The sequence below is a fragment of the Centruroides vittatus genome, unplaced genomic scaffold, assembly GCF_030686945.1.
Source record: "Centruroides vittatus isolate TY-2023 unplaced genomic scaffold, ASM3068694v2 contig_879, whole genome shotgun sequence".
Taxonomy (NCBI): domain Eukaryota; kingdom Metazoa; phylum Arthropoda; class Arachnida; order Scorpiones; family Buthidae; genus Centruroides; species Centruroides vittatus.
Genome location: NW_027122571.1, coordinates 2646834 through 2718922, shown reverse-complemented (window position 1 = coordinate 2718922; position 72089 = coordinate 2646834). Strand labels below are relative to the sequence as shown.

The 72089-nt window shown below is 28.2% G+C and overlaps 1 protein-coding gene across 1 annotated transcript; it reads right to left on the bottom strand.

Annotated features, from left to right (window-relative positions):
- Positions 1–21796: 21796 nt before the first annotated feature.
- LOC136983266 (uncharacterized) lies at positions 21797–22537 on the bottom strand. Its single transcript, XM_067279973.1, has one exon. The coding sequence runs from the start codon at positions 22535–22537 to the stop codon at positions 21797–21799; it is 741 nt and encodes a 246-aa protein (XP_067136074.1).
- Between the last annotated feature and the right edge of the window lie 49552 nt (positions 22538–72089).

The window sequence follows — 72089 nt, the reverse complement described above, 5'->3', positions numbered from 1 at the left end:
CTTAACATTCCCGGCGACATTTAAAATTGCGTGTGTGGCGCCATCTGTTATAATATTTTATTATTAAACACTTTTCATATTTTTAATTATTATAAAATAGCAAAGATAGTATTTATGGGTTTTATTTAAAAAAAAAAACTGTAAATGCTGATATCGAGTAAAATCGTTATTAAGTCCGAACTCTCTCGAGATATGACGCACTACCCTCTATTTCCCCACTCATTCGATCTTTAACCACCAAAATTTAATAACATCAATCCCCTAATACACAAAACTTCCCTGCAAACTTTCAGAAATAAGCTACAAAGAAGGTAAACAAAATCATGCCCCCCCACACAAATATCTATACATATAGAAAAGAACCTCTGAATTTTTTTGCATTTCTCGACGCTTCAAGATCCCGAATGTAAAAATCTTGGGAGGTCATTTTTTGACCGATCGCTTAAAACTTTAGTATAGTATATTAACATAGTATAATGTATAGATTAACATAGTGTAATGTATAGATTTAAAGTGTTCCCATAAGAAAAAATATAGAGGATTTAAATCAGGAGAACATGAAAGCCAAGTCACTGGTTCTCTTCTATTCCTTCTATTCGGGTACTCATTATTAAGGTATTTTCTTCAAGGTTGCAAAAATAGTTTGTCTTTAAATAATAAAGTGTTTTTTAACAGTTTGATTTGTTTAAAAACAAAATAACGAGGCTCTATTTTTTTTGGGGGGGGGTTTAAACTTTCATTTGTGTTGCTTTCATATTCTGTATTTACAATTTTTACAAAATCGGGAAATAATTACTTAATTTACCATCTAACTAAGGGTCGGTTTCCCATAAAAGACCTCTGGGGAGGCATTCTCTCCTTGTAAGATCGCCCATGTGTCGCGTTGTCGTAATCGAATAAAATCAACCCACTATATCCATCATACCCATGAAACCTTCTCTGCTCTTCAGAAGCTTGAATCCAGAAACCCTAGCCTTCGCTATTCAGTTGCAGCTTCATCAGCCAGAATTGAACGGCATTTTTCGTCCTTTGGCATCGTTCAATCTAAACTAAGAAACAGGTTCGGAACCCAAAAAGCCACAAAGCTGATGGCAATGTTTAAGTAAATATTGTAAGTATACGACCGAGTTGCTGACACTAGACGTTCAAACTGGCAACTTTATACATTTACTTTTATTCAGAAACTTTAAATTTTATTGTTTTGTTAGTATTGTTTTTAATTCTGATTGTAAAAGCTAAGCTTAAATTTCCAAGTAAATACTGTAATTAAAACATTTAAAAGCAATGGTTCTTTTATGCGTTTCATTTTCATTACTTTTCTTTATGCTTTATTCTTTGTTCGATGTTCATTAAACTTAATTATTTGTTCATAAAAATGTCGCTAAAAATACAAGTGTCTTGCTATATTATCTCATTTACCTAAATTAAAGCGTATTATTAAATATTAGTTTCTTTTTGTGTTAAAGGTTCATTAATCAATCATTCGGACAATAATCATTACCTTTAAATTAAGTGTTTAATAAAACGTGTGTTTATGTGTGAAATGTGTGAACTGTGTTCAGTATTAATTTTATAATGTTTACATACTTATTAGCGTATTACGTAAAATATATCTAAGTATTCTTGATAAAGTATGTAAAGTTATAGTATTAAGAGTTCAGCGGTTCAGTATACTAGCTCCAGCTTGATGATAAAATGAAGATTTTTCTCAGCCCATAGAAGATTCTTATGAAAATCCATAATTGCATTTCAAGTGGATATCGCTTCATCTGTGAAAAACACATTCCTGAGAAAACGAGGATTAATATTCTTTGTCACATACCATTGACAAAACTGTATTGTGTGAAGACCATTCGAGTGTGGATCGCGAACTATTACATGTACAGTACAAGGGCTACTAAAATTGTCTAATCTCGTCGGCCATGAGATCAATGGTTCAAATCATTACGTGAACATGGTTACAGAGACAGAACCGATCGGATTGCGTAGTTTATTGAGAAACAGACTAGTGACTTACAATTGACTTCGATAAGTTCTTCTTTCCAGGAGAGAGAAATGTACCTTTTTTGAAAGAAAATTTGAGTTCGTATGTCCAGTCTCCTTAGTTTCCGAAAGAGATGGTGGATGGATTGTGGTGGATCCCTTGTCAGTCGATATCCGCGGGGATAAAAGTTTAAAACTGCGCCGAACGATAGAGAAGTTTTGAGTCTACTAGGCTAGAAATAAGGTCGACAGCAAGGATATTTTTTGCATTAAACGATGATCAGTCGGTCAAGTTAATCATGGAGTGATGTTAGTATATTCGATTTCCTCCACGGATACAATTGGTATGGATATGATTGTTATTCACGAGGAATACACCATAATCCTGAATAAATGGCGTCGATTGTTATAGCTATTTATCTTGTACAGTACCTATGCTAGAATTCCCACCTATTCTAGCAATAGGCAATAGAATAACTTCTTCCTCATATCTGATGTAATGGTGACTATTGAAAGTGTCCCTGTTTCTCGAAGACGCTGATGAACAGCTACAAAGGTATGCTCAATTAAATAACATCTTTGCAGAAAACTTTCCTGACAAATGCGTTGAGTTTTAAGCAAATTCCCATTTGTCCCATATGAAATTAATATCAGTCATTTAGCATTAGAATGACGAACCATATATGGATTAAAAAGTACCGGAAATTTAAAGCGCGAGACAAACATACAACGGAATGAATACTGCGGCAACGTTAGCTTTCGAGTAGGTAAATGTAATCCTTCTCAAAAATTTACATTTGTTTTGATGTTACCTGTAAATGTTATTTTATGAAAAGAGATTTCTTTCTTCATATCAAAAAGCCGGGGATTAATTAAAAAGTCAGTTGTTTCACAAATAAACTGTGGTTGTAAACGAATTTATCTTCTGATACATGACATAGGTAATATGAGGTTTTTCGATTTTATTCCTTCTCGTGAGATAATAATGACCCCGCAGTAAAAGTGAACGTGAAAGTATCAATACGGTTCGAATAAAAATCGAATACTTTCCAGTGAGAAGGAAAGTCACTAATATTATACGAGTGAGACATTAAACAAAAGACGGATTACATATAATCGACGAATCCAAAGTAGAAGGCGAAAAGTATAAAATCTTATATTAATTGTTTTCGAGAAAATTACTTTTCATCAGGATTCAGATGACGCTTAACCTTTCACCAAGGCGCGTTGTTATTTAAAGTGGAGACACCTTCCGGTCACAGCTCGTGCCATGGGTGACACAAAAGCAGATAAAAGCTGAAACACCACATTACACTTAATCTAATCTATACTTTGACCTTAGTAACTTGTTAATAAAGAGTGTTATTAAAAGTCAAAATGCTGTGCGTGAGATAATACCTTCAGATGAAAAACAGCTCTCAATATTTGAATTCACGTTTTCTCTTTCTAAGCTAATGTGAAATTTGACCAAACATTTCTAAAATATTCTGTAAATTTATTTTATTTTATGTAATTTTATTTCTAATTTTAAAGAAAGGAATATTTATTTATTATTTTTTTTGTGTAAGATTCAACTGTAGTTTTGTAGTTAAATATGCGATATAGACCTATACAAAAAATATTATTATTTTGATTTTATTTCAACTATTTTTAATACTACAACCATTTTATACAGAATAAACAAAGTTAAAAATCGAAAACACGGATGAAGTGAAATTCCTCAAACACTATTTTAAAATAGCTGAAATTTTTTGTAGTCGATGCAGTATGAGGTTCTATATTCTGTTATCGTGCAACTACATGCATTCGGTTTTCGGTTTTGTATTAAGTGACAAGTTATTTGCAAATATATATTTTATAAGATTTGATTTATAGAAATATTTTGAAGCAAAATATAGAAACATTTTTTTTTTATAACAAAAAAAAAAAAAGTCTGATAGAAATTGAACTTTTCATATATTCACTTCGTAGACTTATGCATCTCCATTATATGAATAAAGTATTTATAAATTTTTTATTTATTTTATAGAAAATTAATAAATCAACATCGTAATATTTAATTTTGTAAAAAATTTATTTATTTTTTTCATCAATATATCATTTCAAAGTTGAAGTTAATTTACAAAAAATATTATTACTAAAATATAGATTATTTACTATTATTGTAATTAATATATATATATAAATTGTTGAGTTTAATATTGATTTCCTATTTTAATTCTCGTGCTACAACAATGCATTATGTAATAATACCGATGCCTAAATTTCTTTCTGTAGCTTTTAACAATCAATGATCATCAATCACGATTAGATTTAGATGGAATATTTTGATAACATGTAATTATCTCAAATATTTTAATGGATTACATTCTACCTAATGCTATTTATATGTCAGATGAAATCAATTTTATATGCATGTTATCGCTAAACTTCTTTGATTTCTATTATCGAATAAATAGATTAAAATTAAAATTATATATATATATTTTGTGATAAAATGCATAATTTATTTATAACTGAATTTTAGAATAATTATAAGCGTACATTAAATGTTTTTCAATCAATTATTAATTTAGGAATTATTGTCTATGCATGCTAATTCACCAAATATTCTACCTCATTATTTTATAAATTTTATCGACATTTTTTATTTTGGATAATTAATAAAATGCATTCTTAATATTTTAAGATGAATAATTGCAGATATATAAAATAGATATATAAGTATACTTTCATATTTTTGAAAAGAATATAATAGTATAGGCTATTTGTATTCTGAATTTGTATCTTTAGGCTTTTTTCTGTACATTAGTATATGTATTTTTATTTTAAATTAAGTAATTTTAAATTTGATTTCTTATTAAAATTAAGTTAAGTTGAAATACTGTTAAATGTGTAATACTTGGACTATTAAATGTATCTGTGCCATGATAAGATATTAATCTTATCATGGCACAGATACATTTAATAGTTCTAAGATTTCCTTTGTTGAAATTTTGAACCATTTTTAAATATTTTCTTTCAAAAATATAGGAAATTTTTTATTTATAATGTAAAACAAAATGCAGTATGTTTTTTTAAAAATAATTTCTAAAAAATATTCGATAATAATCTTATATATGTGTGTGTGTGTATAGAGGCTATATATTCCATCGTAGCATACATTATCAATTATTATAAATTAAAAATAAAAATTAATTTATAACTATTACGTTTTCAAAAATATGTTTTATTTATGTTTTTTTCTTGTAATTCTATTTAGTATGCTTTTGATCTTCTCTATCCTAAAAACAAATACGGATCGAGTCTGCTAAACTTCATTAACTGATTTTCGGCATTTACTTTGTACCTTCTCTACTTCTCTTTGAACTTATTTTTACATATAAAGAAAACAAACGAAAATATGCTTATGTGGGTCGATGTTTATTTCAATTTTGTTTCTTTTATGCATTTATTTAATAAGTTTAATGTTTATTTATTTTTGTTATTATTTTTATCAATATATTAATATATATAAATTATTTTACAAATATAAATTTCTAAAGTTGTTATGAAATCAATTTACATTACATATCAAATTTAATATATACGAATTCTGTTTCTTAAAATTTGATATAGAATTCAGTTTGAAAAAATTGCTAAGAACATCTTAATTTATTCATATGTCTTTATTTTTCTGTTAAAGAAAATATAAACACTTAATTTTCAAATTAAATTAAACATTGGCGAAATAAAAACAAATTCAATTATTTAATTATTCAAAATGTAATTTTGTTTTAATTAATTTCTTTAAGGGTATTAAGCGATCGTAGTCAGTATATTCTTCTATTCTTCTAGGTAAAGAAACATTACCTCAAGAGAATAAATTGTCCACGTTACATTTAATGAAGGTTTGAATTATTACTGTTTTCCTCTCTTTTTACGTGTGTATTCTGTCCTTATAGATGTATAATAGTATACATTATAAATAAATTCTTAGGCTCTTGATTTATTTTTAATTTTCTACCAATTAATCGATGTATAAAATATTTTATTTTCCGTATTTCTGTAATTAACTGTACTATAATATTTTAGTAACAATAGCATACATTTACAATTATAAATATGCTCTGAAACCATTCAAAAATATATCAAGATAAAGTATAAATATCTGAAAATATTTTAATCAATTTGAAAATAATAATTTGAATTTGACTTAAAACTATAATAAAAAGAGTAAACATGGAATTGAAATTTGTTATGAATTTTCTAAAAATGTCAAATAATCGTAATGTAGCTAGAAGAGCGGCTGTTTTTCTTGATCAGTTAAAATGTACAAAGTTGCTAAGGTAGTCACTTGAATAATTTATGATTTTGGAGAGAAATTCAGCAAAATTTCATATTTCTGTGAGAAACTGAAAATTATTTCAAACGAAATAAGCGATTTTAAAGATACGTATTGAAAGTTGCCTTTAAAGTCAAAAGGAACTTTTTTTACTTTTTTTTTCTTTGCTTGTCTCTCAGATAATTGGAAAACAATAACAAATTTCATTGTATAGAATAATTTATATACTATTTTTTAGAATTTTAAAATGGAATAAATATTTTATTTAAAGTATCAATAAATTACGTTGATTTTACAAGTCAAATTCTCTCATTAAAAATAAAATATTATAATTATAAAAATAAAAATATATTTAAATGTTTCTGACAAAACTTCTTAAAAGCTTTTCTTTAAGTAAATATATTTTTTAAAATAGTGTTGATAGTGTGTAATTTAGTTAATTAAAAAGTAATGATTGTAGCATAATTTAAATTTAGAATTACTTCATAGTTTAAGTTATATGATTTATTAAATACTTTGTTATTTCCAGATAATTAAGTCTGAATATTACGTTAAGTAAAAAGCAAAGAAAATTTAATTACGATGTAATAGCTACCGTGCATTGCAGAAAATTGAATATAAAAAAAATAAAATCTAAGATAAAATTAATTATTCTATTTACGAAAAAGCCATTATCGGGACATTACATAAACCATTTTTCCTTCTTCTTTTCCGATTGGAAACGATTCTACCATCATTTTTACAGTCTAACAGATAACTGATAGTTTCATTTTGAGGATAATCAATGTTCTTTATTTTTACAAATTGATTATTAATGTAAATTTAAACAATAACATTAATATTTTACCTACGAATGACATAAACACGTTTCATTAAGATGAACACTTATATACTTAAAAATGTGTGTATTTTAAAATATTATGAAATTTTTTTGTTGAAATTTCTTCTTTTTAAGGAAAAAATAACAATAATATAGAAAAAAGCCTTTGGTATAGCCCAAGGATCTTGTTAAAACTAACTATCGAGAGAAGTAACGGGACATATTCGATAATGCTTGAATCGGTGATTTGTCTCATTTATGAACAATAAGAGAATCTTGCTGATTTCTGGAAACTACTTCAAAACTTTTAATTCATTGTTATAATATTTTTTCAATTAATTGTTTGCCTTAGTCGAATGTATTTATATAATCTATACAATTACATGTATAGTACTTATTGTCCTGCTTAAGACGTATGTTAAAAATATTTATCAGGAAATTTTGTAAATGGAAAATATGCATATTATACTCTATATTTATTTAGTTTAGATTTTTTTAATTTAAATTATCAACTTTTTCTTTAATTTTTACGTGATTTAAATACTTTTTATTTTGACATATAAACATGGATGGTAATCCATTTAGAAAGATATTTATTGTTTGCAAATATGAAAATTTCTCTCTTTTTCAGAAAAATATTTTCATAAAGATCGATCTTAGATGTCATTCTATTCAATAAATAAATAATAAGTAATATATATATATAGACACTAGGGATGCATGTAAAAATGCACCGGTAAACATACCAATAATTTAATATTTTTTACCGGTAAATAATAGGTAAACATGTAATAATTTTTTGAAACCAAATATAAATTTGTTATACACTTTCACGTATATTTACACTTTTATATATTAAACAGAGAAGCGTCAAATATTTTTATTTAAACTGTAAATATAATTTACATTATTTATCTTATAAATTAGTACTTTACAGTATCATACTACATCACGATGCTGGACAATTTGGCAATTTGTTTCTTAACCTGCAATATCTACAGTGCAATAACAATTTTAATTGTTTGTTGACAAAATGGAATACATTTATTTAAATACTTTCGTTTCAATCATGTATAAATAGTCAAATAATAAATTTTCTTTTTTATTTTTCCGGCTGTTATATTTTTTATAACAGAGGGAAAGTATGGCGATCAATCAAAAAATGACCCCCAAGATTTTTATATTTCATAATTCGAGTGAGGATAGACTTAATGAAGTTTTTACTCATTATTAGCATTTATAATTTTTTAAAAATAAAACTCATCTTTAATCTGAAAATTAAGCTTTTTGACATTTTATAATAATTAATAATGTAAAAAGTTTTAAATAAAATATCATAACAGATGGCGCCACCATAATTTTAAAAGTTTGCCAGGAAAGTTACGCAACTCGTTGCTGGATTTTTTTTATAAATAAATAAAACTAAAGTACGCATTATGTACAGTTCAGTACGTATAATCACGGATTTAAAGTTGAATTTTGTTTACTTGTCTGATAGATAATATACGTTAAAAGATCAATAAAATCAATAAATTAATCATAGAAATTTTTAATCATTTTAATGACCAATTTATTGATTTTCTATCAGTAAAATATTATGTTAAAAATGTATAAAAATTTCTGTTTTCTTTTATTTTTATATTATAACTTTCACTTCAAAACTTATTTCATTTCTTATTTATTTTTAATACATCTTTTTTGGTCTCTTAATAAGAAGAGAAATGTTTATTAAATTTTTAAATTAACTTTATTAGTTTTTATAAATTAAAAACACAATAAAATTAAATATTAAATAGTTTATATTTTGTAATTTTCGTATATTTAAAAAATTCAATATAAATTTAATTTTAAAAGGTGTGATGTAGGCACATTAATGAATACTTCATCATATAAATGTGTCCATTAAATTATTATTTTTTATTGAATATTTGAAAAAAAAATTTAATAAATACGAGACATAAAAGGATATTACATAGAAAGTAATCTATAAAATATAATATCAATTATAGATATTACGATGGAAAGATTGTTTATATCTCTGTCGATTACGTTCTATGGTCTTAAAAGATCAGTATATAGATAACATTCTGTCTAGATTAAATTCTTTACTAGTATAAACCTATTAACAGAAAATCAGATTAATGGATAAAATGTACAAGATAGGGTATAAATCTGGTGATTAGAGAAAACGTATATTAGTGAGTACTTTAATGAAGAATTCAACTGATGCATTGGATATTTACTATAATTTTTTCCTTTGCTTTCTTTGACTTTATATTGCGAAGGTACTGCTCAGATAGTCTTAATTAGAAAATATTTTAAACAAAAATTATTATACTATGTGTCTACTCTTCATAACTTGTAGCTGTATCAGAATTTGAATATCATTCACAAAATTTTCTCATTAAATTTTTATATAGAATTATTAATTTTTTTTAAATAGAGATTTTAATATGAATTTTATAAGAGAAAATAATGGTTCGATATAACTGCTGTTAAATGAAATTTTAAAAATGTTTAATTTAGCAATACAGAAAATAATTAAGGGGTTTTATAATCAGAAAAATAAAATACATATAACATTTAATACCTGTTAGAAAGATAACAGACAACCGATAGTATCTATTATAAAAGCTACCGTAGACTGGAATTTGCCATTGGTTAAGTTTACTAATTAAAATGGTTATTATAATAATTAATAAAGCATGTGCTAATGATTTATATAAAACATATTAAGAATTCTTTTGTATTAAAGGAAAAAATTAAAATTTGTTTTAAATTATATGTTAAACTAAACTATATCAGCATGGATTTTATTCATCATATTCATTCGAAATTTTCAAATCATTTAATAATTTTTTCCGTACGTTTTAATAGTATTGATTTAAAAAAATGTGTATAAATCCTATTTTTACAAAAAAAATAAAATGATCCAATCCATAGTTTATATTATTTAACAGAAATAATATTCTTTTACATTTCATTTATAATTTTATTTATAATTATATTAAAATTAACATAATATAAAAAATTTTTAATAATTATTTTGACTTTTGTGAATTAAAATTCGAATTCAACTTCATTATTTAACAGAAAAATTAAGCCTATTAATAGAATAAAGCGAACGAAAATAAACTGAAGGGCATAATATTGTAAAATGAAATGAGAAAACGCATTTTGACAAATTTCTTACGATAAACATTTTTGTATAATCTGAAAACATGCTTTTTCATTCTATATGTAATCATAAGCTTATTTGGCACATAACTGATTTGAAAATCTTGTATTTCAATCTCATATCGAATAAAGAAATGCTTAACTTTTTTCTCCTGATGTTTGACTGGATTTTCCGCTAAATTCTTGGATGCTGTTTCTTCTTATTTTCTACATTTCAATAGTTAAATCAGGGAATATTATTTCTGAAAGAAATATCTCTAGCCATTTTCCTTCTTTAACTACATCCGTTATGGCAATGTATTCAGCTTTGCAAGTGGATAAAGATAGAATCAGTTATATCTTCAATTTTTCGCTATTATTACTGCTGCACAAACTATAGTAAGCAGATATCTGCTCACCGATTTTCCATTATTTGTATTTGAATTCTAACTTCCATCGAAGAAACTATTTAATATAATTTCTTCTTTCGGAAAAGTAAAACGTAAATTCATAGTCCACTTTAAATTTCTTAAAATTGTATACAGAAAGTTCAATAGACTATCAAAAATTATTAGTAAAATGAATAAAATATGTAAGTAAAAGATAAAATATTGAAATAAATTTGAACAAATTTTTCTCTCTCTCTCTCTCTTTCTTGTATTTAATCTTCTAACTTTCTTAGTTTAATTTTCATGTTAAACACACACACAACTACTTAGAAATAAATGTATACACTTTAGAAGAGAAGAGCAAAATAGCATTGGCTTACTGTAGACACGATCAATAAAATTAACAATTTCTTAAGTCTAAGAAACAATGCTTTCTTCTCTTGTATAATTACAAAGATAAATATGATATTAAATCAGTAATATTATTATTGTTATACAATAAGTTATTAAAAAATATGAAGAAAACTGAAAAATATGACTTTATTTTGTTTAAAATAATTAAATTATTTTAAAGAAAGTTTAAACGGTGAATTTAAAACTGAAAAATATATATTAGGTTGTCGAACATTATAGTTCACATTATACCTTAATTTAAAGTAAATAATTTTAAATTTTCGAAGAATGTATAAGTGTTTGCGAGTAAAATTAAACTATGATACCTAATGGAAAATACTTAAATTCACTACTTTTTTATAATACACATGGTTTGATAATGGTTTGATACAATATAAGAAACAAATTATTCCAAAATCTACCCAGCAGTTTCAGTTAGAAATTAAAATAAGAATCTCTAGAATCTTTAATAATATTTAATTTTGTCAGTAAAAAGAAATGAATCATGCAAAGTACTAGGAAAAGATAAAATCCGAAATTCTTTTACTCTGTTACTTTTAGATATTTGTTCGCCAGAACCATCGCAAATGAAAGATTTTTCATTAATCGAAATGTAAATTTTATCGTAATGCTTAACTAATAGATTGTTTTTATTTACAAAATTTCCAAAATCGAGTGTCTACTACAAAAACACTTTTAATGATTAATAATGGCTCGTTTTATTAATTAAAATAAAAAAACTCTAATACAATTATACTCTGTTTATCGTTAATACAGTCATCCCTTGATATCCGCGGGCGGGGGAGGATCTAGATAGGGACTTAATAGGGCTTAAGCCGTGGGCCCCCAAGTGTCAAGGGCCCACAAAAATTGAATCAGAAATTAAAATGGAATTTTACACTATTTTCGATTGAGTTAAACTTATGTAAAATATATTAATGACAAAAAATCAACAAAATGTATTAGATAAAATTTTATTTTTCAGAATCTACATAAGCTTAGAGTTCGGATTACTATTTACAAATAAATATTTAGTTAGACATTATGCAGTAATTTTGTTTATTAATTAACTTAAACCATCGGTGATGTTTAAAATGAGCTATAATTTATATATACATGTTTGCATTGACATTTGTAAAATTTTAACACAATAAAGAACTTTCAATGTTAAGACACTATTTTATCTTTTTATTAACGACTTCTTATCCACCCCTATCCCATGTATAGTAATACCTATAGAGTCCATTAACAGGACTTTAGATCTGGGGCTTCTTTTGAATACATATAAGACATCATACAAGCGTAAACTGAAGTATTGACTGATGCACTATTTTCTGAACGAGATAGTCGAGATTCAATTCCCCTGAGTAAGCAACAAAATATTAATTGCTGCTCTGGGACTCACTCAGTCTTCATTGTAATGAGTACAATACGTCTCTTTTTACGCGGTCCATTTTACCCAATTTTGAAATAACTCGGTCGATAAAAGAAAACTAATTCTCTTTTTACGCGATTGAATTTTTACTAGGAAAAATACAGTTTATTTGAAAATTTTTAAATTTAGCTTATCGTTAAAATTCTGTTATTGTTAAAAAAGTTACTTTTTGTTGAAATGAAGAGTTAATATTTCTTTTTAAAGCACAGTACAGTATTATATGTACTGTACTACCTTCTCGGCAGTTAAAACAACTGGAAGGCAAGATTTCCAGTTTCGATACCCGACACCGGTATCGGTATCGATACTTTAAAACTATTTGTGATGCTGGTATTGATATTTTTGTGGTATCGGGACATCCCCATGCGTGTCTATTGCTAGTACAATTGTTACTGTACTTGCAATTGTTGTTGTTGATGACGTGTACTTAGTATACGTCAGCAATAACATTTTCTTTCTTTAACACTTGCATATAATAAATCACAAAGTAGGTCTATTTAAACTATAAGCAAATTTAAGTTTTATTTTTTGAAACTTTCTGAAATTTTTTTCGAATATTTTGATCCACTGATACGGAATCCGCGACTGTATTTTATTGTGATAAGTTATGGGAAAACAAATCATATGAATAAATAATGCGATAAGATTTTTTTATTGAACCCAACGGTAGTGAAAACTATTTCGGTTAAAACCATTATTAAAATTGCTAGAATGTAAGATAGATTTTTATTTAAATATAACTTTTCTTATATTATTCCAGTTCAAAATAAGACGTTTTAGATTTAAGATGGCTTTAAGATGCTTAAAGCATTACAATAATTGTATATGTATTGTTTTGAGCTGGAATAATATGAGAAAAGTATTTTCAAAGTATTTTCCACTAAACTGAATAAAAAATAAAAGTTTTGTTTAAGATTCTAAAATAAATTTTAAAAATATATTTCAAATATTAAAAGTTTTAATTTTTAATCATTTCTCAATTCAATGCGTCTAAAAGAACATGATTTTAGATAACCGAAATTAATTAATGAATATTAATTACTTTAGAAAAAATTGGACTGGACAAATTTATGAATACATAAATAAAATAATAATAAAAATATATTGGAAAAAGTTCAGTACATTGATATAAAAATCAAAAGATCGTACATCTTATGTGCAACAGCTCAATAAGAGCCAAAATGGTTCAGGCGTTACGGTGTCTGCCTACGTACTGAAAGAAATAGGCTTGCTTCTCGATGGGTGTCGGTTTTCTCTGATATCAACTCTTCGACCCTGGGATCCAATCAACTTCTTTCAAATACTTTAAGTATCTGGGTGGTCCCTAGTGATTAAAAGCAACCGAAGTGTAGTACTAGCCACACCATCTCCTTCCACTATCGAAGACCGTAAATAAGGACTCTCTACTACTTCCCAAATGTGAGGGAATAATATTTTACTTTTATATATTTTCATTTTTTTAATTAGATTACATTATCTTCCTGATTTATATTTATAGATTTTGGTGTCTGCAGTACAGTATCTAAAATATTAATTGATGAAGCCAAAGTGCGTATAGACGATAATCGATATGCACATTAATATATTTTTACTGGTGTTTTTATTTTATAGTCAGTTTCTTACGTTTCACCAATTGTCTGGGATGAATCAGAGATGTTCATTTCTGATGCAATCCTTTATCTCTTGAACTATTTACTTAAGTGGGTCGAATAAACTCCTTTGTTATATTGAATTTTTTTCTTTTTTACACAACTTCTTGTTTGTCATCATTACTAAAAGGGAATTGATTTAATTAATTGCTTTCTTTTCTTACTAGTGAATAAATAAAAGTTTTCGCTTACTTCCAAGGAACTATCGAAATTTCCAAAATTGAACAATTAAAAAATTAAATTTCAACATGAAAAGGTAGACAGACCAATTTTGAAAATTGACTTTTCTTAAACTGTATTTTTCTTTAATCTTGATTATTTAAATCTTTCTAATTGAACGTTAATTTAAAAAAAGACTAACTCTCATTTCTTTCATTGCTTTAATTAACTATAGTAAAAATATTCTCTTTTAATGATAAACTTAATAAGATTTCCATAACTTCTGTTACTGACATTCTTAAAGAAACCATATTGTACTGTACATAGCTCTATTCAATAATACTTAAGTAGTACGCCTAGTTTTTTTTTTTCTTTCTTTTTTAAAGCCACACTCAACAAGTATGTACTTTTCCGAAAGAAAAAAAAGGAAGAAAGAAGAGCAAATTAAGGAAACCAATTTTCAGAACTTTTCAGCTTAATTTTCTTTTAGTAAGATTACTAGAAGATTAAAAATTAGAGGATACTAAAGTCGATAAGAATTAGTTTTTCACGTTAATTTCAATTAAATATGATAAATATTTCGTTTAAATCATACAACTAATTAAGTTATGATTAATTGTACTTATGCTGAGTTATTCAAAACGTTTGTCATATTTAAGATTTTTGCTATGCTTATTTGATATAATTTTTAAAAAAATTAAAATAAACTTGCTAAGAATTAAAATTAAATCAGAAATGTTTGAAAATATTATTTTTAGTTATATATATTTTTACTTTTCCGGCTGTTATATATAACGGAGGAAAAGTATGGCGATCGGTCAAAAAGTGACCCGCCAAGAATTATATAATTTTGGATTCAGGGTACCTTGAAACGCCGAGAAATGCAAAAAAGAAAAAATTCGGGGTTTTTTTCTTTATGTATGGATGTTAGTGTGTGTCTAGGGCATGATTGTGTTCACCCTGTTTGAAGCTTAATAATTCCTGTGCTTTTTATCAAAAATGTCTGAAATTTTGCAGGGGGGTTGTTTATTAGAATAATTGATGCTATTAAATTTTGGTGGTAAAAAAGGTCGAGGATTGGGGAGATAATGAGGGTGATGTGTATTTCCAGTAGGGTCGAACTTAATGACGATTTTACTTGTTATTAGTATTTACAAGTTTTTATAAAACTCATCCCTACCCTCAAAATTAAGCTTAATGTCATTTTATAACAGTTAAAAATATCAAAATATTTTAATAAAATATGATAACAGATGGCGCCACCAAATTTTGACCGAAAAGTTAAGCAACTCATTGTTGGAATTTTTATTTTCAAATCTGAAGACGTTTTATATCACTTTATTTTTATTATAATTATACAGTATCATCATAATTATTAATACAAAAATAACATTTACGAATTATCTTAATTATAAGACATATTATTATTGTATCTCGATACAATACAACATAAACAATAATTAAAATTAAATTCTAAACAAAAATTTAAATGAAAGCTTCAATAAATAAGAAATAAAAATTTATTATATTAATAGGATTGTAGAATGTATAAGAGCAGTTCTTATCACTTGAAAATATAAAAATACAATATTCTTACATTGAAAGATTCACAATTTGAATTGGAAAAGATAAGAAGAATTTCAAAGGAAACTTTTTCGATACTAAAACAATGGATCCACGGTAATTAAAGAAATAAATTAAGAATAAATTATATTTAAGGACAAAAACCGTGTGGTTCTTGCCTTTTAAATAGTTAGAAATTCTCAGAATACTTACGTAAGTGACGATGACATGAATAAAAGTATTAATAACAAGATTAAATTATTTCTTTGTTACGTATCCCTTTTACGTTAAGAGTTTTATTATATTGTTCATTAAATCAATTATTTTCCGACTATTAATAATTTTACAGTTTGTATTATTTCAATATAATAAATTTATTCAATTCATTATTCGTATTTATAATTTCAGTTGTAATGATTGGGCTGCAATTTTCAAATTGCAGACGTGCTTCCTCCCTTAATCTCAAGAATGGAGTTAGATAGATGAAAATCGAGATCAGATATGGAAAGCTTAGAGGCAGGAGACTCAGATTAACTATATACGATAAATATTATAGATCTATCAGTAAATTATTATTAATATTAAATTTCTGAAATTAAAATAATAAAGTTAAAGATTTACATTTAATTTTTCATTTCAAGGTATCAATTAAATTTCTTGAAAAAAAAGTTTTAATTCTTTCCCCGATAAATTAAAATCCTTTAAACAGATAACAACCCATTAAGATGATTTTAAAAACGAAAATTAATTATTAATTAGATTTCAAAATTCTTGTTTAATGTTTAATCAATAATTACGATAATTAAAATAAATAAATTATTAACATTTTTTTCATTTTTACATTTTTAATTTATTTAAAACACTATTAATAATCATTTATTATTTTTTCGTCTGAAATATATATAATTGATTTTATTTAAAAAAAGAAAATTACAAATTTTAAAAATTAAAAATTTCTTTATTAAATCAAAAATTAATTACTAATTTATATTTCTGGAAAAATCTGAATGTATTTTTAAAATTTATAAATCTTTAACTTTATTAACAATTAACTTATCATAATGTTATTTTTTCATTGGTTGAATTTAGTCGGAAATAGTGTTTCAATAGTTATAAACAGATATTTAAATATCAATTTATTGTAAATTGGTCGAATATTTCCTGAAATATTAATTTAAGAAATTAATATCCTATTATATTTAAATATATTTAAATGTTAATTTTTCTTCATACAGTATGTCCCACATAAAATCGACCCCGCTCACTAGAAACGACACAAATGAATTTAGGCAAATTACATTTGTTAAAAACTTTATTTTAATATGATTTAAACCAGTGGTTCCCAACCGGTGTTCCGCGGAACACTGGTGTTCCGTAAGCATCTCCAAAGTGTTCCGCAGATTTAGTCGCAAATCGGAAAGTGTACAATCGTATTCGAGCCGCCGAATATCAAAAAATTAAAATCATAAAATTTTCATAAACTTAAATATATATGTACGACTCGTACTTACGGAGTGTACTACTGTTTCGAATAAGATAAAGGCAATGATAAAAACTGAATGAAATATGTAAAAAACATCAGGCACAAGTGTTCCCATTAAAGAAAATTGCTCACAAAAGTGTTCCGCATCCTAGAAAAGGTTGGGAACCACTGATTTAAACGTACAGAAGATGCAGAAAGGTACAGTACCTTGTAGGTACACCTATGCACCGTTGTGTACGTGTAATTATATTTAGACTGATTAGTATTTTAAGATAGCTTCAATGCTTTCCATTAGTTTGTGTATAGTTCTATGATTATCTCATACACTTTCCTTTTTAAATATCACCTACAAAATTTTCCACACTATTGTTTCATCGTCTCAGTCGTGCCGATTTCACGTTCAACATCCGGTATAATAATTAAACTTTTAAATAATAATTTCAATATCAAACACTACACTGAATTTTATTATTTAAATATTTCTTTATCTTACAAATAACGTTTTATTAATTTTTGTTACTGTCGCATAACCGAAAAATCCCAAGATATTTCCTGTATGAGGATGAGTCATCCTTAATATGTTGGGCCTTGTCCATCACCATTCAGCCACCTTATTATGCACCTGGCTAAATCCATAATGGGCTTAATAAAGAGGCCTCTTAGGGGTCAGAGGGCGAAAAAGGTAAAAAAATCCATTACATTTATCTTATTTTTAATAATGTTTTCAACAGTGTAAATAGAAAACTTAATAATTTTTTATTTTAATAAATGTCTCTCTATATAAATATCATCATTTCATATCTCTTATTTCCTGTATAACAACTACATATTTATGAATGTATAGTTATTATACAGGAAATAAGACATGTGGAATTATGAAAGAATAAATGTAAAAATCAAGTCTAATAATTAACATAATCTTTTAAAATAAACAATAAAATTCATATTTATTTTAATCGCAATATTATTGATAAGAATTTTAATTGACGCTAGTTAATTTAGTACGACTACAATCAGTCTTTTTTAATGATAATCTCTGGTATGATGTAGAGTTTGAAGTGGAGAGCATATATTTTAAATTAAATAAATTAAAAATTACAGCCCGACATTGTCACGATGTTTTTGTTTATTTACTTTAAAAAAATAAATTTTTCCTCTAGTATTTTTTAGATAATTTTCAATAATTTTAAAATATAAGTTGTATATTTATAATTTTTTTATTTTTCTCATTAAAAAAATTAATTGTTAAAATTATTTTACTACTGAGATCGTAAATTTGTAATTTACTACTGAACTGTATTTACGTCCATGTTACGGCTAACGGGAATCTTAGCCAAGTACAAGTTCAGGGTTGTCGATACTCGAGAGTCCGTACCCCAAGGTTCGAATCTATTCTGGGGTATATGTTCGTTCTTGCTCTGCACTCACCAACGTCCTCACAACCAGGGACCAAGTCACAAACTGTCTGAACCCTCCCGGTCCCACTCGTAACGCGCACTGTTGCCAGATCTGAAGGTTAAAAAGTAGCGTGGTTGTGCTCCAAACGTAGCGGATTTGAACTGTTTGTAGTCCAAACAATAAAAGTGAATTATTTTGCAACTATGCACTTTTACTAATGAAATAAGTTTGTAATATATATATATATATGGACATTCGGTGTATCTGCATCAATTTTCTCTAAATCAAAGCGAGTCATTCGCAGGCGCGGCGATTCATTTTTTGAACTTAGAAACTTAGCGACTGCGACTTTTGTTTTCAGTTTTAAGGCCCCTCTGTTTACACTGTATCAAGAACTGTTGTATCTGTTAGACTAGTTTAGAGACTATCGGAGAGATTAGTAAAAACTAGTTAGACTCGCGTAACTGGTTATACAACAAAGAATACACAAAGATTACACTGTCTTGACTCACGGAAGGTCAGCGCTGGAAAGGGGAGTATGAAATGACGTCACAGTCCCCGAGGGGTCAACAGCGTCACCAACCTTTTATTACGTAACGGAAGAACGTTTACAAAACATCGCGACACAATTCGTTGTACACAATTCGTCGAAATTATTGTCAAATGTTATACGTCATCGTAACGATGACGTATAACATTTGACAATAATTTCGATCGTTAATTCCAACAGTATCAAAATTTAATAACTTTTGGATCACGTATTGGGAGAAAAAATTGGCAATTCCAACAGGATAATGCTGCCATTCATGCATCAAAGTCAACTAAAAATTGGTTTGCTGAAAAAAAGTTAATGTAATTGATTGGCCATCACGGAGTCTTGATATAAACCAAGGGAAATGTTAACAATGGAAGTGTTAAGAAAGCGACGTGCAATATTTACAGGCGCAGATGCGTTTTTGCGGGAAATCGAACATATTTTCAGACCCATCGAAAAATTCTCTAATTAGTCTGGAAACAGGGAAACCTAATTCTTGCATTCTGTGAAAAAAGGTGAGATTGGCTATAATGTAATAATCTTAATCTTCGTTTTGCCCGAGCAATACTGAGCCTATTCACTACATTTTTAGTAGACGTTTCCTTTTTTTTCTTTTTTTAGGTATTCTTTTTTTCCGTTTGCTGGATTCGGGGGCAGTAGGGACCCACGTTCTAACATAACCTAAATAAAAGTAAAATGTTTATATATATATATATATATATATCCAGCAAACGGAAGAAAGGAATACCTAAAATAAGAAGAAAAGGAAACGTCTACTAAAAATGTAAAATGTAGTGAAATCGTTAAATTAGAGAAAGGAACGTTCTAAAACAGAAGTAGAATCAAGAAGTCAAGCAGGAAAAAACAAGAAAACGAAGTACAGATAAATTTGTGAGTAGCATATTTTCGTTTAAAAAAAGAATTAAAAATAAGCGCATATTGATAGATATATGAGAGGAAAAAAATTAATAAAATTAGCAGTGTTAGTGGCAATGGTGTTTCCTATTCGACCAAAATTTTTACGCGTGTGTGTTCTGGCATAAAAACGTAAAGCAAACTGAACTGAAAGCTGATTCATTTTTCTGCCACACAATTTTACGCATATGTATTCTTGGCCTACTGTTTTGCTCTATTTGTTGTTTGTTTGAAGATACTTGAAAAAGGCTTATTTGGCCACAGTGTGTTTTTGATAAATAAAAAAAAAAATAATAATAAGTACAAAATAATTTATTATTCATCTTCTATTTAAAATTGTATTACAGAAAAAATCTCATCAGTTTCCTCATCTTCCTTTTCAGATGATTCTTTGTGATATATTGACGAATTAAATGTGAGCATTTTTGCTGATGGTATGAAGTTATAACAGCACATATTTCTGTCTTCAAACATCATTTTAACCCGGAGAATTGAAGAAAGAAGTTCTAGCCCCATTCTGTTTCGGAGTTTTGTTTTTGTTGCAGTTACTCTTGAAAACACTCTTTCAACAGTAGCATTGCTAATTGGCAAACTGAACATAGTCAATGCAAATTGAGACAATTCTTTCAAAACAAAATCACCAGCCGAATTTTTAATAGTTATAGCTTTGCACCAGAAATCTGTTCCATCTGTCGGTATGCCATCAGGAAAAACATTTTCCCAGTTGATCGTTAGCAGAGAACGCCACTGATTTTCTATCTCACCAATCTGAGATCTCTCAGATAATTCTAATGATAGAGAGGAAAATGGTGGGCGTGTGTGAGACAAGCAGATCTTAGGAGAAAAGTTACGAATCTTCAGAAGAATCTCCATATTTCTTGGTATACGATTTAATAGTTCCTTACATGCTCTTTTTAAAAATTGGAAACAACGCTGTTGTATGTAATGCCCTTGTTCTGAAGAAATCTTTCCCAAAGCTAAGTTCTCCACTAATAAATTGGAAAATTCGTAACCGAAATCAGCATCCTCGTATGAAACGTAATCCTCTTCATCAACGTTGTTTAAGATATTTTCAACATTTGCATAAGATGGGGGTAAAATTCTTCTCAACAACGATATAACAAAGTTGCGTAAATCTTCTAATACACCGCAGCTATCGGCCATTTCCTTTTGGAAAAGTAAATTTATTTTTTCAAACTCACTCAGTACCGGCTCCATGAATGTTAAATACAATTTGTTCGCAGCATCAGAATACATAGCAGATAGTTCTCTTGCATAATATCTATCACAGTTGGAAGAAACCATTTTAAAATGCAATTGTAAGGCATCCCATTGATGTAGGATTCTCTTTACGCAGTTGCTTCTTGCTAGCCATCGTGTAGGAGAAAGAGGAAGAATTTTCAGGGGTTCCTCGCCATCATTTATCAATTTATATAGCTTCATATAGGAATCACAGCGCAAAGCAGATCTGTGAAACCAGTTATACGTTTCTCTGAGTAAATAATCTATATTTCCAGGCAATTCCTCTGACGCGTGTGAACAGGATAAATGAAGAGAATGACAGATGCACTATATATATTTGGGTTATCCTTCTTCATGAGTTATTAATACCGCACAGGTTAGATGCACCATCAGTTGCAATAGCAAAGCATTTTTGAATATCAATGCCAACATCAGACAAAAAGTGTGTAACAGCATCATGCAGTGCCTCTGCAGTAGTAACTGTGACAGGAATCAATCCGAGGAATTGAGATACTATTCGATTATCCTTTGAGTTATAATATCTGATACACAAGCATAAATGTTTCACACAAGAAATATCGGTTGATTCATCAATGATAAGAGAAAAAATGTGATTCTTAATATCCTCAATTAATTCTTGTAGCAGTGCAGGAGCAATGACATTCTTAATAATAGCAGAGCACTTACTTCTATGCATTTTTAAACTTTTTATGTATATCGCCATCGATGATGAACTCGACGAAGGAAATTCATTTTTTACCAAATCTGTCAAATGATCAACATTTCTAATGCTTGTATGGCAGGCAACAAACGCAGCTAATTTGAGTTCAAGTTTAGTGACCTTACACTTTTCAGAAAATATGGTTGTCAACCTTTGTTGAGACGGCGAAGTTATGCACGCAGCATTCTTAGCATGTTTTGCAGTAGATGCATGTTTGGTTAAGTCAGTTTTGTGGGCTCTGAGATACACTTTACAAAGTTTACAGTATGCTTTTTCACTGTCATTCCCTACTTCTTCGATCCATTTGCTAAATTCTTTATCTGACAGCCATGAATTTTGGAAGTTTTTATTATATTTACTCCACTTACCCATTATGCTGGTATGACCAATACAGTAACACAATTATATTTGCAATGTTCACGTTTATAAAATACCGTTCAACTACTAGACCTAGGCACTCACCGAGACAACACGATCCGTTTATCCGTTATACTGCAAAGGTGCGAACTCAACAAATGTCTACGTTGCCAGATCTAAAGTTATTAAAACGTAACATGTAAAGTATTGACCTTTTAGCATAGAGGGAACAAAAGAAGCGCGACCTTGTCAATTGGACCCACCTGCTGTCAGGTAATATACCACTTGTAAGGTGTTGATTTGTAAATAGAGGGAAAACAGTAGACAATCCACAATTTTACAAGCTGACCTTGCTTGTGAAATTGTGGATTGTCTACTGGAGCGAACGACGGATGGAAAACGGAAGCAAAGTATCTTTATCTTTGTTAAACGTTGCAACTTTATTTATACAATTAAGTGTAATGAAATTAAATAAAACTTTATTAGTTTTGTATGATACAATAAATGTTTTGCGATTTTATATGAAAATAAAAAAGTAGCGTATTTTTAAGATTTGTAGCCTGAAGATAATTATCACTAGCCCAAAAAGTAGCGTGTCGCCCAATTTGAAATTTTTGTAGCGAGGGCACTTAAAAAGTAGCCCAATCCGCTACTTGTAGCCCAATCTGGCAACTATGCTCGTAACGCGCAGGATTACTATCACAACGACTTCCGTTGTCGCGGCTAGGGGTCTTCTGCCTTAGGGGTGTTTAGTCATAATCCCACGAACAATAGCTTCACGCCACTAGCCACTCGAACAGGCACATGTACGAAGTGTCCGTTACAGTACTCTCCCCTTTAGGACGAGACGTCTCGGCTCGTAACAATTTCTCTTAAGGATATAACAGTTATGATTTCCGAGAACGAAGATAATATTTCTTCTTAGTTCCTGGGAGATCGTCGGTGCTGTAATCTGCATCTCGCGGGTCATCTGGTTCTGGTTCTTCGTCGGAGTCACTGCTGTCTAGTGTCAACGTTGATTCCTTGTCCTCTGTTTGATCTAGGGACTTCATGATGAACTTCGGTGTGTAGAACGGTTTTAGGCGCTCTACATGGACCACATCATGCCAAGGGCTACTACGAGGTTTAGAATCAATAGCCTCTATTTCATAGTTGTTATCGTTCAGCTTGCTTACAATTCTGAAGGGACCTCTATATTTTATAGGTTTGCCCTTCTGTAGTTGTTTGGGGATAGCCAATAATACTAGCTGTCCTTTAAAGTATTCACGAAATTGTCGGCGTTCATTGTATTTGTTCATACAAAGGTCTTTTGCGTTAGCAATATAACCTAACGCAATTTCACGAGCGGCCTCCGCGCGCCTAACCCAGACAGGAATATTTGTATCGGCCAATTCGTTGTTATCGACAAAATTGATTCTATTTAAATGTAGATCCGTGGGTAATAGAGGGTCTCTACCATATACCAAATAAAACGGAGTGAAGCCTCTAGGCTCACTGTAAGTGGTATTATATGCGAAGGCTGCGTAATTTAACAATTCTGACCAATTCTTACGGTTTGCCTTATAAAAATGATTTAAAATATTTTTAATTGTTCTTATCGTTCTTTCTGCAAGACCGTTTCCTTGAGGGTGATAAGCAGAAGTATGCTTCGAGCCTATGCACCTAATTTTCAAAAATGTTTGTGTTGCTTTCGAAATAAATTGCGAGCCTCGATCAGTTCTTACTTCTCTGGGACAGCCGTGCCTTAAAACGATGAAGTTTTCTATAAAGTCAATTACATCCTCGGAGCATTCGGTCCGGAGCGCACCTACTTCCACATAACCTGTAAAATCACAGACTGCAACTATTGCATGAGTACGTCCTAACTTATCTTTAGGCCATGGACCAGCTAGATCTAGGGAAACTCTCTCGAAAGGAGCGTTGACTGGTACTGGCATCAGCATACCTGCTTTAGGACCATTAGGACCTAGTCTTAATTGACAGGATGGACATGCTCTTACGTAATCACGAATCATGCGAAACATTTTTGGCCAAAAGTATCTTGAATGTATTTTTTCGTACGTTTTCTTCACTGCAAAGTGTCCACCAAATTTGCTAGAGTGAGCAGCTTGAAGAACTTCTAACTGCAGACTTTTAGGTAAAACCAGCACTTGTTTTATACCAGTTGGAAGATAAAGATGTTTATAAAGAATACCTTCATGTAGGAAGTAACGCTTAATAGTATGAACACGTTTCGAATTGTTAGCGCTGTTACTACTTCCTGTGATAATACTTTTTATTTCCTGGCAAAATGCATCTTCTGTTTGTGCTTTTAACATGTCTACGTTCTCCACAGAAGTAGTGAATAGGGAAAAGTCGTCCTCTTTGCTTTCTAGGTCTATGTTATTTTCATTTGGAATTCGGCTGAGACAATCAGGACATTTATGAGATGCACCTTGTTTGTACACTACATCAAAGTCGTAACACTGAAGGCTCAGCGACCATCTACACAGACGACTATTCGCGTCTTTTAAGCGCATTAGCCAACATAAACTGTGGTGATCAGTTACAACTATAAACTTTTTGCCATAGATGTACGGACGTAGTTTCTCGATAGCCCATTTAATGGCTAAACATTCCTTCTGTGTTGTCGGATAATTACACTCACTTTTATTAAGCGTTCGGCTGATGTAGCATACGGGATGCTCTCTTCCGTCATCATCCTTTTGAAACAGAGTAGCTCCTAATCCTATATCGCATGCATCTGTGTGTATATAACACATTCTTTCTGGGTTAAAATGACTTAAAACTGGTGAGTTACATAGACTTTCCTTTAATCGTACAAAACTTTCTTGTTCGATATCTCTCCAAATAAACCTTTGATTGATTCTAAGTAAACGAAATAATGGTGTGGCGATAGTCGAGAAATCCTTTATGAATCTATTCTGGGGTATATGTTCGTTCTTGCTCTGCACTCACCAACGTCCTCACAACCAGGGACCAAGTCACAAACTGTCTGAACCCTCCCGGTCCCACTCGTAACGCGCAGGATTACTATCACAACGACTTCCGTTGTCGCGGCTAGGGGTCCTCTGCCTTAGGGGTGTTTAGTCATAATCCCACGAACAATAGCTTCACGCCACTAGCCACTCGAACAGGCACATGTACGAAGTGTCCGTTACAGTCCAAATCACCTATTCTATCCGTTCATTAACATATACTCATTTGTGCGAAATGTATAATCAATGTAACTGTAAAAATAGCACTTTTTAACAGATGTCAGCCTAAATATTTGTCATGTCATTCAGCAAGTGTATTTTTCGGACTAATTCTGTTATATAAATATAACTTGATCATTTATTGAATATTTCATTTATTGAATATTTCATTTATTCAATAGTATGATGAAAGCGTGTAAGCCGAAACACCTAATGAATTCTGAATAAACGTTTCTGATGATGTTGTGAGTCTTTTGGGGAATTAAAACATAAGAAACTATCATTTTGGATGTTTTGCATATCTTGTTAATATACTATATCGAAATATAAAATTTTCATATTTAAATATTTTGTAAAGAAATTTTATTATTAGGAACTACAATATCCTATGAGATAACTTAATTTTTTTAATATAAAAATTTTATTTCCATATCTCAAATTGTAACGCAACTCCAGAAGATTTAGTATGAGTCTTTTTCTTATCGCATAACGTGAGGAAAAAGATTTTTCTTTTTTTTAATGTAACTATTAGTAAGATTTCAACTGTACACTTGCACGAACACTTATAGAGTTCTGGTCTGCAGTTTTTTTCGTAATTTTAAAAAAATATGCTTTATAATTTAATTTTTATTTTGCATTTAGGGCCAGTTAAACATTAAAAAATACAGTAAAACATTTAATTATGTATAAGTATAAAGAAACTTTAAGGACAGCTGGAAACTGGAAAATCTGAAGAATAAGGTGAAAATAAATAAATTAGACATAGTAGAAATAAACTACATAACCCAGGATTATTATCTTTTTTGCAGGATTTGAAGTATTAACAGAAAAAATATAATTTTATTCGAGTTTTTTTTTTACATTCTTTTACAGTCCATCTCAGAGGCAACAGCAAAAATGGCTCGAAAATATAACAAATCCATTAAAAGACCAATTATAGATTATTAACAAATTACACAAGTTAAAAATGATCAAAACGCTGACCTTTTATTGTACAAGTCACGGTAGATATTGCAAAATATTTTTATCAATGTTTTTATTGTGAAAGCGCAGAATCCTACAATAAAAAGTCGGCGTTTTGAACATTTTTAACTTATGTAATGCTTTTATAATCGATAATTGGTGATTTTAATGAAGAATTGGTTATATTTTCGAGCCGCTTTTGCTATCTCTTCTGAGATGGACTGTAAAAGGATGTTAAAAAAAGACGCCAATAAAATTATTTTTTTTTTCTGTTAAGTCTTCTAATGCTGCAAAAAAATAGTAGGACTAAGGAAATATAAGTGAGTGACGATATCAAGCTTCACTTTTCAGGTGGAAGGAAAGCAATGAATGTAGTGGGGATAGCATTGAAAAGACAATTTGCATCCTGGGTAATTAAAGTTAATTACATAAATGATAGAAGCATAATGGTCAGAATCCAAGCGGGACCAAAAGATCTGGTATTCATACAAGTATATATGCTTACCAGCTTTTATTCAGATGAAGAGGTAGAGGAAATATACGAACAGGTGGACGAAATTATGGAAAAGGAAGAAAAAATGTCTGCTTATTGTTATTAGGAGATTAGAATGCTGTGATGAGTAAAACAAGAAAGAAAAATATTGTAGGAAGACATGGATTGGGAAACAGGAACAGGAGAGGAGAAAGGTTGATTGAATTCTGCAAAGAACATAGTGAAAAGGTTACCAATATATGGGTTCAAAAGCACGAGAGAAGATTATATACATGGAAAGATCCTGGGAGCAACAACAGATACCAAATAGACTACATACTAATTAAAGAGAGATACAAGATCTCTCTTTAATTCAATTTTCCTCTGAAAGGAGTTAGATAGATGACCGGCACGACTATATAGCTAGCAGGAAGAGTATCACATACAAGGTCAAGACACTACTAATTTGAGGAGGAGAGCATATATTTTAAATTAAATAAATTAAAATATGATTAAAAATTGCAGTCTGGCATTGCGACAATATCACAATAATTAATTGCCCGTATAAAATACTTAAAATCGTCATACTGGTACGAGAAATAAAATTAGAAACTGCAACATCGAATTTTTGAACAAGCGGGCGAAGCCCCCTAGTATAGTCATTATATCTTAATTACATAATAAAATTATTTTAAAATTTTAATATTGTGAAAATTTTGTGGTGTAATATTTATAATTTTCTATCTATTAATCTTATAACAATGCATTATTAAATGACATTATAAATAAAAGAAAGAGATTAAATATTTCTACACTCATTTATTCAGTATTAAAATGATAGTAGCTATCTGGATAATGCATATCTCATATCCTCTGGGAAATCAGTTACTTCTATTGTAACAACCGCTACAGTCAGATTACGGCTAAGAGATGACGTTTTGAATAAACAGCCCGTGGAGGAGGTTAATCTAACAATAAAGATATACACACTGATGGATATTCAAAAGGCTTTCTAACACGTTAACCGCTAATGCACCTTATTTACATTTCAATTAGTTGTTGAATGGCGAACAGGTTGCATTTATCAAACAGCTACGTAAGCTAATAGGATACTAAATTACAATTTAAATATTGTTCTTTAAACGGGTTTCTATTTTCTCGATAATAAATATCTTATTACTTAAATAAATAATATTAAATTTTATAAATATTTCTATATATTCCTATTAAGTATTATTCTATAAATTTTCAAATATACAAGTACAATATAATGCTATATGACGATATAAGATTATATTTTCTCAAGAAAACTATATTATTGAGTGTATTCTCAGTTAAACTTTAATTCTATAGATTTTTAATAATAAATTATTTAAATTTAAATTATAAATTAAATAAGTTTACAATATATTAAAATAAAATTAATTAGAAATCAAATATTCGTTTGATAAACTTTAAACCTTTTTTATATCATTTTTTGTTCTTTTAAAAACTTTTGGAGCCAAAAAATCATAATTTAACCTTATTACTGAAAAAAAATGTTTTAAATGCAGATCAAGCATTTAAATGAATAAGTAAAAAATTTAAAAAAAAAACAAGTTGAAAAACAGTTGAATATAATTTTAATATTTATATTTAAAAATAAATTTTTATTACAATTTTCATTTTACTTTCAATTGATTTAATATATGACAATCATAAAAATAAATTATATTATGAAATTATTTTTCAATCGTCTTGAAATATTATATAATTTCTTCTTATAGTAATAAAATAATATAATGTTTCAATTTAATCATTTCTTTTACTAGCATATTTATTTTTATGTAATAAATAACTTTTATGTGATGTAGAACACAACGTACGGTCAAACAACTGTCATTTTCTCAAATTTAAGTTAAAAATTAGCAATCTTTTCAGTGAAAAAATTAAATCAAATTCCCGAAAAAATCATATTGTTTCTTAATTAATTTATTAATTTTTCATACCGCTGCTTAAATTCCTAAATAATTAGAAATGTAATTCATTTTTATGTTTTATTACATATATATTTATTTATATTCATTTTAAATTAGAAAAGAAACCTGTTGTGTAATAAACATAAAAATTGATTGTAACTTTGCTTCATATCGACATTTAGAAATTTTGAATTAAAAATATCATAGACTATGTTATTCTATACAAATACATACATATATACAGTCCTACATTTTCTTTACTTTAGAAAATTGAGGAAATATAATATGAAGTTCGTTCACGTTCGAAATACAAACAGAATGTTGAATGGTGTGGAAACTTCAACAGAAACAAACATCCGATAAAAGCTGTATTTGTGCAATTCATGAGATGCTCTTCTACTTTCCCTTTTTTTCCTTTGTTTGTTTGTGTGGATTTTGTAATCTGCCGCTATTCTTAGTCAGAATTGTATAAACAATCTTTTATAGCCTTTATGTTATAGTTATATACAAGTCGGATATCTCAAATAAACAAAAGCAATTCAAAATTTTAAGTGTTACAAAATTTAACGTAAAAAAAAGGTAATGACATTTATATATTTGTAAAACAAAACTTTGAAAAGTTTAACAGAATAAAATTTTAACGAACTTTTTTTCATATGAAAAACATACAGACATTTTTATAATTAATAAAAACTTAGTGTAAAATGAGCAAAACTAGGATCTATATTTTATTTTAATTATTTAATTCAGTGTTTAAAATAGAATTGATTTAAATCTTTAGTAAAAAATTTGGTTAATTTGCAACAAGTTATGAAGTTATGTCTTATATTTCAAAAAAACAAAACACAAGAAGAAAAAGTAGCACGCAGTCGGATGATTTATAGAATGCGATCGTTTTGGGATTTCCTGAAATACATGTATCAATATTTTGTGCAGTCCTCGGGTGTAGGAGAAATTGTCAGCTTTAGTAACATCTGAATATAAATAACCTAATTGTTTACCCATGCTTTTACGATGTGTAAGAATGAAATGCACTGTACATTATTAAAATTTAGTAAAAAAAAGTTAATTATTAAAGAAATGGAATAGAAAATAAAGAAAAATATAATCTCATCAAACCGTATGGAACACTGTGTGAAACAGTAGAAACTTATAGAAAACTAGCTTAATTTTGAAAAACGGATAATTCGAACTTCTCTTGATTTTCCCAATATTCGAATTAAAGATAATCAATTGTACATTTCAAATATCTAACAATATACAATTACAAAAATACATTAAGTTTTACATGTAAATTCTGTCGATTATTTACAGCGTTAATAAGTTAAACGATATCAAATAAAGCGAAAAAATCTATTAATTTGTCTTTAATACGTTTTGTGTCAAATTTCATGGTTAAATAATTTTTCAAATCTTATACTTTTTTAAACGATCAATTTAAAAGATTAAAGACATAATATAATAAAAAAATTAAAGGATTTTGTGATAAGAGTCATTACAATAGCTGAACTACAGTACTGTAAAACTTTCTTTCAGTTTCATGCATATTCAAATATATCATCCCTTAGTAACATTTTTGTATTATTCAACAACTTTTAGTTCACATAGGCCTACTATTGTAAATCTTGTTTATATATTAGACTAATAAAAACTCAAAATGTAGATAAAAACATTATAAAAATTGATATAACATATGTATTTTTAAAGAAACAAATATATTTTAAATTCATAAAGATTTATCTCACTTATTGAACTTCAATATGTTATTTAGTAAGAATCGCTGAATTTGTTAACACAGAGTGTTTCTAAAAAATATTAACACTTATATGAGATTATTGTTCTTTTATATAAAAGCAACTGATAAGGCAGTGTAACACGACAACAAATATTTGTGTACATTTTCAGAGTTTCAGCTTGTTTTCCATTATTGTCAACACCTTTCCTTGCTCCAAACTCATTCCTTTTCATTTTAGGGCATTGCAAGAAATGATAAACATTTGTTAACATTGTTGAAGCGCCCAATTTATTAACTCAAAAATGTCAAGAATCATATAGATTTTGGAAAACCATTATCGAAACTTCTCTAATAATAATACCAATTTTCCTATTCATAAAATTACAGTCAAACCTCCTGAAAAGGTTTTACTGTAAGGGTATTTCATAGAGCCATCATTGTAAAATCACAAATGCTTAGAGTTTGAACGGATCTTTCTCAGAAATGTTAAATAGAGTGTTTGTTAGGAGATGTGAACTATTAAATGGACAATTTTGCGCCGCAAACGACACTGCTATCACCAAATAGATAACTTTCAAACTCTCAAAAACAAATTTATATGTAAGGCCTCATTTCTATAGATAATCCATATTGTTCGAAGCCATACTCAATTTAGTGCCACTGTCAAAGCCAAAAAGTTAAGATGTTTTTTTTTTTTATAATTGAATCACATATTGACTTATTGCAAAATTTAGATATAGCCATTTGAGTTTAAATAATTTTAATTAATTAATAAATATTAAATTTCTTGATATAAAAACATTGTAACCCGGTATATTATGTCTGAACCATTAAATTCAAAAATATAATGATATTTAATGTATTATATGTAAACAAAAAGAAATATAAGTTATAAGAAAAGTTCTGTTTAAAGATTCGGAGGTTCAAAGGTATATTTTCTTTTGTCAAACATAAATCTGGATTTATTTCGAGGACCTTCTAAAACTTTTATTCTAAAAATATATAAAAATTTTAAAAATACTGTTTCTGATGTAACTACAAATCTTTTTCCCGATTTGTAAAATTGAAACTCATATCTTTGTAATAAAAATAATATAAGGGAAGGAATAAAATTCAAAAAAAGTTAATACAATTTATATGATTGGTATTAAATTTACGTAATACAAGCGCATAAAGAAATAAATTAATATAAGAATAAGATTTTTTATAGAAAATAAAATGTTATCGTTTATTTACATTATCGAAAGAAACAATACTGTAAATAAATAGAAATTAATTAACTTTTATTTATTAGATAAACAAACTTCAGATAGATTAAATATAAAATTTTCCTCTAACTATAAAATTTATATGATAGTTTTACAGCATAGCACGTATCACGTGCTATGTTTAATATTATTCTTTTTTACATTTTTTTTCCTACAATTGTAAAAAAGTTTACGTGGCATTAGCTTTTTAATTAGTAGATAATGGCATGCTATTCATTATTAACTACTATAAATTTAAATCGTTAATGATACTAATTGCATTGGCTGTTTTGAAATTTGTATTACCTTTCTTTAGAATAAACAATTTATTACGTATAAAAATAAAATTACACCTAATTTTTTTGCATTCTTGATAATGTCCTTATCGCTATCGTCTCGTTTGTTAAACGGGAGTGAAGGGAAAGTTCGTAGTTAATCTATAGACTCATTTGTTTTTTCGTTAAGAATGAGAAAATTTTTGCAACTATATAACACATTCTACATATAAATCGCCTAATCTCAATTAAAATATAATTTAACATTACTTTAATATGTTAATCATTTATAGTTTTCAATAAACAATTTTGATGTAAGTTTTTAATGGACTAATCTAAAAAATAAAACCAAGATAATTCGGCTCGGAATTTAATTATCCATTAATTAAAGAAAGAAGCTTACAAGATAAATTTCTGTGGCAGTTTATTTAGTGATAAATTTCTTAATTTTCGAACATATTTTTTTTCCTTCAATAATGTATTTTATGTAATTTTAATGTAAGGAAACTAAATTCGAATCTATCAAAATTTATGATTATTTGTTAATATTATTTTGCATAAAATTTTAAACAATATATTATATATTACATAGTATCGTTCTATTTATTAGTGTTATTATATTATTATGTCGCTGTATGAGTTATTTTAAAATAATTTATATAGCGGAATTCTTCTTGAAAAACTGGAAAAATATATAAATTTTTCTATATTGATTATTTAAAAATCAAGAAAATGCTAATAAATTCTATTAAGTACATTATTTAGAGTATATATCCAGTTATTAATTATTATAAATACTGACATATGAATGTATACGTATAAAATGCTAATTGTATTCTAATTTGCATACATATATAATAAAATTAAAAACTTCATATCATTATAACCACATTTGCACATTTTTACGAATAATTTATTATTAACATTATTTATAAACAAAATTTTCATTTTTCTTTTTGTTATAACCTGCAGGATCTAGAATATTTTTTCGCTTTCCTGATTCCAGATTTTATGACGAAGTGGTGTATTAAACTAGACTGCTAAGATGTTTTCCTTCGAAGCTTTAAAAAGTGATATCTCTACATTTTATCTCAGAACAATATGGTGTATCCATAATGACGTCATAAACCTGCATCTCTGGCAACAAATACCAGGATAATGTTGCGGTAACTGCGCTGAATATTTATGGTTATTGTTTAGAAATAGAACAAATTTTTCATGTAAACTCTCAATTCAGATTAAACAAAACTAATGTATCGGAAATTTAAGATTTTTGCTTGATTAGAACACATATATTTTATTTAATATGTGTTTAAATATATTGTATATCATTAATATTATCAAAACATTATTTTATCTGTATTAAATTATTCTGTAATGGAACTTAAATGGAACGAATTATTCCTGTTTCTATATATATATATTTTTTATGTTATTTCAACTTTTCCATTAAGAAAATTTATGTTTTGTATTAAATAGTTACAAGATTTATTATAAAATAAAATAAAATAAATAAATAAGAATAAGCATGATAAAATCAAACTTTATATTGTTTTATTTCATTAAGGTATTTTAAAATTAATTATGAGATTATTTGAAAATTTCAATATAGCATCTGCATATGTTTCAATGTTGTAATTTCCTACGAAAGCAGTGAAGAGTTTAATAATTCACTAAAAAATTAAATCATAAAATTTCAATAAATTTATTTGATATTCGATACTTCTGTTAACGTCAGCTTAACGTATCAGGGAGAATCTTCGCAAATCTTTAAGAATTAAAAGAGGTTATGTCTTTAAGGAAATATATTTGAGTCACGAATGTCTTTATAATTCCCTTAAGAGCCATAATCGCTATTTTATTGCCGAAAATGGGCTTATAAAATAATAAATTTTATATAACTTTTAATGCCCAGCTATTAAATAATATTAATGTACAGAATAATAAAATTTAATAGTAATATCCAACTCAAAAATTCAGTTTTAAAAGATTTTCAATATAACTAGCATTTTCAATTTCCGAAAAACAAACAAAAGAAAAGAATTCAGCAACGAGTTGTATAATTTTTCCGACAAGTGTTAAGATTGTGTGTGGCGCCATCTGTTATAAGATTTTTAAAAACTTTTCAATATTATTATTATAAAATAGCAAACAACTTAATTTTGCGTATCGAGATTACTTTTATATTAATAAGGAATAAAAGCTTCATTAAGTTTGATCTCACTGGAAACAAGACACACGATTCCCTTTATCTCCCCATATCCTTGACTTTTAACCACCAAAATTTAGCAGCACCAATCCTCTAATACATAGGCCTATTTCTTTGCGCTGAGTGGTCTAACTTAAAAACTATATACGTATTTATATTTTTATAAATATGTTTAAAAAAGTTATTTTGTTTTTGTCAAAGCAATATGGCGTATTATTTTTGATGTATCATTCATCAAAAGTTAATGATTAATTTATTAATTTTTTTATTTTTTATGCATTTCCGTAAGATTGTTATGTTTGTTCTTTCCCATAAAGATAGATATATTTATATTTCTAAAATATATAGTTGCGAAAAATTATCATTTTAATATAATTCTCTTTATATTGCATTTTCATTGCAGTCATGAACTTAATATTGCTAAAATTACTTTTTAAATATATTTTGTTGAATAAAAATCACACGAACAAAGAGTATGATTTATTTAAATGCAATTTCATAACATAGTGTTATTATGAATAACTTATATAATAATTCAAAATTTCAAAAGATTTTCTTCAATCATAGCAATAGCTATTGACCTGCGAATAGATTCTGAGATATCATCTAAAATTTCTTCCTTTGAAATATTTGGACATTTCAGCATATCTATAGCTTCTCTACAAAATCTTTATAAGTTTCTTTTGAATAGATTTATGACACGCATAAAACAATTTTTAGAAAGGATGATTGGTTCGCAAATTCTTCGTTTTTTGCTTTTTGTTGATTCGAAACCTTCAACAAAACTTTGTCGACGACGGCCGCCTTCGTCTTTATTTTCTAAAAGGATATTGAATTTTTAATCCATATTGTGTGTAAATATATATATATATATATATATACATATATATATATCCCGTTATCTGTTTTATTTTAACCATATTTGTTATATTCTAATATAAAGTGGGACAGGCTCTTATAGATATTAGAAACTCTTGGGTACAATGCTCGTTTTTTCATCTTATATATATATTTTTTTTCAATTGAATGAATTAATATAGCGCAGATTCCCTCATTACATTGAACAACTCTCTTTTTGAAAAAAAAACAAATAAATCAAATCCGATAAGAATAAACTGACATGAAAGTAAAAACACTATTAAAAATAAATTATTATAATAGCACACGAAGTCGCGATGTTTTTCTTTTGGTCTCGAATGAACCCAATATGTGCAGTGAATAATCACTAAATTTGAAGATCAAGACCCGGATTCACAAAAGGCTCTAAGATAAGACCTAGTATTTTTCCGATATCGTAAATTTACGAGAAATCTACGATCTCTGGTATTTCGTATTCACGTATAATCTCGTATCTCACTTTTAACACTTACGAGAATTTTGAAACGTCCAGTATCGAGATGACGACATTTTTGACAACTTTCGATTTAGAGCAGCCAATAGGCTTTCCATATTTTGTAAATAATACATTCAGAACGTAGTTTATGAGGTAGAAATCGTTAGGCATAACGTCTAAGAAAAATAAACGTCCAAATTTTTCGTCCTCCGAATTGCAATGTTTTGTAGATGACATAGAGAAGAAGAATAATTGATGGTAAATTAAGTCCCACAATAAAATCGAGCTAAAAGCAAACGCTTGGAACGAAATTTGTTCCGATGTGAATGCTATGGGACAAGTAAAAACAAGAGTGCTGATGAAGTAAGAAAAAATGGACTGATTATAATAGTTTTTGTAAAAGGAAAGGTATGTAAATATAATAATTTTTACATTTAATATCTGATGTATACTAAACAGAATTAACTAATCAGGCCCTGAACATCGCCGCTCAATGAATAAGACTGGTGGTGGTCCAGTTGAAATGCATTCTTTAAATGAATGAGAAGAAAGAACAATAAGTATTTCGAGAATCTGTTGTTGTTGTTATTGAAGGTGGAGTAGAAACAATAACAGGTAATAATTTTAAATTCTTTATTTTATAAGGTCTATCTTCCGATATATTGAATTCCGTGTCATTAAATTTATATGAAGAATTAACATGTCACATTTATATTTATTGTTACTAATTAACATTATTGTGATTTTACAAATATACTAATTATTTTATTAATAGTATATTAAAAATTTTTATTGATTATGCTACTGTTGAAGAAATTAAAGCAACACTACCACACGAGAATGCTCCTGTTGGAGTTGGAGGTACATTTTATTTTAAGAAAGTTTATTTTTCTAATAAAATTAATTTATTAATTTACAGTATTGTTAATTCCAAATCAACAAAATGTAATTTCATGTTGCAACAGCAAACCAAAAGTAGGGGAGAAGTTATTAGAAGGCAAAGAAAAAATTAAATTAGAAATTGCAAAATTAAATGAAAATGTAAAAAAAAAATTTGTGCCATTTTATATGAAAGGCTGGAAATCAAAAAACAAATGTTAGAATTAAAAAAACTAAAATATCTTAAGAAATAAGGTTTTTTATATAGTATGTTTGTCAAATATTTATTTTTACATCATAAGGTAAATGCATTTAAATATATCAAAATTCTATCTATTTCCATTTGAAATGTGATGTTTTTAAAACTTATTAATTTTACACTAAGACAGTTTTAAATTTAAATATTCTTTATTGCGGTTTACGATAACATTGAATTACATAAATTCCTGTATAATATTGTCTTATTTGGATAGCTGTAGTCAGCGCCGGATCCAATAGGTGAGAGGCCCGATTGAATTTTTTTTTGGGGGGCCCCTCAAACTTTAAACAACAAAATTAATTAACTGTTAATTTACATATTGAAATATGTTGTTTTATTTTTAATAATAATATACCTAGATATTTATTTTTGTAACATGTACTATTTTTAAATATATAAATTTTGACGTGATGTGGGGCCCCTTCAAGCGCGGGGCCCGATTGGCACCAATCGCTCCAATCGCCTAAAATCCGGCCCTGGCTGTAGTGTCATCTGAATGAGAACTTATACTATCAGAAAGTTCATGTACAGTACGTGATTATCTATGAAAGTATAATTATATTCAAGATTATTTAATAAACATAAGTTATGTAAAACAGTTGCAGCAAGTATAATATTGTAGCATATATCAGGTGAGTACTGTAATGTATCACCTGAATTATCTAGACAACGATATCTTGAATATTCCGAAGCATTTTTCCAAAGACATAAATAATATAGGCCAATACAATTTTTAATAATATGCATAGTTTTCATTATACATATTACATTTCAATGTTTTGTTAATGTTTAATATATCTATAAGCATAAAAAACTCTGAACCATTTTTTTCTTTATAACAAATTGTAAAGAAACAAGGCTTATCATATATATATAAGATATTCTATTACAATTAGAAATAAATAAAACTGAACTGAGTATTTCTAAGCTTATTTGTTGTATTTTTAATACTAGATCCATTTGTTTTCACAGTTACTTAAGAAAACAACTTCATACTTTTGATTCCCTTAGGTTAAATATCATCAAAGTTTATTATTATTGGACTGTCTGTTGACTAATTTTCAAATTTATCTAAGAATTTTTGAAATTAAATATACAGTATATACAACTATTTAATCTTTATATATATTATTCTTAGTAAAACGAACGAATAAACTTACCTTGCTTAATTTTATTTATTTTTGAAATGTTTGTAGGAAACAATATGTACTTTGAGGCTAAAGAGCATAGTGCATCCGTAACACTTGTTATAAGTCGAGATGCGCTGGTCTGAGTAACGCGAGTAACATCTCCCACAACTGACTAGAAACTGCCACTAACTAAAAATACCAAAGTACATAAAATTTGCACTTCTACCGTTAAAGCATGAGACCTTTTCGTCGACCGTTCTATCAACGGTCCTATTTCTAATTATTTCTAACATCTATTTCTAACAACAGTTGTTTTGAAACATGACAATAGTTTAATAACCCAAAATCGGAAACATCAGAATAGTTTAATCGCGGTAATCTGCGAAAACGATCAATTTGCTGGTCGAGGTGTAATGCTAAATATCCAGCCGCCATCTTGTTTGCGAGGCTCGTATTAGTTTACGAGACCATCCCGGATATCGTACGACTTACGAGAATACTTACAATATTACAAATTACAGTGTTTTGTGAATACAACGTATATTCTAGCTGACAACTTACAAGGACTTTTATCGTAAGTTACGATACGAGTGTTTTGTGAATCCGGGTCCAGCAGAACGAGAGAACAATAAACACCAACAAAATTTTTTAATTTCTTGTCAAAATTTAGTTTTCTAATAAATTATTATACTAGTTATTATGATTCTGATAAATTTAATTGCTTTTCATGAGTATTTAATTAACATACCAACAGATGCTGGAATAAATTCAAGAAAAACAAATTTCATTAAATTAAACAATATAAATATGATATAGTTATTCTAGTTATACTTTTTGTTCTAACTATTTTTCCACAGACTGACTTAATCGCTTATTCAAAATTTCAAATCTATAACGGAAACGTGCGTACGCATGTATTTTTTGTTAAGTACTTGTATATTAAATGAGTTCTTAGAGATTTTATGTTTGAATTTTTGCCAGCTTTTGATATCATTAACCTTACTGTGGGCCGTCTCGAATCCGGTCATTGGCAACCGGAACTTCCTGATCTCCATGAGCCAATCTTTTTATTCTCTGTTCCAAAATGATACGTCCCTTTTCTCTAGTCCCTCACCCCACCGATCTCACCAGAGAGCGGCTTTCTTCCAGTTGCTTTGGTTCTTCTCATCAAGGGTCATAATCTATCACTCTACACTACTGCTAATGGAGTATTATTACTGGGTTATAAACGCGTATTAATAAAGCCGATATACCACCCTTTGTCTACTAATCCTAAAGTAGTTTAGGATTATATACAGTGTATATGAATACCGGCATACAGAATTAAATTAATGTCTTTTGAAGGTATTTCTTTCATTTAGATTTATTCCGGGATAATAATATCTCGACAATAAATCTTTATTATAAATAGAATTTATGAAATTATAGAAATTATTATAAATAGGAACGAATGTATTCTGCTTGAATTATAATTAGTTTTACTTTAATATTTTCAAAACATTTCATAACTATTAATTATATTTGTATAATTACAACTACTATTATCATAAAAGTATAGCCTAAGTTTATAAATACTTATCTAAGTACTAAAATGAATTTTATAATTCTATTATTGTTATTTCATTATAATAAGCAAAATAAAGTATAAAGTATTGTTTTTATATATTACGTAAACCTTGCAGTAACAAAATGTCAGTTAAATTCGTGAAATATAATCAAAATATTATTGAGTAAATTGAAGAATTTTTATTTTATTTTTTTATTTTTTGACTGTAAATTTATTCAATACAACTTGTTATTGAAAAAATCTTCAAAAGTAGAATTGGTGAAAATTGCAATTTCAGTAACAGAATTTGATTTACAGCAAAAAATAATTTTATAACCTTTACAGATATTTGTTTATTTCCTGTTTCTATTTTCTACATTAATAATATTTGTTTCAATCGATTATTAATGTAGGGCATATATTTTGGGGGCATTTTGTATGGAAATAAGACATCTGAAGGCAATTTATAAGTTTCGTTTAAGTAATATTGCTATTATAAAGATCCAGGTTTACGATATCATAATTTAATTTAAAAAAGATTTTTAAACTTAATATCAAATATTTTCACTATTCATTTTGTATACACGTGATATTTATTATTAAAATTTTTACAATATATTTAATGACGTCGCTAAATAATGTGACTTGTTGAATCGATTAATAGAAAAAAAATTGAAGATAATAATAAATCAATTATTTTTAATTTATTTATATTTACAATGAATGAAAAATATATACGTTTAATTTAAATAACTCGTTTGGTTTTATGAATAAATTTATTTTTAATAAAGTTATGCCATTTATTTTTCTACAGTAACTTTATTAGTTGCGTCTAATTTGTTTCATTTACAAATTTAATTCAAGCAACTAGCTTATAATTTGAGAAATTATTATCTATGGAAATTTTCTCAATTTTGCGTTGCTTTAATCCGTAATATTTGAATTAGTTATTGCATAATGTTACTTAAGAGAAGTTTAGTTGAACTGACCAGATAACTAGTCATTAAGGTAAGATTTATTCAATATGGCAGTAAGCAGATATTAGCTATTACTGCAATATCTTATTTCACCAATTTTGATATATCTGGAAAATATTATAAATTGAAGGTTTGATAGTTTATTCCAAATTATTAGGAGTAAACAGATGGTCCTCTGAGTAATGGATACTCATTACTGATATAATTACAATTAACACTGTATAATTAACCAGTTGCCTCATTCCTGTTATTAGCAATAAATTGCGTGTATGTTTCATGTAACGAAATGAATAAGAATAAGCTAATTCTTCGTAGAAACTGTTGGTTTCTAAGAATAATTACGAAATTCTAAATAATAATGAGGCCTGTGTTTAATTAAAATTAATAATAATGAAATTTAAATTATTTTAATATAAATTGATATTAATAACGAACTTTAATAATTAGTATAACTATTTTATATTTTACAAAAATTAATCGTATAAATACTATGTAACATTCTTTAATTTTTTCACTTTGCGAGCAATAAGAGAAATTTTCTAAATTATATGTGTTAATATACTATATAAATATAATAATTCTATAATAATTTTATATTAGCTGAAATTTTAAAATTAGTTACAATTTTCTTTTAAATTTACTATAAATTTAAATATATAGTTATTGAACATTGCACTATAGAAACATAAATTTGTAATTTGCATTTTATTTTAGTTATGTTAGTTGCATGGAATGTAACGTCAGTTAACTGCGCCAAACTAATTAATATTGATGTTATGGTGTAGGCTGTTTTTATTTAAGAATAAAGTTATAAGATTTTCAAATGGAAACTAACGTAGTTGCTGACAAGTGTATGCACATTTGGAGAAATGACGACAGAAGACTGAAAAGCACTGAACAGTGAGATAGACTAATGGAACTCAAATGAGAACGATAATCCTGTAATTAATTTGCTCTTAAAATGCTTAAGACAGGAGAATTTAAATGGAAAATAGTCAAATATCCTTAGAATGCATCTGTTTATTTTTTAAATTTTTATCAAGAAGAAAGACATTTATTTATTTATGTTTATAATACTTTATTTGTTGTAAATATACTGTAAAAATATTCTGTGGGTAATTTTATTAATTTATTTTAGATTTACATTACTTCGTAAAAACTAAAGAATTGACATTTGATGAAAATGAAAACATGTTAATTAATTTAAAAAGTTTGTTTACGATTGTTTGCTTTTAATTTGCTTAAATAAACTTTTTTTTAAAATTTTTACCAATAATAAACTTATTTCTCGTTATCTGTTTAGTAAGTAACACGATTTAATTAAGTATGGCAACTTATTATCGGGTTTACAGATTCAAAAAGACAGAGCTTTATCTTTGCCTGATACTGATCATGCAGATTCTTTAGTGTCACGTTAGAAGTTAATAAACTAATAAGCGTTTTTAATTAATCATTAGTTAATATGTGTTAGTTATCGTTAATGATATAAAGTTTATGTTACTATGAACAATTCGCTCTGCAATGATACGACAAATGACGTTGGTAAAAATTAATCAATCACCAAAATACTAAATGTTTATTTTGTATATCAAATGAAAAAAGTCAATTACATCAGTTAAAAGCTTAAATATCACTCAGGGTTGATGTAATTAACCATATTATTACTTGCATTATTGTAATTACATGATTAAAACGGATATCAATTATTATTAGGCCAGTTATTTCTATTGTTGTGATGCTTGATGATGTATCCTACTCTGATAATACGAGGGCTTAGTGCTATATCAAAGCAAGGTGAATGCATAGTTACAGAAAAGCTGTTATTGTGATTGTGTTATTAGTACAGGAAATTCTCGTTAATTCAAACTCGGATAGTTCGAAATCACTTTAGTTCTTAACCGCACTTTTGTCCGGTCGGGATATAGAGATTCACACATTAAGTAATTCGATTAGTTAGAAATACAGCTACTTCGGAATTTGAAGCGAAAATTCTATCCGAACTGTGATATATGTATTTTAATTCGTTCGTTTAGATCGGAGTACCTCCATACTATAAGAGAACGATAGATCAAGAAACAACTCTAATGACGTTGCTTTTACAGTAACAAATATTCGGATGTCAGCTTACCCATTTCCTATTATAAAATACGACTGGGTTTCGGGATTGCAAGATTGGGCTGCGAGTAGCAGATAGAGATATTTACTTTTAATAAAACCTCTCTGGCAACCTGTCAGTTTCTCACCAGACACGTGCTGTCACCTGCAGTTTATTCATATTATTATTATAAATTATTAATTAACGACAATAGCATTCTCTATATGTAGCCGCATTCCGTTTCCTTAAATTATATCAGTTACATGGCATTTGGCATACTGTACAACAATATGTAAAACTCGGATAATTAGAAACTTGATAATTCGTAGTCGCGATTATTTCGTCCCTTGAATTTCGAACTAACGAGGATTTTACTATATAGTGTTTGTGATATGAGGTATATACAAGAAAGGCTGCTGGTACACATTCATTCTCTATATTCGTTTTATTGTTAATTAATTAATTAAATGACAACCTTGATTTTAAATTATGATATACAATTAATAAAATCTGATATAAAATTCAGTATAATTTGATATTATTTGAAACATTGCAGTAACATACAATTATTTCTAACAATGAAAGTTTTACAAAATAAAATATTCTTTTACTGATATTAATTGAAATATCATAGTATACAAGATAATCGTTAGTAGAAGTAATGATATATTGCTAAAATGTAGTCAGAAGTAAAAAGTGCTTCTGACAGGTTAACTGTTTAATTCATATAGCCCACCTATTCAATATATATTATTCATGTATAAAAAAACCTTTTAAATAAACATTTCCAGTCAAAGTAATACATAAAAATAAATGTGTTTTAATTTGATATATACATTTTTAAATTTATTTTATTTTCATTGTTTTGTTAATAGTTTTTTTTATATTATCATCTATTTATTCGCAGTTCCTGATCTCCTCTCTATTTTTGTAAATTTTAATTTAAATACAGTGAATATATAAAATAAAAATTTCGTTTATTATTTTCTTAATTTTGCAAATAAACAATAAACAATAACTTCGTCATTTTTACTTCAAATTTACATATATTTTTAGTAATAAAATATAACAGAAAATCAGGTAGTTTCTAAGTTTTCTTTTTATTATATTTCTAATATTTGTTCTAAGAAATTTTTCTGTTGATAGATAATCTTTACTGAAAGGATTAAGTATAATTAATGGTAACTTACAATGATTGATTCATTAGCAATTTCCACTCATTCCGATCATTAAAGATGTAATCCAAGAATAACAGTGAAGTAATTAGATTGCTTTAATTAACAAAACTGTTTGTGGATAAATAACCTTTAGAACAGTGTGATTTGTAATTTCATTTTAAAATATTTATAGTGCTTAATAATCATATATTTTCTATAAATTTTTGTGATTTTATTTAATGGTTAATATGGAGACTTGTTTTAAATAAAGCAAATGTACGCGTATTAATTTTAATAAATTTTAAATTAATATTTCAAATTTGATAAGTGAATGGAAAATACTGTCTTGTCAATTTTCAGAATATAATATGATCCTCTAGATACAATTAATACTTCATTCGTGAAATTTAATTATTTCCCTATTTCACACGACGCTAATTGAGCATTTTCTTAATTACACAATAATTGTTATAACAGAAAATAGACTACAATTACGAAAATTTACTGATCCATTCAAGTGTAACAGACTTCAATTTTCTTTTGAAAATTTTTCTCATTTGTTTACTAGAATAAAATCACAATATAATGTAATACCAATCAATTCAAAAATATCGCAAAATAAAAATGATTTTATCAATTATTAATGCATGAAATACAATTCATTCCTCTATAGACAGAAAGAAGAGATGATTAAATATTGTATATCTTGGATAGCGCATTCAGATAATGCACATCTCAATCCACTGGGAAATTACGGCTACAACAATACCGAATTTACCATCAGTTGTTCCTATAGCAACGTTACTAAGGGCATAGGGATTGTTTTAAGTATAAAACCAGGGGAATTGGTTAATCTAGTAACACAGATGCTCATGTTGATGTAAGTTCAAAAGGCTTTTCAACCCTCTGGCCACAAACCGCTACTTAATTGCTATACAGCGGCTGAAGTACAGAGAACAGGTGGTATTAATGAAGATTAATACTCACAATAGAAATGTGGAATATAGAATTTCAATTTAAATAACTTTCTTAACTAAATAATGATATTAATGAATATTTTTAATCTCAGATTTGATAAGTGCTGTTTTTTAATTAAATTATGACAAATCTTCATTAAAAATATTGTATTAAGGTAATCTTGAGAAATTAGATAATCAGTATATAATTAAATTATCAAGATTTAGATTAGATATATAAAACATAGTTGATAATATAGTTTAAATAATAATAATAAAGTTTATTCCTTATACTTTTGTTAATTTTCCTGCAATTACCATAGCAGTTGTTATTAGGAAAATTAATCTTATTGATCTATAAAAAAATTTCATATTTGCTTCTCTCTATTTTTCAACTAATAATTCTTAATATTTCTACTTTAATATGGTTTAGATTTCCATTTATATTATTTTATTAAAAATATTTTTTTTTTAAACTGTGCTAAACTGATTAAAATATCGCACTTTTGATTTTTCGTAGTCAAATAAAATTGGAAAATTGGGAGTTTAAACCATATTGGTAATGTATTAAAAATAATATTTATTTATTAAATTATCTTACTTCTAAGGAAAAGTTATGACAAACATGAACTCCACAGTAATCAAGTCTCTCGCCTTTCTTGGCTGCAATTTGAAAAAAATATTAGACCTATAAATTCCCACGTAGTCCGTCTGTCCGTTTTTCATTAACCTCAAGAAAAGAGTTACATATTTAAACGGTAAGACGACATTCGGTAAGCTTACAGACAGGAGACCTCGATTAACTGCACAAGAACTTTCAATGCAAAATTGGAAGTTACGTTAATTCAATTCAAATCTTTCCCTTTAAAGGAGTTAATAGATGGCCGGCTCTGTTGCTAACAGAAAAAGCATGATGTATAGAGAAAAACACTACTAGTATTCACTATACAATTTCAATCCTGTAGCTATGTAAGTTTACTGAAGAGGACAATTGATTCGAATTACATTTGTTCTCAATAAATTAATATTTATAAATGCATGTAATGATTTGCTTTAAAATCAAATATAAAAGGGATATATGCATAATATATTATGTAAAGAATATATATATATATATATAACGTAGTATATACTATAATATAGATAAAATATATTATATGTTATATAGAATATATAACATATAATAATAAAAGATAACATATATAAAAGATTATAATAACCCTTTAATAATATAGTATATTATAATCTTAAAGAAACTATTAAAACTTTATGATATAAAATATCAAAATTAATTAAAAAGCTTTCATTTCTTTTATCAACTCTATCATATTAAATGAAAAATAAAATAAAGTAGCAACTATTTAGTGAAGTTTTGCATCTGATTTAGGTACCTCTTTTTCGTATTCACGTAAATGTTTAATTTTCGAGTCCATTAACTGGGAAGTTGGTCGAATAGAATGTATATAATCATTACTGCAACGTAGAAAAAAAACGTTGATGTCTTTGTATGTAGAAGTGTGATTTGCTTTCGAAAGTTCTTGTTAAGTAAAGAGCATTAGCGTTAGTTGTAGAGAAACAAAATAAATATATTATTGTTATAAACTTAGGAAACTAGATCTTAAAACAAAATTTATTCTAAAAAATTACGAGTAAAATAGAAAATTAATATGTTATATTTAAAAATATTTGTAATACTGTAATTTCTTCTGCTAAACCAGCTGGAAATTTTGTGTAAATTGATATATCCAATGTACAAGAGACTTTTTATATCGTAATTAAATAAATAATTCTGTTTTCAATCGTAAATGTAAATCATTATTTTAAAAATTACAAATATAATTCATATTTATAAGAAGGAACTAATAAAATAAATTATTTTAAATACTTGTCAATATATTGTGATGATAATAATTAACCAAAAATAATAATAAAAAATATTTACTTACTTATTTTTCATGATTTTTGCAACATTAACTTCTATTAAGTCCAACGAAGTATTAAACAATTCTTATTTCTAATTTTAAAGTGTTACTATTAAATAGATAAATAAATAAGTAAGTATTTACAAATATTTTTATGTAAACAACGTATAATAAGACAATTTTAAAGGTAAACGTTTTAATTAATAAATATTAAAGATATATTAAATTTAATTAACATTTATTATTTTTTATTATACATTAATTATTAATAATAATAAAAATAGTATATAAAATTAAAAAAGGAAGAATTAACCTGAAAAAATGATATAAACGATTAAATACATTTTAAATAGGAAAAATTAATAATGAAATGATTCTTTCAACTTTAGATATTTTAATTAGTAATTAGAAGTATTTAATATTGTTTAAATATTTAATAGGCTAATTAAAAATAATTACATCTGACTTTCTTGTTTACACAGTGATTTATAAAATACTCTATATGTGAGAAAATAAATAAATATATTATATTTTCAAATGGTTTTCTTGTTATGTATTTGTACAATTAATTCGAAATTAATATATGAGTGGACAAAGGAACGATTTTATTTGATTAAAAAGTAAGTTACAATTTTATACTAAACAGTAAAGGAAGTTGTTCCTAAAGTTACACAGAACTATTAGTAAAACTGTAATAATTCCTATAATCTGTATTAGTTGTTAAAACTTTTCAGATGTTGAAGTGTCGAATCGATTACTATTAAACAATCATTACTTAAATTTATTCCATCTCTTTATCCATTCTCTTTTCTCATACAGAAATGGTTAATTGAAGATTTAAAGACAGAATCTCGCCGGCAAACTTGACATGTTCGCTATACGATTTAAATCCCGAAATTAAATCCGGAACCTATGCGTTGTAGCCTTGCGGGTAACTCTTCATCAATATAAATTTCCAACATTTTCTTGGTTTAAAAATAACAACAACAATCTCTAGTAAAATTTAATTATTATTTTTAAAATGTAAAAAAAAAAGAAAAAATTGTAGATTTTTCAGAACTAACTACTGTTTGAATCAAACAGCTTAAAAATTTTCCAATAACCAATTCGAACAAAAGTTACAGTTGCCAAATTTACTTAATTAGATATAATGAAAATAAGTTTTTTAAGTGGTCTAATTTCATTTGAATAAATTATCGATAGTTATAATTAATCAGTCACAGAACATTCAATATATCCTAATACAAAATATATATATATATTGCTTATTTATTTATATAATATATATATTATATAAATAAATAAGCAACGAAGAATATTACACGTATATTGTAGCATTTGCTGAACATTTTAATAGTATCGGATGTGAGTTAATTAAACAGACAGTAGAAGCCAAAAATAATTTAGAAAACATAAAATAAAAAGAAAGTATTATGAACATTTAGAGATTATAAAATTGGAAAAAGCAAAACGGATAAATGATAATATAGGCTAAAAGGCAACAGTTACCTAAAATTTTCTGATGGACGGTTCAGGAAGTTTTATATAACTAAATGCAACACAAGAGTTCATTGAAAATTAAAGTTTATAATTTTGGAATTAATCAATTTTTATTATTTAAAAATACTATTTATAAAATATTTAAAAGAATATTTTACGTAACAGAAAAATGAGTTGAAAAGAGAAGAAATTGTATGATTAGAAGGAACAAATTATCAAAAAATTGGATAAAGAATTTTAAATTATATTTGGTTTTATTGTATGTAAATTTTTATGATTCAAAAATATTTATTTTTGTAAAATATTAATTGGAACGTTTTATGTAATATATAAAATATCGAGAGAAGAAATTGGATGTTTCGAAGTAATAGAATGTTAACAGACTGGATAAAGAATTTTCAATTACTTTTAGTTTATTTAAAGGAATTTAGTTTGGTATTGTCGGTGTTTTAAAAAAACAGAATTCCGTCTTTAGTTTAAGAAATATACAATTAGGATTAAATCACTAAATAATGTATAAATGAAGAGAGGTCAAAGATCTCGAAATGCATTTGAACTTGTATATTAATGAATAAAAATCTCCTCATAGATAATTGTCAGTATGGTAGATCCTAAAAACCGAGTTTATTCCATAGCACAAATATTGTAATATTAAATATTACGCATAGTCAATCAGAATCAAAGTTTTATCATCTATGACATATGACCTATGTAACGCCAATTATACAAGTGTAATTCCGTATTCCAAGCATTCCGGAAGTTCCGCTATTATTTGTCTCTCGCTTCGAAAATTTAATCGACGGTTTCAAGTACTTACAGCACATTTTTATTTAAAAGTCAGTCGTAATCTACAAATATTTTGAGAGTTATTATTTTGTTATTAAATGCTTTCCTAATTAGTTTCTTACTTATAATTATTTAAACGAAAACGATTCCTACTCCGCACGATAATAATATAAATTACGTAATAAAAATAAGGATAGGTTGTACACAAATAATCGTTACGTTGTATTACGAGGGGATAGGGGTGTTCACAAAAGCGTTTACGTAATGTTTAAATCTCAACATTGGATAACAGAATGATTCATTTTGTTTCCGAAAAGTTGCATAGCGAACCATTCTGTTTACAGTATGTCACTGCTTTGTACGTAATTAATGAAGTAACATAGTGTTTCAGTAACTCGTGCTGTGTATTATTTCATAGTATAAATAAAAAGGTCGATCTGAGATATGCATTTCGTAAGTTATTACAGTGAATATGTACGATGCATTATGTAACGTTGCAAGGGTGGGATGGTAGTTAAAAAGTATAAAAATAGCGTTATACAATTTATGGAAGCTTCTATATATTGATTCCGGTAGATTCCTAAAAATCCTTATAATTATTTAACTGTGACGAACATAAATACAATGCACAATGAAGCATAAAATGAATTTAATTGCGCTTATACAACGGTTGCTACTGCGCGCCTTCTATTGACTTATCACTTCAAAAGTCGCCATAACGCAACAAATGCTCACGATCTCACCTGAAAGCCATTTGGCGAAGACACAATCAATAGGCAGACCTGTTACAATGGGTTCAAGAAAGCAAGGATGGATTGATTCAAGATGAACTCAATCCAGGCAACGATTCCACCATTGACGACGTTCTTCTAAACCTGACAGACGATAATCCACGGTTGACCACCAGAGAATTACCACAACAATCTTAAGTGTTTCAATAAACTCCAAAAAATTGACAAAGTCCGATACCACCATGATAACGCTTAAGCACATAGAGCAAAGACAGACAACCTTAGAGAAGCCGGCCAGTCTGAGCTGGCATTTCTGTTTCACTCATCTAAAAGCCCAGATATGTCTCCAACTGATTACCATTTCATGCCCCGTAGAACCATATTATTCATATACAGTTCAATGACAACACAACACCCAGGTGAAGATGATGGTCGAAACTTTCTTCAAAGAAAATCCCAGTAATTCTAAGCTCACAGGATTGTAAGGTTGAAGAAAATATGGCGAGATGTAATTGATATTAATGGTGATTACGTACAAGAGTAAAATGTAATCGTTGATAGTTTGTTCCCCAAAAATATCTAAATTTTATCTTTACAACTTCATAACTATGCTTAGATCTTAAAACTGTATTAAGTCATAACGAAATTGTAAAAATTTTTATTCATGATTAAGAACAGATCATAAATTTTAATTTGAACGATATTTAAGTCTGCATTATCCTGTTCATATTTTCTTAATTATATACTATCAAATCATTATGAAGTACAAAAATTATGTTTATTCTTATGCAAATGATTCGTTTCTTTCCTTTTTCTTCCTTCCTTCCTTGGAAAAAAGAAATTCGTTACTTTATATATTAATTGTAAAAAATGAATTCAAAAAGAAAAGAATTTCATTAAGATCATTTTTAATTAGCCTATTAAATTTCCACTAATACTACAAATAGATTATAAAAATTCAGCAGAGTTGCTTAACTTTCCGGAAACTTTTAAAACTAAATGTAACGCTATCTATTATATTTTACTTAAAACCTTTTAATTTTTAGTTGCTATAAAATGGCAAAAAGCTTAATTTTGAGTGCAGGGATGGCTTTTATAAAAAATTATAAATGCTAATAACGAGTAAAATCATCATTAAGTCCGACCCTACTGGAGCTATGATACACGCCCCCTTTTATCGCCTAACTCCGTCGACCTTTAATTATCAAAATTTAATATCATCAAACCCCCTAATACACAAAATTTCAGAAATTTTCAAGAAGCACAGGTGTTATTAAGTTTCAAAGAGCACGAACAAAATCGTGTCCCCCACACACAAACATTCATTCATATAGGAAATATGCCAAACTTTTTTGCATTTTTTTTTTTTTTTTTTTGATATTTTAAAATCCTCTGAGTTCAATAATGTAAAAATCTTGTTAGGATCATCTTTTGGCCGATTGCCATACTTTACCTTTGTTATATACAACAGAGCCTGGAAAGTAAAAATAATACTGTATGTATAAATAAAGTTTTATTTTTCATAATGATAATTAAAGGAACTAATTTGATTATAAGTTTTTAAATGTTACCAGTAGTTAATATGGGCTTCTATTGCATATTGTCATTTTTCTTTTTTGCACGAATTCTGAAGTCCCATTGCTGCTCGTGAGGTGGCATTGGAGTCGCTAACAACGTTTATTGCTCGTTCATCGCGTTTGCAATTTTTATAAACTTTTACAATTAGTGCTTCAAAAATGAGTCCAAAACGTAATAGCAATATCTATAAATGGAGATAAGTACAAAAGCTCGATTACTTTGGAAACTAAACTGGACATTATAAAACTAAACGAGTTAGGTGAAAAAAAGCGCGTTTGAAACACCTGCTACTAAGCGGAAGTGAGCAAAAAAGTGAGTGTAAGGTTTTCTATTAAGTACATCGAAGGATCAAACACTAAGTGGTTATTCTGTGTACAAATGTACAGTGGTGCCTCGTATAACGTACGCCTCGAATAACGGACGCTGCGAACAACGGACTTTCTGTTTGGCCGTTACGTGACTCAAGCAACGGACTGGCTGCGAACAACGGACTTTCTGTTTGGCCGTTACGTGACTCAAGCAACGGACTGGCTGCGAACAACGGACTTTTCGGCATAATTGGTGACTGCTCCATGGGTGCGTTTTTTAATAGCGGTCGCTCTGCGTCTCCGCTACTACGGGAGTGCGCTGCTGTTTGTAGGCATTTAGAAACGACGGTGAAAGAAAGAAAGATGGCGGCGCCCGCACTATCGATAGTATCGTGATGGAGGAATCTATAATTCTAAAATATAAGCTTTAAAAGGCAAAAGAAGGGTCCCAATTGTAAAATTTAACCATAAAATAGATTATTTGTTGAAAGAGCATTCAAAATAGCCTCGAAAAAAAACTCGTAAAGACACTTACATCCCCGCGTGCGGAAACTCGCGCTTTCACAATTTCTAAATTCTCATTCATAAAACCACATAATGGATCCGGAAACGAAACTATTTGAGCCATGGAGGACGCCATGTTGCTTTCCACTGAAAACTACTGCTACAAGCGGCCGTTTTTACCGTTCCACGGCGTGCACTCTCACCGGAATTTAGGAACGCCTTCCGCGGGAATTTTTTAATGGATGTCGCTCGCGCAGAGTTACGCGGAGGAATAAAAGAACGCACCCCACGTTCATTTTTTTATGATACAGTACGGTTATTTTATGCTGCGGAACGAATTAGATGTTTTAACATGTATTTCTATGGGAAAATGCGTTTCGTATAATGGACGTTTCACTTAACGGACGTGCACCTGGAACGGATTAAGTACGTTATATGAGGCACCACTGTACTGAACTTTCTAGATTAGTTTTTGACTTATGACAAAACCACGGGAACCTAACTTGTTCGTAAATAAAGGAACACCAGTATAATTCGAACGATCGAATTACAAGTACTGTATTATTTTTGTATTAATTTAATTCATTATACGAATCCTGAAATCTTGAAATCTTTCTACGTAGTTCTATTTCATTGCTGTTTCTCATCTTACTTTTAGAACTATTTCTCAAATCTGATATGTGATTTATGTTTTTTGTAAATGACATTCTTTGACGCTATTTGTCTGTTTCTGATATTCATATTTCTTCTTATCAAATAAGTTATGTCTTGATACAGCGGAGTGTAATAATTTATCCATGATAACCAATCATTTTAATTTTCTGAATTACTATATTTCTTTGCAACTAATCAATCATATGGTTTTCAATACGTTAGAATCTAGTTTTTTTTTTCCTTTTGATTTAATAGTAGATATCATTTTCAGTCATACTCAGTTGCTGAGTGGAATTACAGTAGAGCGACGATAAGTGGAACCAATTGGGGACTGGGGTCCTTCCAGTTAATGATTTGTTCCAGTTTCCGACTTTGTACGAAAAAATACATTAACCTGTCCGATGTTCAAATTTTTCTCCGTTGCGTATCGCTTCCTGTTGAATTTTTCTCCGTTGCGTGTCGCTTCCTGTTGAATTTTCGTCGATTTTAAGCCTAACGAAAATTTTTATAATAATCATCGAGGCTATCGTATCGTTAAAAATTATTTCTGCATTTTGTACAAACAAAATAAATATATTAAAGAATATAAAAAACATGAAAATTATACTTTAGAAGTAAATTTAGTATCAAAAACATTCGATTCAGCACGACACAGTCCGACTGAAAATCGTTCCACTTTCCGGCCATTCCACTTACCGACGTTCCACTTATCGACGCTCTACTGTACTTTAAAAAGACTTTTACAATCTTTTAAAATGTTGCATTTTTTAATTGAAATTTTATTGCTCCCGTTGTGTGCTTGGCACAACCCACGATGGGTGTGATTGAAAATGTTCTCTTAGTTCCGGCAGGAGGCAAAGAATTTTTAAAAAATTATATTTTTCTTAATGTTTTGCTTATTGTTTATGCTCGTGGTGTGACAAATATTAACAGAATGATATTTTGTTAAAACAACATGAAATGACAACAAGTTAAGCTATTTAAGAATAACTTGATATATGTGAAATGTGCACGTTTACTTTCCTGGCTGTTACTGTTATATATAACAGAGGGAGAGTATGGCAATCGGTCAAAAAATGACCCCCCCCCAGAGTTTTACATTCTTGGACTCAAGACACATTGAATCGTCGAGAAATGCAAAAACAAAAAAAACAAAAAAAAATTTAGGGTTTTTTTCTGTATGTGTGGATGTTTGTGTGTGGGAGCCATGATTTTGCTCATCCTCTCTCTAGCTTATTTCTGAAATTTTGTAGGAAAGTTCCGTGTATTAGATGATTGCTTCTATTAAATTTGATGGTTAAAGGTCGAAGCAGTGGGGAGATAAAGGGGTCGTGTGTATCTCGAGTACGGTCAGACTTAATGACGATTTTACTCGTTATTAGCATTTACAATTTTTTTTTATAAAACTCATTCCTAACCTGAAAATTAATTTTTTGCCATTTTTGTTGTACTTTATTTCATTTAAATATCGAAGGAGCATTTATTATTGGCAATCATAGCAATAATAACAGTAATCATAAGCTATGAAGAAATCCTTTTGCATTTTTATTAAGATATTATTTTGTGATCTGTGCCCAACGTTCTCTCTTTTATAATGTTATATTTTTTAAAGTTTTTGCTGAATAGTCAATGCAAAAGCAAAAACTTCAGTTCGATTGTAAAATGTGATCTTACTGTCATTCTACTTTTTTGTTTCGTTATGAAAATACACTTTACATTTATATATACTAAATAAAACAGTGACAAATTGTGTAATGATATATAATTACAGTAGAGCGTCGATAAGTGGAACGTCGGTAAGTGGAATGGCCGGAAAGTGGAACGATTTTCAGTCGGACTGTGTCGTGCTGAATCGAATGTTTTTGATACTAAATTTACTTCTAAAGTATAATTTTCATGTTTTTTATATTCTTTAATATATTTATTTTGTTTGTACAAAATGCAGAAATAATTTTTAACGATACGATAGCCTCGATGATTATTATAAAAATTTTCGTTAGGCTTAAAATCGACGAAAATTCAACAGGAAGCGATACGCAACGGAGAAAAATTTGAACATCGGACAGGTTAATGTATTTTTTCGTACAAAGTCGGAAACTGGAACAAATCATTAACTGGAAGGACCCCAGTCCCCAATTGGTTCCACTTATCGACGCTCTACTGTACATTTTAGATAATCCTACTGTATAATAATTGGGTTTGGAATAAATTTTTGTTAATTAAACATTGCTAACAATAAACTGAACGTCAAAAATAAATATATAAGTACAGTAAACTATTATGTTTACTGCACTTATATTTTGTTATATTATGTTTACTGTATTATAAATAGCGTATTTACAACTCAAATGTAAATATGCTATTTAGACTTTGATCAAATTTATTATTATTTTTTCAATATATAGAAATCTAGGAAGAGCATAGTAAATTTATCATATGTTCATTCTTCGATTTTTATATATTTGGATATAATATTAAATCATTATAGAAAGATATTAAATTAAATTAATGAACTAATATGTCATAATAAATAAATCTTATCTGCACACAAAGTAATTTTAAAATTAATGTACTGTACATTCTACTTCAGCGATTTCAATTGCTTTCGGAGCTGTAATCAAAGTACTTTCTAACTGTAAGTGACAAGCGAAGTAAATTCAAACTTGTACATAATCTCTTGTGCTAATATTTTCAAAATTATTAAGTACACTAAGATATATTTTAAGTAAATTGATTGGAATAATTTATCTACAAAGACATCTTATAATCATTATGCTTACTGCTTAATTTTATAACTCGATACTTGCCCAGTACTTTCATCTGTTTTCTAATTATTTAATCATTTTACGACCATAATTTGTATTAAATTTGGTAATCATAATAAAAATATTTATTATAACTTGCTTTATTCAAGTTTTCATTAATAATTTAAAGAAATTTTATTTTACAAAATACTAGGGATCAAAATTAAAATAAGTTTCATTGTTTCAAATTTTCCAATTTTAAACGTAAATCTGTACTGCATATAAATTTCAATACGGATTTAATGTATAAACAATATTAATTACGTACGTATTGCTTAAACAGTTTGTAAATAATATTTTTAAAATAGATAAATAGTAGCTAAATCGACCGCTTGGATAAAAATGGTTTCTATGAGACAGGTGAAAGTTCAATCCTTGATACCGCATAGGCCAAAATCTTGGAAATTTTGGTTTTTCCTGGTAACGCAATCGTCATCCACTATTAAGTGTACAGTACCAATTTATTTTTGTATTAGAAGTCTGCTTCTACTCAAACACTTAATTCAGTTAGCTTCTCAGTCAATAAGGGGAATGTACTTTTATATAATAGATGTTTAAAGTGTTATCCAAAATACCTATTACTACTATAAATCATGCATTTAATGTACAGGATGGTTGAATCGAAAGATATCTATTTTTCCATCGAAAGATATCTATTTTTCCAATTGACTAACAAAATTTAACAATTTTTATATCTGATCATCATAACTGGATTTCTCAGAAGGCTGAATAGCCTAGGACAGCGCGTTATTTTAAATATAAAATTATTTACCTCGTAAAAATTCTGAAAGTTATATAAATCTAACGTTATTAAGCCATCTGAGAGTGTAGCAAGGAAGATATAGCTTAGAGGTGACAAAATGTTACAGCCCCTGTTGATCACTAGTGCATTCGTTTACAATTTATTTAGAATGACTTATCTTAACCTAATTCATCTGTATAAATAAACAAATAAATTAAATATAACTAATTATAAAAACAGCTTTCAATGGCTTTTGATTCATTTTGTACTTATGAATAATGTATGACAATGATAATTATTATTATAAGAAGCATTTTCAATTATCAAGTAAAATGAGATTTAAATGAAAAATAAAATATCTTGACTATTAAAACAAATAAGTCGAAAAATTATAAATCTAATTTCGTTTAATATGATCACACTTCTCATTTGTTGTAATGATAATTCTGTAAATTAGTTCAATATCGTAAAGTTTCTAATTACTTAAAAGCATAAAATAAATTACAATTTTTATTCTTATCAAACGTTTTAACCCTAGTTTTTATATGGACAAATTTAAAAAAAAAAAATTTTAATGTATTATTATTCTTATATAACCTGAATATACAATTAGGCAACTTTATCAGATATACAACATAATGGCAGCATGAAATCCAAAATTTTATATTTATTTTTCAATTTATGCTTTAAAATTGTGATTTTAAGTTTTATTTTGGTTTGAATTTTAGAAATGTCAAACACCAAAAAGGAAAAGAGAAAGCAATTTTACCTTAGGCAAAGAAATCATCACTGACAAAAAAGTAATAGAAGATAATGCTTTTCCTGAAAGATGACAGCTGTTGTTATCCTTAATCAAAAGTTAGAGAAAATTGAGCCAGTCTAGATGTTCTAAAAACAGTCATAAACTTACCACTTTCAAAATTTTACCTTTCTTAATAAACAGCTAAAATAATATGAGGTCAGATATTAATAGAATTGTTTAACATAGAGAAATATATATTTCAACTAAAATATTTTCTGAGATTCTTCGTACGCAAACTTTTATCGTAATTATTCTGATATTATATATTTACACAAATAATTACAAATATTTAGGTAAATATACAAGTATTTATTTGAAAAAAGCAGCATGATAATGAACTGTTTTGTGGTTTCGAATATGGAAATTTCTTTTTGTCATGTTCTAATATTAATTTATAATTTTAATAATTATTGTAAAAAATTAAACTAAAGTTAAGTTAGTCTGCAATATACATACAATTAAAACAGTAATTTCTATCGGTAAGTAATATATAACAGATAATCAAATTTCCTTTTGAAAATGAAACATTACACAACCGTTAACAATCTCTAAATGTCTTCAAAGTTATTTACTGCTATTTCATACTAGATTACAGAAAATTGCAAATTTTAAACTATGTAGTTTGAAAATTATTGTCGTAAAGAACTCTTGAAGTAACATGCTAAACATTTTCAATTAAATGGAAAACGTAGTTGGCTACACATATTACAGTTTTCTATATTTACTATTGTTCATTATGTACTAAAAGTATATATTCAACTATTATTAATAACCCTTTCTGATTATACGATGTCACGTTATTTATAACTGCATTTTAAATAAGCATTCTGTATGAATAATCTATTCCCATTACAAACTAAAGCATAAATTACATCAACTATAATATTAGAGTAAGAAGAATTCATGTACTGTATATAAAATATATTAACCCTTTGAAGCAGATGGTACTCGGGTGTCCCATTTTTTTAAATTAATTATTATTACAATCGTTAAGTATATAGACTTTTTGGATAAAATGTAAAGGTATGGTTACTATTTACTATTTTATAACATTTATTTGATAAACATTTATTGTGTCGCAATTTTTTAACCGCATTAATTAACCGCAAGTTTATTTCTATTTATTTATTTTTTTAAATAACTACACTGAGTTTTTCTGTAGCAAAAATTGTGGAAATTGTTATCTCTGAAGTTGAGGAAATAATTTCAGATGGTTCTTTTATTTGAAATATTCAAATGCAGGATTTATCCCTAATGTAAAACTAATTTGGTACACGGTTGTCTCATTTTGCGTGAAAGATTGTTACATATTACTATAGCAGTGATTGAAGTTTTTGTATGTACAGTACGTTTCTGTATATCAATGTTGATTATGTTTGTTTTTAAGTTTTAGCATTATAAAGTTTACTATATATTTTTCCTGAGGTGCTCTTTAAAGTTTTTTAATTTCAATTTTTTGCACATACAAGTATTTTTGGCTTCATTTGGCATATCTTGTAAAGGTGTCCGACTGTTGGTTTCTGCTTTTTACATTGTATTTCCTACCTTTCTTCTTACGGTTGGTTTGTAATTCGTTTCAGGTTAAACTTTGAATGAATAAATTCATATAACAGCTAATACTTTTTTCACGAAACATTCAAAAATCAAACTATGGCAATTAAATGGCGCAGTAGAGAATTCAATCTTTTATTAGGTAAGTTAATGAATCGTTGTGTGTTGATCAGAGCAATGAAGAAAAATGTGATTTAGATAAGGAAGACATTAAAAGTAGAAAGGAAAGAAAGAAAACACAAAAGAACCGAAACAATGTACAGATCTACAATGAATTTTTGGACAGGAAATATAAAATATAGTATTATTTTTTACCTTTGAATGATCTTGATATTTTTGTGAACAATGCTTTCATTGTTTGGAAAATACTCAATCCGAATTAAAAAATGAAGTCTATTGACTTTAGATTTCTTTCATGAGGTCTTATTAGAATCTTTTCAAACAAGAAGCATGCTCTCTACACTTACACCCCAAAAAATGGAATTGAGAACAACAGAAAAAGAGTGACCAGTTACTAGACACAACATGCATAAAAAATTCTGCAAACAATGCACCCAAAAGAACATTGACAACCGAACAAATGTTTTGTGTATGACTTGCCAAGTTTATTTGTGTTTAATGAGCAAGAGAAACTGCTTCAAACTATCATAAAAACTAATATTATGTGTTTTTTAACTAAAGGCTTTCTATGTCAATAATCCAACTGCTAAAACATATCTTCATGATATATGCTTTTGTATCGTTGACACAAATTGGAATACATTTATCCCATGCCTTATTTTTTTAAATGTATATTTACTACATATAACTTTAAAACGACAGTATATAGACTATATCTAACTTACTTTTGCAAAAATATTTCAAAATATTTTATTAATTACAGTTCTGCTTCAAAGGGTTAAAATATAAAATAAATTTTGTGAACAGAAAGTAGTGAGCTGCTGAAACACAACCAGTTTCTATGAAGATAAATTGACTTTATAATTTGAACATCCCATACAGGCAAGTAAACTGCACACATGTTTCTTTCATAATGCGTTTTGAAGTCAATTGAAAACACATTTATTATGTTCTGAGTTGAATTTAAAAAAAGATCATTCTTATTTCTTTTTGCAGCAGATCATAAAAAATATAAATCATATGAAAGAATGCCATAGTTTTAGTCTTTTAAGAGGTTTATAACCCTTATAAAAATATTTTAAAAATTTTATTCAAATTTCCTGTTTAAATTTCTTAACTGAAAACTATACTTGTTCAAATAAATATTATTTTCCTATTTTTTGTATTTGGTTTTATTTATCAAATAAATATCGTAAAACACTATCCAAAAAAGAATTAGACAATACATTTTATTTAAACACTCAGCGGTATATAAAACCTTCCCATTAGTAAATATATAAAAAATAAAATAAATATATAATTTAAATCGTTTCAAGAAGAAACTTTATTCTACCAATTAGTTATTGAGTTTGTCTGAAAATTCTCTTAAAGTTAATAACTTCAAATATAGGCTATAAAATGTTATAAATACAATTATATTATTTATTGTCTTTATAAAAGTTATATAAATTTATGTCTGTAAATAAATACAACTATTTATAGTAAATATATACTGTTCAAATATGCAAAAAATATAATAAAGTGCAAACATTATTAGATAAAAGCATAAGAAATTTCATTTCCAAGTATAATTTCGCAAACGTAATTTTGAAAATGTATAATGTAAAGAAGACATTTTTCAGAATCTAAATGTGTAATTTACCATAAATATTTATGTAGTTGTACATGTTTATTATAACTGTCCTAACTTTGAAAATGACGAAATGATTTCTCTTAATGTAATTTCGTGTAAAATATATAGGTTTATTGGTTGGTATTAACTGTAATGCTTCAGAGATTCAAAGTAAGTTAAATAAAAACAAAACATTTGATATATTTTTAATGAAAATTTACATAATTAATTTTATTTTTAAAAATATCATATACATGTTTGTTTTTCACTCTCGAACAGAGATCTACATTAGCATAATGTTTACGAATTATGCTAATGAAGAGAGTGAATAAACATTATGTATATTATGTTTGTTCTCAAAATCAAATGTAATACTGGTGAAATCGTACAGAATCATCTTGCGTGATAGCAATTCTCACTTAATGTAATGATTATTCAAAAACCATTTGTCATTTTATACACAAATAAGTAAATTTTGTAAATTTAATTTTATTTAATATCCAGGTTTGATTCTATATAAAAAAAAATATTTCACTTTGTTTCCAATGTTAATTATAATTGATATGATAAAAATTTTTGCTAACTACTTTACTAGACACTATTACTTTTAAAAAATTATCGTGGAAAGGATTACAAAAGTCACGTAATTCAATTTGCATATGAAAGCGAATTAAGATTCATTTTTAATGCTTTGTTGGGTGTAAAACGAGTCGAACCACGCGTGATGGTGAAGAGTTTTCTTTTCTGTTTTACATTTGTAAATAGTCTTTTCATTAAACGCGAGGTATGATTCACCCAAAACAATGGTGTACATATGGCTCGTAATTACATTATATGCAGCCTGGAAGAAGCATAAAAAATAAAACGTGTGTAGCGTCAAAAAGTTTCTAAGTACTGTATGTCTTAGTTAAATTGTCTTGTTGCTTTTTAACAGTGTGTTATTGCAGGGTGTAATACTGTATTTACCACATATGTGGCATCGTCATATTGTATTAATAGAAATAAAAAACTAAGAAATAGCTAAATTTTAAAGACCACCTATCTTGGGATTGGTAAATTGTTATTACCTTTCTAGGTAGAAAATTATCTTTCAGCCCATTTATCTTCGATTCAAGTGAAAGTACCTCTCAGGTACTAATACCCCATTGAATTAAGATATATTCAATGTAAATACATTTAGAAAAATTTGATGGCCATAATTCGAAACGTACCAAATTAATTGTGAAAATAGTTGAAAATCATTGCAGCATGTGATGGACTTCTAAACAACTTTTCACTATCGCATAGTTTCTGTTGATTCATCAACTGATGTAAATAAAATTTACAAATCTAAAGAACAACTGCAAGAAAGAGCTAATTGATATTATAACGTTGTTTTAATCAACGTTAGTTATTAAGGTAGATGACTTGATATTGCATTGCAATCAGATATTTGGGAGATATATTGCAATTAGTGGTAAGGTTTTACATGCGAAAGCAGAAGTGTTTGCTCATAATATTGTAATTAATAGTTTTGTGGCAAACAATAGCGGATCGGTAAAAAAAAGTGATATGGAATTGTTTTGAGAGATCCCGTGGAGAGAATTTAAATGCTGATCTTCAGGCGCTTATTAATGGATGTCGACAGTGTTCAATAATTTTAAAAGATTCAAATCTGGCGATACGTATAACGCAGACGAAACTAGTCTCTATTGATATGCTCTTTCATGTTTTTCAGGCGGCTGAAGTTCCTGGTGGAATGCTGCGAAAAGACCGCATGACTGTATTAATTTGCATTAGTATGATAAGGGAAAAACAATTACTTTTTAGTCATTGAAAAGTATAAAATGCTTCGTTGTTTTCGTGTTGTACAAAGTTTACAAATTGCTCAAAGCATAATCGAAATGCTCGGCTGACTTCAGTTATTTTTGAAAATTGGCTGCATAATAGATCAAAGAAATCAGTTTAAAAATCGTCAAATATTTTAATAGCCATGTCGCTCATTCGATACTTGAATAATATTAAATTACTTTTCCTTTCACCTAACATCACTTTGATCATTTAGCTCAGTGATCAATGTAATTATTATTATTTGTTCATTGAAAGACAACTATAGCATTTAATTGTTTTGATTAATTGTAATTTAATCGGCTGTTAAAAAGGAACTAGTGAGAAAAATTCTGACTACTATGGGATTACTGAGAGTCATAAAAAGCAGTTAAGGCTTGTAAAATTTTTTATTGTTTTAAAAAACGCAAATTATATCGTGACTGCGTGGTAATAAAAAAAGAAAATTTTATTGGCTTTAATGACCGCAAACTTCACTTCGATTTCGATGAATTAGTGAATATCGAACGATAAAGATATTTAATGTGTTAGATTATTAAACTGAGATGAAATCGTGGCGTACAGTTGTTACTGTTACATTGACACTGAACGACGAGAGTAATGACGAAGAAAATAATAATATTAGGAGCACTATGGCACTAAAAAGTTTAACACTAGAGAATTTAGATTGAGCCTTCTTCCTGAAAAGTTCATTACCTATTAATTGAGTGCTTGCCATTATATTTTCGCCCAATAATAGCTACTTTACGTTTGATATAATTTTTATGTAATTTTAGGTACAAAATTTTTGCTGTAATTTTAGATTGGTATAATTGGTACAAAAAGTAAGTATAAAAATTTTATTGGTTTTTTTGAAAAATAAAAAACAGGCACATAAAATAGTTGTGTTTTTTCCAACTTTGATATGTTGAGATCAATGATTTTCAAGTGTTTGTAAATTTTTTCAACACTTTTACGCCTTTGACACGTAGTCCACACTCCAGGCACGTATTAGTAGCGTTTACTGCATATAAGCTTTGTGCGATTTTTGTTGTAAAGACAAACTAGGTACTGCTTCCGGTTAGCTGATTTAGACTTGGCTGACCTCTCTTAGTCAGACTGAACGTGTTCAACTAGCCGAGTATTTCTACAAGTATCTATTTGGAAATTTCTCTGCATATATCGACTTTACAATTTGAAGCCTAATCAGCTTGAATAATGAGTGATCGTGGGCAGATCGAGGATGTCACAGAAACGATTTCCCTGTTCCTCTGAATAGCACGTTTGGCGTTCTCTACTTTTTTCTGGCTATTGTCATTCTCAGAATCATTTACTGGTCGATAATTCTCATTAGATTCACTGTCAGATATTATGTCTCTACCTTCACCATCTGATTGATGTTTTGAAATATCGTTGAGGATGCTGACAATCTGGAAGTCTCTGAGACCACGAATATTGGTCATTATATTTTATCCTGCAACACACACACACAATAAACAGTGTTAGATAAACACTAACCTCAAAAGTGAGTTGTTGTGAGTGTGGGAAAGATTTGTAGTGGCGCCGAGTGCAATGAATGCACAAACAGCAGTGCTTGCCCGGACAGTTGAAGTCACGACTTTGCTGAAATCATTACTGCTTCAAAACAATAATTTGTAAAGAGAAGAAAAATGAAAAAATAAACATTTTCCGACTGTTTTCTATACGATCAAAATATTCTTTCACACAAATGAAGTCTCAATTTGAAATCTATATTTAACGATCAACCGGTAAATGTCGGGTGTCGATCATTGCTAGTAAATCATAATCGAAAGGGTAAACAATAGACAAAAATTTTGAAAAAAATTTTTTTTAAGTTATAAAATTTCAAACAACGGAAGGAAAAAAATTAACAGCTCAAAATCAAAAACCGTCAATTGACAGACGTCAAACATTCTAGTGTTAAATATTCTGCAAAGAGTTGTGTCAAAAAAGGACAAGATTGGCAACGTTTTACTCAATTGGAATGGCAAATACGGTGTAGGATTATTTAAAAATGCAACTAAAACACACCAAATAACAAATAACTTTAAAAATTACTTCGTGTGTACAGACATAAATGTAGATTTGTTCTTTTAATACAATATATATATATATATATACGGTAATTATAAACTAAAGTTTTTATTACTTCATCCATTATGAAATTAAGCGAGCGAAACTTGTTTAGTGCCACGGTTCGGATAATATCCTGTTTTTGTTATTAGTATTTTCTTCTTAAGATGCTTTTAATATTAAGAAAAACATATAATAATGTATTCAAATTTAATTAACAACGTTCATATATATATATGTCTTTATTTAGTTTTTAATACCAATTTTAAAATATATTAATCGATATTAGTTGTTACATTAAAAAAAAGCTTCTAGTAAAATTTTACGATTGATTAATTTTGATTAATTTCGCCCAATAATAGCTACTTTACGTTTGATATAATGTTTTGTAATTTTAGGTAAAAAAATTGGAGTGGAAGAGGAAGTGGTTGTGCTTTTGTGGAGTGGAAAAGCAGGGACGTCGTTATATATGAGTATTTAACTTTTATATATACTTATATACTAATATATGAGTATATGAGTTATATTTAACTTTAGACCTACCTCTTCAAAAGTTATAATGATTTCAGTCAGGAAATGATCATATTATACAGCCATTAATCGTTACAGTCGTCAGACAGCATGTATGTATAACTTTGTAAATATATATAATATTTAGTTAATTAGTTTCTAAACATTTGAATTGTCTTATTAATTTATATTGAAGGTTTAAACTCCATAATATATTTAGATTATGTAGGAATTTATTTAAAACTTGTAACTCAAATAATCCGCTACTGTAAACTGCACAAACATTAGCCGGAAATTTTGGTTACTAAATCGGTTATGTTGTCATACATGGTTATGTAAATGATACCACTGTAGAAAAGTGAAGGAAAGTGAAACGAGAGGTTACACATATCTTGCTAATATGCATAAATTTAACGGAATTAATTTTAATTAAACAAAATCAGTAATAAAAGAAATCTATACTATAATGACTAAGTACATGTAATAATAATGAGAATAAATTCAAAAAGAAAGCAGAAATAAAGAAAACAAAAATTGCCACACAATAGAAAATATCAATCGTTGCGTTTAGTAGAATCAATCAAGTTTTAGAACTGTTAAGTATTGAATATTATTCTTCTGAACGTCTTCTATAAAAACCATATTTCAGAATATATTGAGTATATTGACGTTACGTTAACAACGGATTTCGTTAATTTTATCTTTAGGTAGCTAAAACTGTTTAAAGATGGCTGAACAAGTGAAGTAAATATTATTTATGAATATTTATTCATGTCTCTACACGCAATACAGTATTAATAAACCAACAGAGCTGTTAGCAAAAATAAAACAAGCTTAAAATTAATTTACCTTCAAGAATGTTTTTTTATGTTTCTCAAAACGAACAGAACTACTGTCCATTTTCATTTTCATCAACTCGCAATTCATCGTATAGCAGATTCTTTGTAATTACCGAACAGATATTGTAGGGTTTGGAATCGCTAGGCGAGCGATTTCCGCCCTGGTTTATTATAACGAACTTTCATAACGGAAAAGCCGTTAGGATCGGCCGTTAGAAACGACCGTTAGAAGAACCGTTGAGTTTCAAGTCGACGACAGACCGACGATTGGCCGGCGGGAAGTGACCGTTGGCGGCCGTTGTGGAAGAATTCAAATTTGATTGGCGGACGATTCGAACGTTGGGTCTATTTAAGCCGTAGTTTCGGCGGGAACGGGAGCTCGTATCGTAAGTTCGTATCGGGATCGGCTGGGTTCGTATCGGGAAGATCGGATCGGATTAGGATCGTCGTTATCGAAGTGCTAACTAACTCTCTCGTTGGACGTTACGGAAATCTGGGGAAAGTAAACCTCAGTGGTTGAGTACGAACTTGTTCCTGACTCGGAGGTGCTGTTAGTTACAAGTCTGTCTGTGGAGGTCGTAAGGAGTATCTTTCGACGAACGTGTACGGGAATAGTCGGTTGTTGTTCAGACTAGTGTTTGTGCATAATTAATTGTAACTCTAATTTGGATTATTTTGTACATTTACTGTAAATATAAAATTTGTGTTTTTCGTCAAACCGACTGAGTGGTTAATTTTGAACATTACTGTTATCAATATACGAGTACCTCTATTAAAATTGTCTACTGAACGCAGCCACTGACTTTATTTCGTTTAACAAGTTCGTTATAGTTTCATTCAGTGATATTTTATTCTAAATACTGTTTTGTTTATTAATTTCTGTTTTTAAATAAAGAATAATAAAAGATATTAAATTTACACTGTAAAAAAAATCAAATACCATTAATGCAGTTGTAATGTATTTGAAATATATTTTTATTTGCATATCTTTAGATGCTTGTTACTTTGATTTCTATTCAAATTTTAAAAAATTCGCTTCTTTTTCCGTAAAATCAATACCGATCTCTATTACGAAAATAATCAGCCTAACATCTCGAGATTTAATGTTTTAATTAGATTTTGATTTATTTTATAAATTATTTTCTTGAATACTGCTTTTTTAATTATTTTGGTGAGTTATTTTTATTTAAAAACGAAACATTGGTAAACACTAACAGTAATTACCATTATAATGTCTTTAGTATTCATTTTTAAATAATAAAACATGTGAGTTCAACAGTTTTAATCAGTTTGAAAAGAATTCTTCTTTCTAATATACGCCTAGGGCTTCTATTTAAAGATTAAAAAACTTATTATTTAACTAATAAATAAATGTATTTTATTTACATGAATAGTGCAATTTTTATCTACATAAACCTTTAATAAACAATAAGGAATATCGCATGACATTCTTATTGTTTATTTAGTATTCACATGATAATAATTACTTCGCATCAGTATAAACATTGTTATCAAGAAACATTAAATAATAATAAGTTTATTGCTTATGTTGTCGATAATGTATTATTAAAGCTCATTATTATTATATTTATTCTAATTTTATTCATTTGTTATTTTAATAATCATTCCATTTTTCCAAATTTTTACAAATACTCAGATATGAACTATTCAGCTTCTCCTTCAGTAAATACAAATATATATGTATATGTATTTTAATTGATAATACAAATTGGAAAACAATTTGTTTGAATTTGGAAATGGAGAGAAAAACAAAGGAGGAACTTGGTTTTGTTAAATTTGCCTCGAGTGTGATCAGGTTATAAACTAATTCTAGCTGTAGAAAACTTCAAACTAAACAAGTGGTAAGGTATTCATCCATATTCGGGTCAGACGGACAGTTATCAAAGGCTTTCTGATTGATCAGAAGTTTCTTTCCAAAATAATTAAAATAGGGAAGGGAGTCGGAAAGAAGGACAGTGCAGGATAAGGCTCGAAACTGATAGCGTTAGGATCTCCGATACAAAACAAGCCCCGCTGAAAATACAGACGGGGGTTATACTTCTCTGGAAAGGACCCTAGAGTATAGGTGAGTCTAAGATCGGATTTAAAGTGCAGACAGGCCAATACACGGTCCAGAAATTCTCAAGAAGTCATCGATCCCCGAAAGTCGTCCAGGATTGTTCCAGACCATCACGGATCATTAGTGTGACATTTGGTATACTGTAGTGACGTGTAAGCTGTGTATATTTCCTGTAAATAAACTGTATATACAGAGTAGAGGTGTATTTCTAACGAACCTACATTTTAAACATCTCAACCGTACTTACGCAATAAATCGGCTTGAGGAAACTGAAGTTACAGAGGAAACTTTCACGATTACTAAATTATACAGAATTATAAAAGTATCATAACAATAAAAATAAATATTAATATTATCACTGTTGATCCGATTAGTCTACTAAAGAAGTTTATTTTATTTTTTTTAAATAATTTATAAAAAAGCTAATGAATTGTATTTAAATATTTTTAAATATTATAGGATACGCTTCCAAAATGTAATTTTAAATCTTAAATAAAATATATCCAGTTTACGTTTAAGTTTTTGATCATTTATTGATATTAATGCTTAACTTTTCCGAATAAGTTTTAGCTTTTACCATTATTAAATTTTAATTCAGAATATACTTATTAAACGAATTAAAAATTTTAAAATACTATTTATTGCGTGCAATTTCATCTTAGAAATGTTTCAATTAAATATATTTTTACGCCATTTAACATAATACTTATGAAGACCAATTATAAAAGTACTGAAACTCCACGCTCTAATTCACCCAAGCCTATTTATGCAGAGACTTTCTCGTTTATTTTTCTTATTTAAACTGCAATAATTCAAATGATTTATTTTCATCTGAAAGTTAATCGTTTATTGTAAATATTATTATTATTATTATTCTTTTTATCGGTTACTGCATTTAATTAGGAAATTTGTTTTGATGTAACTATACAGTAACAAATACAATAACACTAATAAAGGTGTTTGTATTATCTAATGTTTAGCAGAAATACATAATCATAAAATATAATTAATGTTACCTTAGGTTCCAAGATGGCGGCTCGTCTCTGATTCCAGCAAGGAAACAGTGAGGACGCACGTTTTCCTAAACCTAACCTATTCTAATAAATTACTATAATTATTAGCAACCAAATTATTAGAATAGGTTAGGTTTAGGAAAACGTGCGTCTCCACTGTTTCCTTGCTGGAATCAGAGACGAGCCGCCATCTTGGAACCTAAGGTAACATTAACCTAAAAGATAAAAATTGTCAATTTTCTATATTTTGAATTTTCATAAAAATGTAATGCAGTTTGCCAGGTAAAACAGCCCCAACTACACCAATTGAGTAAATTATTGCAATTTTCCTCTTGGAAAAACGAACGGGACAAATGAGACTAAATAAAATCACAGGAAGAAACTATTTGAAAACTTAGCTTTATTCACAAAACATTATGAAAGATGCATAACTAATCCTTCATTGTTTAAGAAGGTTTAGTTTTATGTCGGATACCTTGTATATTTTCAATAAGCATTATATATAAGTTATACAGAAAGTCCTCACTATATGTCGATGAGGAAATATACAAATACATTTCTAATCATATACAATTTATTGTTGTTAAATTTTCTTTACAAACAGTAAAATTGATTCTATGAGGTGGAAAATAAATAATGGAGGTTGCAAACGTGATTCAATTAGAATAATATTAACCGAATGAAATCGTATTTATGTCATTTAGCCTGTAACAGTTCTGTAATAAAACTTCTACAAAAAAATCGCGACAGTCGGTTACAAACACAACCAATATATAAAAAACAGGTCAGCAAATATTGAAAAAATATAAGTTTATCTATAAACTAGATTCGAACTACAGTTACCAGAGGTAGAGGTAAAAGCACTTGTTTTTATTACCGTTTTTCCAACGAGGAAGCTTGCTGATAGCATGAGGTAACTATGTCTGTGTGTGTCGCAAATTTTGAGGTTATTTTTTGACATTTGGAGTATCCTTACACAAATAAATTAACTTTCTTTTTCTCAGAAACAAATACACGCAAAAAGTTTTGAAACATTACTTATTTTATGTGTGGGTTGGAAGGTTTATTTTGTAAGGAATTCCATTAAACAAATGGAATAATCTACTGAAATTACTTTTAGTGAAAATGAAAATATTTTTTAGTATTTATTGTTTTGTTAAAATTATCTTTTGTTTTGTGTAAATATCTGAGATCGATTATTACAATCGATCATTTCTCTGAGTACTGCTGGGGTGGCAGCGGGCAAAAAAATCGGAAATTTTAGGGGATTTGGCAGTAATGCTCGAGAGCTGAAATATTTTTCTTATCTTATTGCAGTTAGGTGTAGCTATTCTTTCTTTTCCTATGACATAACTAGACGAGAGTTGATTGCAACATTTGGTGTCTTCTCCAGGATATTTGAGAATACAGTGGGTGATCGGTTAACAAACATAATCCGTTCCAAGACTTTGTTCGCTATCCGATTGTTCGTTAACCGATTATCGATTTACCATAGGTTTTTATGGGAATTTGATTAATTCATTCTGGAGACCCCCCAAAATAAAAAATATATACTTTCTTACTACGTTTGTTTATATGTAATAATAAAAATACATATATACAGTCTTGAATTTTTATTAGTCATGTTTTTTCCGTTTGTGCGGGTTAAAGAATCTGTCTAATGTCGATTGAGTTTCTCTCTTTTTCAGGATTTTATTTAAGTAATTAATAGCATTGTAATTGTAGATCCCTGAGCCTATTGACCTCAATCTGGTTTGGATGCCATTCTAAGATCGTTGTACTGAGATCCTCCCACTTCTTCAAAAGATCTTTAATAGCAGATATCGGCATTAATCCTCCTTTTCAGAAGAAAACACAACTCGCCGAGTTTCTTGATGTTCTTCATTCAAGAGTTCTTGGCGTTTGTCTGTCGTCAGATCAGTTTCAGGTTTCATTATGAGCTCTTCAATGTTCCTTTATTTCTCAGATGTGATTTTTGTTACTCCTTAAGCTGCTTGAGTCTTCTTGATAATAAAGTATCTTTCTTAGATAAGATTGAACTGCGGCCTACTGTAGACCTGTTGAAGCCATACTGCCCAGCAACATCAGACATCTTCTGCCCACTCTCTACCTTTGCTATTATATTCTCACCTTTCGAAAATAAAACCAACGCAAAAGTTAACGAGTGCCCGCCCGACAGTCTCGCGAATACTATAAAAGAATTGTTTCTGCCAGAGAATAAAAGGCTGGAATTACAAGGGAGAGTTTCAAAGTTCGGAGGAATACTATCCGATCAGTATATACCGGGTTGACGTCGATGCCGACGTTTTCCGCTCTCCGAAAAGTTTCGAATTATTGCCTTAAGACAAGGGAAGACCAACGGTATTCATTATCTGACGTCAATTCTTCTTGTGTTTGTTCTGTGATGTGTTTGTTATCCGAACATAAAAATCTTTCGCGAAAGTGTTCGTTATCTGATTTGTTCGTTAACCGAACTGTTCGTTAAACGATCACCCACAGTATTCAAGAATCAAAAAAGCTGTTTAGCTGCATAGAGAAGAGAGCAAGAACAAGTCTCTATCATGGCGGAGATTCAGGAACCGAAGACATTTCAATTTTTTTCATTCATTCATTTCAATTTTTATTAAGGCACATACGCACATACTCAGTACTGTCAAAACATAGCTGAGTGTAACATTTTTACAGTATTTATGGTGAATTAACATCTAGATGGAATGGTTGTACCATAGTTTTTACATGAGTTGCAATGAGTAATGGAATTACAGAGGATAAGAATAAGTAGTCACATAAGGCATAATTTATACGAAAGGACAGATTGAATTGCAGGTATTTGTTTACAGATCGATAGAGTAGAATAGATGGTGAAGGTTGTTACGATACATGGTAGTGGCATGAGGTGGGGGTACCCTGCCAGAAGGCCTGGCAAGGTTACAATATAGGGTATTTCCAGTAGACATTTCATTCCAACTAGACTTTAGGATAGAATGATACAATATTATATTAATAATAGTTAAATTAAAATAATTTCAACTTAACCTAAAAAAAAAAAATTAAATATTAATAGTATTAAAGCATGGCAACCAAAGAAAGTCAATGAGCCAAGTGTTCCTGTATGAATAGCGGTAGATATACGTATTATTATTCCAGGATACGTAGTACAGATGATGATATGTTGAATACACGTGGCCGAATGGCGATGGCATTGTGAGATGCCGTAATACAG

Bases quoted from the DNA above. Each gene is read 5' to 3' on its own strand.
- LOC136983266 (XM_067279973.1), bottom strand. From the start codon at position 22,537: ATGGGTAAGTGGAGTAAATATAATAAAAACTTCCAAAATTCATGGCTG.